The 72,089-nt window shown below is 40.5% G+C and overlaps 1 long non-coding RNA gene across 3 annotated transcripts; it reads right to left on the bottom strand.

The window, feature by feature from the left end:
- Positions 1-37,061: 37,061 nt before the first annotated feature.
- Positions 37,062-38,297, bottom strand: LOC137039613 (uncharacterized). Of its 3 annotated transcripts, none has more exons than XR_010897728.1 (4): positions 38,253-38,297; positions 38,091-38,175; positions 37,922-37,982; positions 37,062-37,849 (listed from the first exon to the last, which is right to left on the bottom strand). It is a non-coding gene; the product is annotated as an uncharacterized lncRNA (long non-coding RNA). The 3 variants fall into 3 exon arrangements; XR_010897726.1 differs by having other exon boundaries at positions 37,922-38,014; positions 38,253-38,296; XR_010897727.1 differs by having other exon boundaries at positions 37,922-38,014; positions 38,091-38,140; positions 38,253-38,294.
- Positions 38,298-72,089: the final 33,792 nt, after the last annotated feature.

The raw sequence follows: 72,089 nt of genomic DNA on the forward strand, positions 1-72,089 counted from the left end.
CATCTGCAAATAATGAAGCAGAAACAGCGGGTGGAAGGCTAAAGTGACAAAGGAACTAACGCATAGTGTCTGTACGAAGAAGTGGATGAGCAAACATATAAATTATGGATAAAATTACATGTATATGTAATGAGGGTAAGAATTATGAGGACATGGTTAAATGCATTTAGACATTAAAGCTGATAATAGCTCGGGGTGGGTAACTGGAAGGTTGTTTGTTCGAGACATGATCCAACACAATGTTCCTGTTCCTGTTCCTTAAAGGGGTACTTCAGCGCGGGGAAGATGAATCTATATTTAAACTGGGTCATCAATATAGTAGAAATGTGAAATTATTTTTGAATTTGGTTTCTAAATTTCTAAACTGAGAAAAGACAGAAAATGTATTTTTGTCTCATGGGGATGAAAGACTACAATTCCCCGAATGCTTCGCTGCCCTGTGAGGCCAATTCCAAAGCCATCAACTTGATTACTGTGACTGAGTTGGAGAAGACACTACAATTAAAAAGTAAACGTGTCCGTTCAATATAATGAGTGAGTCACCGCGCGAGTATCACAGCACTGAGCACTAACTGCAGGAGTCAGATAAATGAGCTGATGAGCTCTCGTGATGAGCGCTGAGGTAATCGCGACTACACTCGCGGCATACATACACAACACAAGTTCAGTCTGGCTTCAGTTCATACCTTTACAAGCTTAACTTTCATAGAAATTAATTTGAGAAGTTAAAAGACTTACAGTGCTCACCATAGCTCCATTTAAATAAGTCCCTGTAACTGGAAGCTGAGCTCTGAGTGTGAACTCACATCCCCCATGCGCGGGTTCAAAACATGCGGAAATGGCTCCCTCTGCTGGCTGTAGTCTTTAGCCTTTGGCCAAACATCCCTCCTATGATACAAATATCATCAATTTGCATCATAGGAGGAATTTTTCCAGAAATAAATTGCATAAATCTCTTGTCTCAGGGGGATATGAGGGGGGAAATCACAATCATTTGAATATACTCCAGGGTTTCTACTGATACAAAGCCATATGCTAATTGCTGAAGTAACCCTTTAATTTACTAGAGCTTTTGCAATGCTACATCAAATCAAGTATCCTCCCAATTTCAACAATACATTCCAAGTACCTAGTTTTGTAGGGAATTTACTGAAATGTATGTGTGTGCATAAATAAACATGTTGCATAAAGATACTGTGACAAGTCTCCCGAGCTCTCATCAGCGTCGCCCTGGCAACGGATTGCAAACACCTGCACGTGATCAGCACGGGCCGGATCGTCACAGCTGCAGGCCATCAGGCCCGGGCATAAAAGCCTTCACACTGGGACACCAGTTTGAGCATGATCTCCATGCAGCACTACGCTAATGTCTGTTTCTCTCTCTCACCCAGAAAGCAGCCTGTGACGCTCCGGCCACCCTGCCGCACCTACGTCACCGCTAGCACCAGGGCACCCGGAAGGAGGACACCTACAGCGCACTTCCACCTTAAATTCACTCGTCTGTCACTGTTTCCCCAAATAAATCCACCCTCTGGGGGTTTTGCACCAATTTCATTGTTGTGTGATCTTTCACCCTGCCACAATACATTCCCTTATTGAAAAGGGGGGGGGGGGGTGGCAGGAACAATTTGGGGAGGCAGAAGAGGAGGGATGGTGACACAATGTGGTGAAGGGTTGACACAGACAGGCAGGAGGAGGTTTTCGAGGTGGACGGACGACCGGGAGGTCCAACAAAAAGATCCAAGGAGGTGAGGAAACTGGGAGGATCCATAGGATTGCCTTAAACAGTGTCGTGCGGATGGAGACCTGAAATGTGCTCCGAGGCTGCATCGCAGAAGGGAGGAGCCATGATGGAGTGATGTACGAAGTCACCTTGGGGACTACTGGAAGCGGTGACGTTGACGGAGTTGAAGCCTTCCGTGCTGACGGAAAGCCAATGGGGTGGAGAGAGACCGTATACCTTGGAGTCTAAGATGGCAATGACAACCCCCTGAGGTGGAGGCAGAGATCTGGAGGACAGAGATGGAACTGGAGCGATCAAGGGCAGAGGCAAAGCCTGACGGAAGACGAAAATTGTCTTGCCGAAGGGGCTAGGTTGCAAATTAGTTGCAATTAGTGGTTGACTGGCATATGGACATTTTTTAGTATATCTCTCATACTGGCCTCTCTGCACTGGCTCGCTGTTGATTTTAGAGTGCAGTACAAGGTCTTATTAATGGTTTTAAAGCATTACATGGTTTCGTTCCAGAGTATATTTCTGGTATGTTACAACAGCATTGCATGGCTAGATCTTTAAGATCATCGCAGAGTCTATTTTTGAGTGTCCGCAAATCTCGGTTGAAGACGAAAGGAGATTGTAAAGCAGCTTTCTCTGTGGCAGCACCATGCCTCTGGAATAGCCTTCCTCCGCATATCAGATCCTGCAACTCGTTAGAATGTTTTAAATCTGTGTTGAAAACGCATCTCTTCTTTCTTGCTTACAACTGCCCATAAGGGCTGGGATTTGGAGATGTGTCCTGTACTAGGTGTTTTGTCAATGTTTGATTAGTGGTGTTGAGAGTGTAAAGCACTTTGGTCAACTTATGTTGTTTTTAAACGTGCTACAGAAATAAAGGTTGTTGTTGTTGTTGTTGTTGTTGGGGGAGGGCAGCGGAGGCATGGCAATGTCTGACGCAGATGGAGCCGACATATCGAGGGAGCCCTGCAATGCCGAATGGGTGATTGTCCATGCTGGTGCAGAGGGAGGAAGGAGTGAAGGCGCAGGAGCCAGGGTGACAGGTTGAGGTGGAGCAGAGCACTCAGAGGCTGGAGGCGGAGCCACAGGCTTCAGCATCCAAGTGGCGATGGCTCCCAGCGGGTCCAAGGGGTAGCCGCGCCACTGAGAGGCGGATGAGGCAAAGCGGAGGGACTGATGGGAGGTTTCGATGACTGGATGGTAAAAGTTGCTGAAAGCTGAAGAGGAGACTGACGAACAACACAGAGACTGATGACAGAAATTTGGTCCACGTTGGCTGTTTAGAGAGGTGGTGGGAGAAGGAGGCTGGGTGGGGTTAACAAGAGCGAAGAAGAAAATTCAGATTCTGACGAGATGAAGGGGCACAATAAATGTGTCTCTCCACACATACACACACTGTCCATAATGTCCAAGCAGTACTCACTCTCAGTGACAGGAGGATGAGCGGGGCTCACTTTCATTCCCTTGAACTCCACCAGGACTCCCTCAGCAATAGAAGGGTCAGCCGGCTCGCACACCTGATCAAATGGTTTCCCCCTCAGGCTCGGGTGAGATGCCAGGCTCGATTGCTCCTTCTGGCATGGGTTTCGACATCATGGCTGAGGTCTTCTCTTTATCTGTGGTGGGCACATCCTTCCATTCCTAGCAGAGGGGTGATACTGGGCTGGGTCCTGCGTTGGAAGAGAGGTACGTGGAGGAATTCTCTGAGCTGGCACATCTGGTGATCTGGCCCGATGCCCCACTTAACGCAGTGTTTTTGATGGGTTTGGATGAGGACACTATCTCCTTTAAGGACGCTCCCTGTACGTACTCCTTAGTTGAAACTATAGGCCCGTGGGTGGGGAACAGATGGGTGGGAAATCAGCCCTGGCCAAGCCCCCAGCCCTAGCCAAGCCTCCAGTCAGTCCCAAGCCTCCAGCCAGTCCCAAGCCTCCAGGCCCGCCATGGCCACCCAAGGCTCCAGACCCGCCATGGCTACCCTAGGCTCCGGACCCGCCACGGCCTCACCCTGAAGGTCCCCAGCCAGCCAAGTCCCAGTCCCCAGGACTTCAGGGTGCCCGCACCCCCTCCCCGGTGAACTTGTTAGGCGTGAGGACGCGCCTAATGGGAGGGGGGAGTTATGTCACAAATCTAGTCTTCGTCTCCTGTGTTTTCCTCATGTTCTTCCTGGTTTCTGTTTGGTCACATGTTCCAGTTTTCCCTCCTCAGTTCAGTCCCATCATCTGTCAAGTGACGTCAGCTGTCAAGTGATGTCAGATGTTAACACCTTTGATGTTCCTTGATGTTTGCTCCATTCTGAGATAAGTGTTAGATGTTTCTTGTAAAGTCAAGTTTTTGTAAATAAAGTTCCTTTGAGTTTTGGAAGTCTTGGAATCTTCTTCAGTGTTACATCTATACGTAACAAATTGCAAGTTATTTACAATTAAATGAAAGTGTAATATAGTTTACATTTATATGAATAATGGGAGTATTATTTATAAAAATAAATAAATAAATAAAAACATTTTTTCATACCAGCACAGATATAATTTTTACTTTAGAATGTTGGAAACTGCAGTGATTATTATTATTATTATTTTTTCTGTGAGAATGCAATTCAAATGTTGGGATACTGTAAAAAAGAGTCACGTTTTTCTCATTAGATCAGATTGGTAAGTCAAATGAAAGTCACTTTGCCATCTGACATCAGTGTCAGATAAATGACAACTAACTTACAAATGCTGTAATCAAACTTAATTTATCCAATATACAATGCATAACTAGACAATGGGAAAGACTTGGTAAAGACCAAAAGCCGCAATATCTCAGTCCACTGTATATAAAGCAGATTAATCTTAGTTAGGCATTTTCCTCTAAAGTGGCTATTAATACTCCTTTGCAAGACTGGAATAATCCAGCAGTGTAAAAATGAATCAATTCATGACATAAATGTGGATCCATGTGTCTTCCTCTAGCTTTTGATTGGGTCACTGGAACACCCACACCTATTTTTCCAGCTTTAAACCCCCAACAAACAGCACAAATCTCCATAAAGGAAAACTAAATGAATAGCACAAGAGGATTAGGGAGGTTTTCAGTGAAAGTCACTGGTCTATTGTGGCTTTTGGTGAGAGACTGATATTTCTTCTCGGTTCACCCGCTTTTTAGGGGTCATGAACTATCATTCCTTTGTGTCCTAGCACAAACTCCTTTCTTTCAAGAGTCAGACTTCATTTCCTGTGGCTTTTCAGGGTCAGCGGTTTTGTTCTCCTTGTGGATCACTGGGTCTATTAAGACCGAAGCAACAGAAGCTGATTAGGTGGACCTTAATTACTCCGCCGGTACCCTATTACTCTACCACTGGCTGTTTTCACTCATCCTTGTATTTTCATCTATCGTATCTCTTCTCCTCCAAAATTAGCTTCACTCTTTTGTCACATTAATGTGAAGACTGAAAGCAGGAATCTGTAGACGAGCGAATCCGTTAAACCTAAATATGAGAATGCATGATAAAAGACTTGAGCTAAAGTTAGAAGCTTTATGCCATCCAGGTGTGGATGGTTATTTGTTGCACTCAATCAAGCTTTCGTTGACCTACTCCACTTTCTATTTATATCTTTCTTTCTTAAAATTCTTAATCTTCTATGATGATACTTAATTCAAATTAATTGTAGGGGTTTAAAGACATCATGTGACCATAATTAAGAAATAAGTCTCTGTTAAAGGATGCCATTCTTGAAAGAAAAACCTATTTAGGTAGTTCAATCTTTCATTTTCATTTATTATAATTTAATGTAAAAAAACAAACAAACAAAAAAACTGAATATAAATGGATAAAAATATATATTACAATATACAAAAACACACACAAAAAAATGTTTAACTACAAAATAAAACTGAAATTGTAAAATAAAAATTATTAGTTACCGCTTCTCCACTTATCATTATTTGCAAAAATAGATACGTAAATAAAAATAATAATTAGTTTTAATAATAATAATATATTAATATTATTAAATAATAAATATATTTTGAAAGAAAGAAAGAAAGAAAGAAAGAAAGAACATTTCTACAGAAAATATATTTAAAAAAAATCATTTATAACCATAGAAATGTACATGATGGAGGTCATTGTAACATGTATGCTGTTTCTGTGATTCTGTTTGCCTTATGTCACGTTCCAGGCAACACCCGTGAACTCGTACTAGATCAATGTAATCCAAGTTACGCCTTCTGACGTCACATAGCCCGTGAAACAACAATGGCAGCATCTACAGATGCAGTGTTTATGAAAGTCAAGTTGTACACGGCGAGAAATAAACTTTAGGACAATATAACGTTTTAATCAAATTAATAATAATATAATAATAATGATAAATAATACACACACAATTATGTATTACAGTGTTATGTGTCTAAAACGATGTATGTCGTGAAAGTATATCGCCACATGAAAATGTTGGGCATAGCTAACGATAGGTAAACCTGAACTAGGCCATGCAAACGATCATGGTCATAAAACAAAAAAGTTATGTTTTTTCTCCTATGTTTTCCCTCAACCTGTGACAGAATACAGGACTGAAAAGATAGAATATGAACTTACCAGCACTGCTTCGCCTCATCACCTGTGATAATCGGGCACTGTTGGTGGAAGCTCTAGCAGAGCAATCCCATGTACACCATCAGTGAGGCAGAGAGGGAGCCCGGACCCACTCATACCACCACAGCGGAGTAGAAGTGGTGTCGTCCTTTTCCTCAGCTCTACCAGAACCACTAACTCTGAGCGGCCCATCAGATTTGCCTTGGGCTTTTTGAATACCGGCCCCTCACAAGGCTAAGGATTCACCGGCTTCACTTCAAGCCTCCAGGCCCACCTCAGCCTGTTGACTCCACGCTCCCTTGACTCCAACGTGGTCTGTCAGCCCTTGCACTCCTCCGGTCTCCCTCATCCTTCCGGTTTCCCTCATCCGTCCTCATTTCCTCAGTCGCCCCTCTAGTCTGCCGAAACCCATCTTCACCTCTGTCCTGCGAGCCAGCTGCTTTACTATGAGCTTCCGAGTAGTGGATGACTGGAGTGTTGACAGAGGGAGTGAGGATGATGGGGAAGCCTCAGTCAGTCATAGTTCAGCATCCACAGCGGACTTCCAGGTCTCTAGCTACGCTTCGACCCTCCAGCTCCGCTAGGCTCCTTCTTCCCACTGGCTTTTCCGTCATCCTCACTCCCTTAGTCACCACCCAGGTCTGCTAAGCCCCATCTTCGCCTTGTTCCTGTGAACCAGCAGCTTTACCTTGGGCTTCTGGGCTGTGGATGACCAGGGTGGCAACAGAAGGATTGAGGATGAAGGGGAAGCCTCAATCAGTCATCACTCTGCATCCGCTATGGCCCTCCATGTCTCCAGATGTGCCTCAACTCTCCACCCCTTTCGGCACCACTAGGCTCCTCCTTTCCTCTGTCTTATCCATTGTTCTCACCTCCTCTGTCGCCGACCTGGACTGCTGATCCCCGTCTTCGCCTCAGTCCCGCAAAAAAGCAACTCCACTTTGGGCTTCTGTCCATGGATGTCACCCTTGTCCATTGGCCTCTCTTCTCCTCCGGATACTCCATGCATCCTTGTTCCGCCTCCGTCAGTCAGTCCCCAGGTTTTGCCCAGTCCTGCAGTCAAAGCCCCATCAGCTTCACCATGGTGTCTGTTTCCACCAACTCCTCCTGGTCCCTGTGATAACCCACCTCTCAAGCCCCCTCCCTCCCTCCACAAATGGAGTCTTTACGTCGCGAGGACGCGCCTTCTGGGACGCGCTACTGTAACACCGATGATCAGTTTCTGTAATTCTTTTTGCCTAAGTTTACTAATTAGTCTTGCTTTGTTGTTGTTTATTAGTTTCCTACACCTGTTCTGTTTCTACTCTTATTACCTCTTGTGGTTATAAGCCCAGGGTTATCCTTAGTTCATGTCCTGTATTGTTTAGGTTTGATGTGACTGTGTTCTCCTGAGTTGCATTTATTATTAAAAAAAAGTATTATTTCCTCAAACTCCTTCATCGTTCGAGTCGTGCCTACAACCACCCGTGACATAAATACTGTATTTACTTTCAAGTACACAATAACAAATTAGCATAGTTAAATGATCTCCCATCTCAGGTGAATATAAATAGTTTTTCTCAGTCTGAGTATTAAATCAGCCTGTATTTGTAGCTGATTATTTCAATGTAATTACATTGTTGTTCAATGTCATGAGAGCCAAATATAAGTATGAAGCTAAAAATATTAGTGACCTTAAATGACAAGGTCCAAGCACTTAAAGCTGTTGTTAGTGGCTAATTAAAATCAGCTTGAGTACTCGCCCGTCTCCTCAGCTGGCTATAATTTGTGAAGGAAGTTACTGTTAAGCACTGATCAAAGTTCACATTGGTGCTACTTTTTACAAGTCAGGGTACCAGTTGGATTTGGTGCTGGATTCAGCCCAGCTCAAAAGAGCACATTTTGCTTGGAGCTAACTTTAGCAACACCATCCCTGAGGATTAGCCTGTGGCAGTTCTAACCATCTCTGGACTTCTTTCCTGGAAAAACCAGGTCATACCAGTCTACTGTAAGTCATCAAATTGACCAAGATGGTCTACCAGCTAGTATTCGAGCCAAATCAACAACCGAATCCAGCTTGGACTTGCTGCCTCTTGAAAATGCACTCATTATAAACTCTTTTTTTATTATTGTAATATACAAATGGACAGCAATATATAATATAATATAATATAATATAATATAATATAATATAATATAATATAATATAATATAATATAATATAATATAATACTTTTTTTACAACTACTAAGGGAGGACACAAACATGAACAGTCAAAACATTACATTAAGTTCACAATAACATAAAAACACAAAAAATTAGCATATGTGATAAAAGTTCATTATTTTCCATAATGTATTGATACAAATTAAACTTTCATATATTTTAGATTCATTGCACGCCAATTGATGTATTTCAGGTCTTTTATTGTTTTAATACTGATGATTTTGAATACTGATGATCTAAAAAAAATTGCATATCATGAAAAGGTTCTCTAAATGAGCAATTAACCTAATCATCTGAATTAACTAATTAACTCTAAACACCTGCAAAAGATTCCAGAGGCTTTTAAAACTCCCAGCCTGGTTCATTACTCAAAACCGCAATCATGGGTAAGACTGCCGACCCGACCCTGTCCAGATGGCCATCATCGACTCCTCAAGCGAGAGAGTAAGACACAGAAAGAAATTTCTGAACAGATAGGCTGTTCCCAGAGTGCTGTATCAAGGCACCTCAGTGGGAAGTCTGTGGGAAGGAAAAAGTGTGGCAAAAAACGCTGCACAATGAGAAGAGGTGACCGGACCCTGAGGAAGATTGTGGAGAAGGACAGATTCCAGACCTTGGGGGACCTGCGGAAGCAGTGGACTGAGTCTGGAGTAGAAACATCCAGAGCCACCGTGCACAGGCGTGTGCAGGAAATGGGCTACAGGTGCTGCATTCCCCAGGTCAAGACACTTTTGGGCTACAGAGAAGCAGCACTGGACTGTTGCTCAGTGGTCCAAGTACTTTTTTCGGATGAAAGTAAATTTTGCATGTCTTTCGGAAATCAAGGTGCCAGAGTATGGAGGAAGACTGCAGAGAAGAAAATGCCAAAATGCCTGAAGTCCAGTGTCAAGTACCCACAGTCAGTGATGGTCTGGGGTGCCATGTCAGCTGCTGGTGTTGGTCCAGTGTGTTTTATCAAGGGCAGGGTCAATGCAGCTAGCTATCAGGAGATTTTGGAGCACTTCATGCTTCCCTCTGCTGAAAAACTTTATGGAGATGAAGATTTTGTTTTTCAGCGCGACCTGGCACCTGCTCACAGTGCCAAAACCACTGGTAAATGGTTTACTGACCGAACATGCATTTAGTACAACACACTCAACATTCTTAAGTACAATGTACTAAACTTAATTAGTTTAGCTATTGCATCCACCTAAAAGTTCACAATACTCAGTATATTCAAGTTAAATCAACAAATTTTCCCAAATCTGTTAATTTTACAAGTTTTTCTTTAGTAGATTCAATAATTACTTTTTACAGTGTGGTATTACTGTGCTCAATTGGCCTGCCAACTCTCCTGACCTGAACCCCATAGAGAATCTGTGGGATATTGTGAAGAGAAAGTTGAGAGACGCAAGACCCAACACTCTGGATGAGCTTAAGGCCGCTATCGAAGCATCCTGGGCCTCCATAACACCTCAGCAGTGCCACAGGCTGATCGCCTCCATGCCACGCCGCATTGAAGCAGTCATTTCTACAAAAGGATTCCCGACCAAGTATTGAGTGCATAACTGAACATAATTATTTGAAGGTTGACTTGTTTGTATTAAAAACAGTTTTCTTTAAATTGGTCAGATGAAATATGCTAATTTTTTGAGATAGGAATTTGGGGTTTTCATGAGCTGTATGCCAAAATCATCAGTATTAAAACAATAAAAGACCTGAAATATTTCAGTTGGTGTGCAATGAATCTAAAATATGTGAAAGTTTAATTTTTATCATTATATTATGGAAAACAATGAACTTTAATCACATATGCTAATTTTTTGAGAAGGACCTGTATAATATATACACTTTTGTTAAATTTATCTTAGGTATCCTTCATTTTTACTAGGTGAATGACAAATTCATGTGGGAAAAAGCTGTTGTCTCTACCAAATCCGTCCAAGAGAGTTTTATTTATGATTAAACAATCCAGAAAGGACAAAGTCACGTCCGGTTCCCAGAGCACAGCGCAGAAAAGAGCAACATGGATCTTGAACCCACAGCAAGGTCAGTTCCATAACATTTTCAAATGTTCGTAGGTCACTGTGGGTTTCTGTTGTCAATGCAGAGGCAAAGGTGCAAGTAAAACATTTAATCTGCAGGGACTTGAGGAAAAGAGGCCAATGGACAGATGTCTCAACAAATGAATCCCTACATGTTGTCCCTTTGGGATAGGTGTTGCTAGGTAACAGGGGCCTTGTTTTGCAAGCACGGTAATAATGGTAGTTGATTTGGAATAAATAAACTGGACGAGAGGGTGGTGTATTCAGGGCGCACGTGTGTCCAAATAGAATGGAAGGGTAATTTAAGGCATTAGTTGAGCAGCACATCGTGATTTAGTGGTTGTAGGAAATGGGAGCACTCTGGTGTGGACATGCACCCATTCAGCATGAAAGAGAGGTCTGCTCTGCTTATAATCACAATTAAGGATTTTAAATAGATATTCTGATATGAATAAGGTTATATTTCACTCATTATAAGAAAATAAATGATCTAAATACAGACATTGAAGCCTTTTAGGATATTCTAGAAGTTTTAAAAGTATTTAAAGGGAACATAGCCAATCTCATGTTAATCTTGTGTACCTTTAGAGTAGTATTGCATCATTCATATCTCTAAAGAGTCTTTAGTTTAATCGTATTTATAAAAGACAGATAAGCTGCACTGATACTTTTCAAAAACAGCCAAACTCGTGGAGGCGTGCAGTGGGCGGAGCTAAAGAGTCACAAGCCAGTAGCATACCGTGGGGTTTCTGTCAGGGCCTTCACTAACGATCAAAACACCTCACGCCTCCGCAATAACAACAACACACACACACACACACACAAGGTTACGAACCTCGCTTTCAAAGTGCTCGTTGGGAAGAGGGCAAGCAACATAAAAGGACACGTGAGACAAAAAGGCAATTTACCTATTTATTGATACCACTGCACTCACGTGTCACTATTTAGGCAAATGGTGAAATGAATCAAAATCAACTCACTGACACAAATACTCTTTAACAAACAAAAACACAGACCAAAAGACCATCAAAATAAACGGCAAAACACAGCTTGTCAGCTAACGTTACCGGCTTGGCATCAGGATCGATCAGAATGCATACGATGCTCATTCGAACACAGCCCGTTGGATGGGCATTTCAAAAAAACTAAATTAGTAGTATAGCTGCTGTAAACACACTGATTACACTGATGTTGTTGGATATGAATAAAAATCACTTTTCACAGGCAGTCAAGCTCTCCTCTTTTTGAATGTGCAAATGTTTATTTGGTCATGTTCTCACAGGGACATCATGGTATATTTGGATCCAATTAGTTGACACTATCTTCCCTCTAATCCCAGATTATGTTACGCAGCGTGACAGTAGCATGGAAATTTTGTAATCTTCAGTTATATATTTTAATGTGTTTGTTTTTAATAGCGAGGGCTGGCTAAACTGATCAGAAGAATCTGCACAATTCCCCTGGCTGTACGGTGACCAAATAACTTCCATGTCATCATTGTCTGCAATCTTTTCCACACTGTAAATATGCTAATGACTAATTATGATGCAATAATCCACAGTTAATGAGGGGCAATGTCAAATGGTTTTTACATGCAAATGAAAGGGCGTATAGCAGTTTATAAACATACATGTCGTAAATTAAAGAGGAGCCTGGATACCATAAAAGATTTATACTTAATAGTTTTGGACATGCTGCATGCTTGATACTGGTTAATTATAACAAGAAACGCCAAGGGCAAGTACTGAAGATGTGTGTGCGTCTATGGAAGAGAGTGTGAATTTTTTTTCAGTGTAAAATTCAAGAAGAATTCAAGGTTAACCTTGACAGAGACTCTCTCTGTTTATTTAAATATGTCTCTGTATGTTTATCAGTGTTGGGAAATAACTGGTTAAAACTGTTTAATTTTTTTGTAGCCTGATAACGTTTCACTTGGCGGCCATCTTAGGAACACACATCTTCAGTCGTGAAATGATTCAAAAAATATTATTCACCAGCTTTGTGTGGCAAGTCTATTTTAGGACAAAATGTTTAGGTGAGCTACTTAATGGTTATTAGCAATGTTTTGGAAAGTTACTTTGTGTTACAATTAGGGGTGACCCTGAATAGTTGAAGATAAGATGCATTGATATGCAGAGTTGGATTCGACCACCGATCTCACTGTCGAATCTTCGCGGATGTTATGAAACGAGTATCATACCATTTTGGCAATATGGGGGTGCTCAATATTTTAAAGACGTGGCGCTGCGCGGTGCTGAAGTGAAGCGAAGACGAAGCGAAATTCAAACACGTTTCCAATGAGTGTACGCACACGGGTGGTGGCATTAGGCGCCTGTCCGCGGCAACTCATTAAGTTGTTTAAATTCCTGCCATGCCACAGAGCGCCATTTCAAGGTTTTATAGTAAATTTATATTATATTTCCCTCAAATCGTCAATGTACTGATTTCACCCTGTGCTACAAGACACCCACCGTGCAGCTCTTATGTCAGAAGTAAATTCAAAATTGAACTTGCGCGTATAGCTTAATGTGTGCGTCCGGTGTGAGATACCTGAGAAGTGGCGCTGAGCTTCGCGTCCAGTGTGTGCGACCCCCTTCAGGAAAAATCAACTTAAAGCCGCACTTGGCTACTTTTGCTCTCGGGGTCCCCCTACAGTTTGGAAAAAATAATGTCCTCAACTACTGTCGTAAGCGCAGTCATCCTACAACAGGGGATGCCATCGCGCGTGCATTTGTTGACATGACAACCCTGATAGCCCTGAACTAGTGATGCGCGGGTCGTCTCATAACCCGCGGACCCCGTATGTCTATTTAATGGTTGCGGGTGCACGGCGGGTTGTAAAAATATATACAGTGGTGCGGTGCGAGCCAAATAACTTCATAAAAGCGTCCAGCGGGTCGGTGCAGCACTAACAGTTCCCCTGAACACTGCAAGAGGAGTTCAGAGTTCTTCTGGCGTCGCGTATGAAATGTCTTCATCCCAGGTAACGTTACAGTCAGTGGCATGTTTCAGCATGTCATATGAACATAATTTCATGGGTTTTATTTTTTTCAAACGCCAAATAATCACGATGCTCACGTTTACAAGCCAGCGTCATTATAGTAGTCTATTGGTTACCGTTTTACAGAATCTATATGATACTTCAGTTCAATGTTTGAGTGGTAGCTCACCGTAACAAGCAGGACAGCATCGGTCAGACACGCCTCCATCAGCTCACGCCAACGAGCAAACGCTGGTCACATGTTGATCCTCGTCCTGCCTTTAATCCCATCACTTTTTCGTTTCCTCTTATTGCTTTCCTCGAACAAAACCTTTTCTTTCTTATTTGTCTCTGCTGCTTCGGACATGACTATATTATCCGACGAACAAAGTTGGGCTCGCACGTCCGAATGTAAGGAAGTGTGTGTGTTGGTGGAAGTGACGTATATGCCGTAAAGCAGCCGAATTTTGTAGTTCTTTTTGTTCTTGCGTTACTACCCGAAACCCGAAGTTTAAAAGTACGATTAAAAACGATACAGACCCCATCAGGCTATGGCGGACATGTCATTCAACCTATTGTAAGTCGATTTATCATCACAAGAGTCTTAAAAAATATATTATGAAGGTTGAAAAGTTACCTAGTGCTGCTTTAAAAGGGTGGTTGCATGCGATTTCACATTATAGTTAGTGTGTAATGTTGCTGCTTGAGCATAAACAGTATCTGCAAAGTTACAGCACTGAAAGTTCAATCCAAACGGAGATATTGTCTTTTAAAGTTAAGGCAGTTTATTGCCTACAAAAATGGCCGGTTTGGACTACAACAAGCTTCTTCCTGGGTTGGTGACATCATAAACTCTTGCTAGGCACCTCAGATGTGACTTTTGCCATAATGGTAAGGGGTGTGGCATTTCCGGTCAACCTGTGCTTAGCACTTCAGCCAATAAAAATACATGAAACTACATTTGGCCATCTAACCAATCTAAGACCACTGCATTTTTCAGAGGGAGGGGCTTAATAGAAGCAGGAAGCAAACGAGCCGTTCAAAGGACAGTGGAGACAGTGGTGTGGAATAAAGGTAAAATATAAGAAAAAATATGGTGTTGTAAAAAAAGAATTATTAAGACACGTTATACTGCGCCCCATAAACACAAGCGAGCCTAGAAAAACACCACGGAACCAACCCTTTAAGAACGTGCGTGTTAAACGCACTTAACGTGTTCTTTTCCACTCTAGGCAGATATTTTTTTTTAGGTTTATTTATTAAAATGTTCTTTAATATATTTGTGTTATGTTCTCTATTTCGATTGTGGCTTTAACAGGTTATGCGAAAACGTTTTACGAATGTTTATCCGCCACATTACCTTTTATTTAAACCTAAATAAGAGAGCTATTGTAAGTCCGTCTGTCAGTTGGCAGGCAGTTTTGGTCGCTTTATTAAAAGTCGTTGATGTGTGCAGTGTGTAAAGGAAAATAAAAATTGTTTTACACTCCTGCTGACGTTTCGTGCCCCTCCTAACCTATTCACACAGACGTAGATGATTCGACTGTCAGTCGACCATAGAAAGATTTGACAATTCTGATTTGAATGTGTAAATCCTTAGTCAGGGACACCTCTACAATATTGTACTACTCATAAAAGAAAAGAAAAAAAGTTATGAAAAGTAATGCTTTACGTCACTTCTGTGTTACTTTTCCTCACTTGGGCTGGGCTTTCTAGTTTGTTTTTTAATAACAGAAAAACGAAAGTATTATTTTTGGAAGATGTAAAGACTCATTTTCACCAACATTGAAATGAATAAACCTCATAAAGGAAATGCAAAATCACACCGGTACAGAGAGCTCAAACAAACCTGCCAGATGTGCTGCCATTCTGGGTCGCAGAAGAAGGTCGCAAATGTGATGTTTATCAAATACTTTTTTTTTCTTTCTTTCTTTTGCAGCAAACCCTTACGAAAGGAAAATATATTTTAATATATTGTAAATATATGGAATAATATATTGATGGTATTATAACATATATTATATTATGTATTGCAATATACTGCAATATATTTTTGTTTCGTAAGGGAAGTGAGATTAAATACATTTAACTTTTTTAATTATTGCAGGTTTGTGTGATATTCTGAGTTTGCTTTTCACTTTTTTATTCATTTCTAGGAATAATGAATCTGTTTTTGTGCAAGTGAGAAGAATAAATGCCTGCTCACATTTAGTCTAGAACTACAGTAACCATCATGTTCACACAACGCCTCTGCACTTATCCATGATTTCTCTCAACTTTGGGACAAGGCAACACAAAAAGGAGCAAATTTTGAACAAAATATATTTTGAACTATATATTTTGAACAAAACAAGATTGAAGCCATAGACTTATATTTTAAAACAACAACAAAAAAACACATTCAAATAACGTTTTCCCAACCAGAAATACAAATTCTGCCATCATTCCCTTGTGAAAAAAAAGTGCACTTAATTGTACTGAATGTGCACTTGTAGTGTTCTTCAAATCAAGGTCACTTGAGCGTAAAGAGAGTACACTCTACTGTTTCTCTCTTTTAAAAGTACACTTTGTAATAATGTCAAATCAAAAGTTGTAATGTGTACATTTTAAATCATTATTTTCGTATTTTCTCTCTCTCTTAGAAAGTTTTTAAATGAACCTCTCTCTCTCTCTCTCTCTCTCACACACACACACACACACACACACACACACACACACACACACACACACACACACACACACACACACACACACACACACACACACAGATACTTTTAACAATATTTTGATATGTGCAAAGTACTAGATTATAATTTTAATGGTAGTGTTATTTGATATACAGTATTTTAAATGTACTAAATAGCAATATCACCATTTCAAATGCATGACATACAAAAGTTTCAACAAAAATTACATTGTTATTTTGCCATATTTAACAGACAATAGAAGCAATTATGAATTATGAGTCAAAAGGCATAAAAATCATAATATATTTAAAAAAAAAAAAGATTAATTGTCCGAAAAGATTATGTTCGGGTCATACCAACTGTAAGTATATTCAGTAATACTATTTTTACAGGTTTTTTTTTTTACAAGGTACATGTACTTACCATAGTAATAACTATAAATTGTGCATAATTACATTCAACTAACCTTAGCCACAACCTAACCCTATAGTAAGTACATGTAGTTAATTAATATTACTCAGCACTTAAATATATAATTACACTGTAACATTTACACATTAAAATAAAGGGTTACGCTTTATTTTAAGGTGTCATTTTTACAGTGTAATTATATATTTAAGTGATGAGTAATATTAATTAACTACATGTACTTACTATAGGGTTATTGGGATTTAGTTGAGGATTAGTTGCATGTAATCATGCATTATTTACTGTTATTACTATGTAATATTACTGTTACATTCTACACTCTAAAATGAATAAAGTGTTACCAAATAAAGTGTAGATATATTCTTTTAAAGTATACTATTTCTGTAATAATCTTCTTTCTCATAAGAGCTATACATATTTTCACAGACAAAGAATTTAGTCCATGGACCACAGAAACACAATAAAATCAATTCTTATAATTGTAGTTATTCATAACTAGCTATTCTGAAGCCAAACTATAGCTTTCTTGTATAGAAAACGGCAACTTGAACGTTCTTTCGAGTTGTGCAGAACTACAGTATATTGAGTAAACATTGAATGAATCAAACCGATCTACATCTCAGTCTAATTAAAGTTCAGTGGGAGGTGTATCTATTGACGTCTTGAACTCTATTGACGCATGTGTGACCTTGCAAGACTGAGGCTTGGTTTTTCATTGATGACTCATTTTGCACACCATTGACCATACCATATGCCACAATGTGCTACACACTTATGGAAATAGACGTCTTCAAGCAAACTACAGTGTGGAGAAGAATTTGAGATATGTCGTCCAGATTACTGAACTGTTTCTTCAGTAAACAGCAATTGCTGAATATTGATTTTGTATGCAGTGAAGAAAATATGTCATTTAGTTCCTCTATGTGTATTTTTCATTTCACAGTTCAGATTTACTTCAAATGTCAGCTGCTCCATTGATTCACACTTGCACAGGTGATACGGCTTTCTTCTGACGATATTGAAGGTTTGGATCCAGCTGGGAGTTTTTAGGGTACGTCAAGTGAGTTCTTGCCCTTGTGACTCACTTCAATCAATGAAACTCACTCCAAGAGAGTTAAAAGCCATTCCTCAAGGGTCCAATGGATGATGATAGCACCGTCCTTGATTTGCGCTAACGTGTTAATGGTTTGATTAAAACAGAAAACAATATTCTCAACCATAACAATGTCCTAATGTATTCTCTGTGTCTAATGACTTTCCGTAATGGACAATTTGCTTCCTTAATTTAGCCGGGGAGTCCCAGACGTGGGGGAAGTGAAAGAGAGAGAGGGAGAGAGAATGGAGGTTAGGAAAGACAAGACTGTCTAATGAAAAAGGCCAAAAAGTTAACTTAATAAAAACTATTGTTCTTATTTTGCTATCTTGTTAAACTCTTTAAATGTAAAAATTAAAAATTTTAGTCTGTAAGACTAAATGCAGTTAATCCTTTTAATGTGCACTTTACATTGCATTGCTATGTGGTTGCTAGGGTGTTGCTGTGCAGTTACTGTTGCTGCCTTATATATCCCACCAACAGGTGCCATGATGAAGAGACAATTAGAGTTATTCACTCACCTGTCAGTCGTCATAATGTAATGCCTGATCGGTATATATACATATTTATATATACAGCTCTGGAAAAAAAGAGACTTAACACTTATTCTCATTATCTAATTTATATATATATATATATATATATATATATATATATATATATATATATATATATATATATATATATATATATATATATATATATGTATCTATCTAGGTAGTCTATTTAAGTTTAAACATATTTGACAACGTATTACTTACACAAAAACAAGTAAATCAACTAATGGCCAAGACCGCAGACCTCACTCTCTCTCGCCCTCAGCTCACACTCTCTGCACATAACGGTTTAAATGAACAAACTTTGAGTGCTGCTGATCAAGAGCTTTGTGCAAGCAATTTAAGCTCTTGTCCCAAATATAGCAAGCTTCATCAGTGATTGAAACAAATATTATTAATATTAATTTAAGTTGTACATCATATTGAACGCTCCAAGCGAGCTGTGCTAAACATGAAACTTTTCCTTGACATGAAACAGTAAATAATCAAACCATTGAAAGTAGTGCATTTATCATTTATGCATGCAATATCTATTCAGTCAGTACAGTAGTCTTCATTTTAGTAATGTTTCTGTTTAACGTTAAATAAAATGGCTGTGGGCATTGTGAGCGGCTGACACTCAGACTGCTCCGCTCTCGGCTGGCCGTGTTCGATGAGACCTGCCAGCCTCGTGAGCCCCATGGTTCTGCACCTGCGGTCGGTGAGGCGGCTCGGCGTCGCAGATCATGGGGTTCACAGCGGGACTTGTCAGAGGGTTTCGGGACTGCCGCGGCACTTTCCCAATCCTCCTCTGACAGTTCCGACGATCTTCCTCCGCGTGTGGAAGCCCGCTTGGCGGCATCTTCCCCCGGGTTGGAGGGTCCGATGCTTGAGCTGTCTGATTCTTAGGAATTAGATGTGCTCAGCATCGAGGCGGGTGACGTTAAAACACCATACACACTGCTTCATTCATAAAATAAGGTGCTCAGGCAGTCCCCGAGGGGGCTGCCTGTAGTAACCCGGTGTTCTCCGTTTCCATGCGGAAGCCCGCGATGCGGCTCTTCCCCGGGATGGAGAACCAGATGCTTGAGCGATCTGATTCCGAGGAATTAGATGTGCTCAGCGTCGACGGAGTGAAGCAAACGAGAGCTCGCCACCTCATAATGGAGGCTCGATCTCGCATTGCCGAGGCAGCGCGTGCATTACGGGTCTGCAACAAAAGTGAACACGCTACGTGCGTTTTCGAGTGTTTCAACCTTGCGCCTGTGGTCTTTCATCTCAAAGGATGAAAGCCAAATATGTTGGGAACGAATCGAATCTCGCGTTGCTGGCGCAACAGTATATAAGCAGTATGGTCTGGTGATTAGGGCTGCATTTAATTCTGAGGAATTTAAATTATACATTATCTGACTTTAAGGAGTTAGATATGTCTATTCAGCCTATCATTCAGCATGTTCACGTGACGGGTGATCATGGTGGCATTTATTTCTGAGGAATTAAATGGGATTTATCTAACTTTGAGGAGTTAGATTATCAGCCTATCATCCAAGTTGTGTTCACTATTTGGGTGTTTTTGGTGGCATTTAATTCTGTGCAATTAAATGGGATTTATCTGACTTTTAGGAGTTAGGTATTTCAGCCTATCATGCAAATTGTGTTCGCTTGTATATTTATTGCTCCCGGGGAGCAATCGAGGTCGCCTCCTCTATAGAGTCTTCTGGAAGTCGATTGCTGCGATCCGCCGTCTACGACGCTCGGGCCACATTGGCTTCCAGCAAACGCATGCTGCTCTAGCCGGCTCTAGAAAGACTGCAGCTGGGCAGCGAACGCGTACGCACACCAAAAATCCTCCCCGACTAAGCCCTGCCGGGTGGCCGCTTCAGGGGGTCGGGCAGGAGGCTCGGTGGGTACCAGAGACCAGCCTTGAGAGGCTGGTTCCCCTAGTAGAATATATCAGCGCATAGTTATTATGCTCCTGAATATATCTGCTTGGGCCCTGTGTACCATGGGCAAAGGGTACAGACTGCAGTTCAGTGTTCCAATACCGAAGTCATCGGTGTGGTCTGAATGGTGGTGTACCCAGCCCAGTGGCCTGCTGGCCAGCCCCCTCTCCAGAGGAGCGATCGAGGTCGCCTCCTCTGTGGAGTTTTCTTGAAGTCGATGCTGCGATCCTCCGTCTACGACGCTCGGGCCACATTGACTTCCTGCGAACGCTTGCTACTCTAGCCGCCTCTAGGGAGACTTCGGCTGGGCAGCGAACGCGTTTGCACACCGAAAATCCTCCCCGACTAAGCCCTGCCGGGTGGCCGATTCAGGGGGTCGGGCAGGAGGTTCGGTGGGTACCAGAGACCAGCCTTGAGAGGCTGGTTCCCCTAGTAGAATATTTCGGCGCATGGTTATGCTCCCGAATATATCTGCTGGGGCCCTGTGTACCTTGGGCAAAGGGTAGAGACTGCAGTTCAGCGTTCCACCACCGGGGTTCATCGGTGTGGCCTGAATAGTGGGGTGCCCAGCCCAGTGGCAGGTTAGGGAACAGGAAGTGTGCTCCCTGATGGTAAAGGAGGCTATATAGTGTATCCCTTCGCCAGACAGGGAGTCCGGCTTTACGGTTTTACTTCATGGTTCCCATAGAGGATGGAAGGGTGCGTCTATTATTAAATCGGAGGTACTTGAACCGTTCTCTGAGGAGATTCAGGTTCAAGATGCTCACTATCCCATCGTGAGTCAGATCCAGTTCGAGGACTGGTTCGTCACGATGTATCTAAAGACGCATATTACATATCTCTATCCTTCCTGCCCACCGTATGATCAGGGTAACGCGCAGATGCCTTCGTTCCCTAGTCATATGGAAGAAACCTTGGTTTCTGTCCCAGGGGCCCGTGTTGGGAGCGTCCTGTTGCTGGGAAACCGTTTCAACAGACGCCTCCCTCACTGGTTGGGGCGCGGTCATGGACGGCTGCTTTGCGAGGGGCCCGTGGGAGGGCCGTCATTCCTCCTGGCACATAAACTGCCTGGAGATGATGGCGGTCTACAAAGCTCTCAGGAGCTTTTTCCCGGACCTCCGCAGCCAACATTTCCTGGTACGGACAGACAATACGGCTGTCGTAGCGTACCTCAATCACCAGGGAGGGTTGAGATCGCGCCCTCTATGCAGATTGGCGCATCTAATTCTCCTGTGGTCCCAAGGGAAACAGTTGTCCATCAGGGCAATGTATGTCCCGGGGGTCCAAAATCAGGGACCAGACATCCTGTCAAGGCAGGGGCTGAGGCCCGGGGAGTGGCGGCTCCACCCCGAGGTGGTGGAGGCCATGTGTGAGAGGTTCGGCCCACTGGAAGTGGACCTGTTTGCGTCTCGAGAGATGTCCCACTGTCCACTGTGGTTTTCCCTCACGCATCCAGCCCCGCTGGGGTTGGATGCCATTGTGCAGACGTGGCCGAGGCTGCGTCTGTACGCATTTCCCCCGATCGCTCTGCTCCCGGAAATCCTGGAGAGGGTTCGTCAACAGGGGGTCAGCCTACTTCTGGTGGCACCCCGTTGGCCGACTCGAGTTTGGTTCTCCGATATCATAGCTCTCCTGGCAGGTCACCTGTGGCAGATTCCTCTGAGGAGGGATCTCCTGTCTCAGGCGGCGGGCCCAATATTTCACCCCCGGACAGAGATTTGGAACCTTTGGGTCTGGCCCCTGAGGGGGCCAGGTACCTAGAGCCTGGCCTGTCGGCAGAAGTGGTAGAGACCTTACTCAGTTCCAGGGTTTCGTCTACAAGGAGACTGTACAGCCTCAAGTGGAATGTGTTTTCCACTTGGTGCAAGGAGCGTGAGGTGGACCCAGTTAACTGCCCAGTGGCTTCAGTGCTGGAGTTCCTCCAAGATCGCTTCTCTGCGGGTCTAACCCCGTCCACACTCAAGGTGTACGTGGCTGCCATTGCGGCTTTCCACACGCCTTTGGGTGATGGGCCTTTGGGTAGGCACCAGCTGGTTGTACAGTTCCTCCGTGGGGCTCGGAGGATGAGGCCTGCGGCTCGGTCCAGAATTCCAACCTGGGATCTGGCAGTGGTTCTCGGAGGGCTGGCTGAGGCCCCCTTCAAGCCGCTGGAGCTGGCGGAACCGAGGGACCTGACCCTTAAGGTGGCTTTTCTCCTCGCCATTACTTCTCTTAGGAGAGTGGGAGATCTCCAGGCCTTGGCGGTAACGCCAACCTGCCTGGAGTTTGCCCCGGGTGGAGTGAAAGCCATCTTACATCCTAGGCCGGGCTACGTGCCTAAGGTCCTATCAAGGGTGGTCAGGTCACTGGTTCTGCAGGCATTTCATCCTCCGCCTCACGTGACAGCGGAAGAAGGGAGACTTCACCTACTCTGCCCGGTTAGGGCACTTAGAGTCTATTTGGAAAAGTCTGCACAATGGAGGAGATCTCAGCAGCTGTTAGTGTGTTTCGGCTCACCCAAGAAAGGGTTGCCTGCTTCTACTCAGACAATCAGTAACTGGATTGTCCAGGCAATAATCATGGCCTATCGGGTGCACAGTTTGCCTTCACCCTTGGCTGTGAGGGCTCATTCCACCAGAGGCCAGAGGGCCTCTTCAGTGGCCCTCCTTTCTGGGGTCCCCTTGCAGGATATCTGTGAGGTGGCTGGGTGGGCCACCCCACACACTTTCATCAGGTTTTACAGCCTGGATCTCCCTGTGACGCCTGGCGCTAGGGTGCTCCAGTCCTAGTTGTGCCCGGTTTCCGGCTTCACGCTAGGGCAGGCGCTACCCTCGGTGTGGCCTAGTGGGTACTCATCCCCATTTCGTCGTTCCGATGCAGTGGGAAGTTTCCTCGATAAGGGAAGGGTTCGGGTTATGTATATAACCCTTGTTCCCTGAGAGGGAACGAGCATTGCGTCGCGCCGCCACACCTCGGCACGCCTGGAGCGCATGCTTCAGAGAAATAACTGCAGCCATTATGCGCCGGCTCCCCTTTTATACTTCCGGGTATGCCATCACAATGACGCCATCACGCACGGCAATAGGATTGGACTAGTTTGTATTCAGACTTCAGATTTGCTGATACTTATGGAGCATCGCCATTTCGTTGTTCCGACGCAGTGCTCGTTCCCTCTCAGGGAACAAGGGTTATATACATAACCCGAGCCGTTCCCTGAGAACAGGGAACGAGATGCTGCGTCAGCTGACGCTACGGGGAACGCCTCCAGCGTGACCGGTGTCTGAACTACTATCAAATCATGGCAATCCTACTGACCAGCGACAGCCTATGATGTCATCAAGGTGCGACCAGGAAGTATATAAGGGCGCCTTGCCAACATGACACTAGCTTCTTCGTCTGAAGGGACTGTTTGGCAGGCAGGCCTTGAAGCATGGCAAACTGACGCAGTGTCTCGTTCCCTGTTCTCAGGGAACTAAGGTTACAGTCGTAACCGGGGACGTTCCCTTTCGAAAGGGAACTTGAGCTGCGTCAGCTGATGCTACGGGGAACGATATACCCACGGTATATGCCCCTTACTAGCAGTGACAACTGCCTGGACAAGAGTTCGAAAAGGAAAGTCTGAACGACTCACCCCTCTGGTCACATTAGGCTGTCAGTGACAGCATTTCCTACGGTCATAGCCCAAGCTATATGCCTAAGAGAGGACCTTATTAAGTTTTTATCTGAGGTCTCTTACTCTCGGCTGCTCAAAGGCCTGGGACCAACTACTTCAACAGAAGGGGTCCCTTTAAGGGAATGTGGCTAGGGGGCCCGAGGGCGCCCCAGCCGGTCATTATTCGGGAAAACCTTCACCGAACGCCACCAGGGAGGCCTCACCTGGCATCACTTCTGTGGGACACCCCGGCTTAGCCAACCCTGTCTGTAAAAACAGAGCCTCCGGACATCGCTCTTACTCATGAGCATCCAGACTGAGGGACTGCAAACTGGCAATGTCCTCCTCAGACCGGAACTCGGAGACTGGAATCCTGGAGAGCAGTACTCAGCTTAGTGCTTCTTACCCTTGCCAGCGAGGGGAGTCTCTTCTGCTCAATCCTAGGATCTACTGAACACATATATTACAGGGGTGAGCAGGAGGCTGAAAAGGCCTATTGGACTGATCTAACCGGGAGGCCCCGAGGGGGGCCTACCCGTCTGATAAGGCTCAGGCGGCTGTAAGCTCGCAGACGACCCTCGGTGAGGGGAGCTCTTAAGCCTGCCTGGTAGGTAAACCATGCTGTAGGCTGGCCGGTCCCTGTCCTGAAGGGACCGCGTAGCAGAAACGGCGTCTCGTCGTGCTAGGGCATGAGCCCGCCCTCAGGAATTTCCGGCTAAGGCCAGGACCCGACAGCGGGCAACCACTAGCTGTCAGCATAAAACCAGTTATGTGTTCCCGTTCAAGGGACTCGTTCCCCCCCAGGGAGGCCTGAAGGAGCCTCTACCTGGCACCGTTGAGGCTAGCTGTTAAAGGCCACAGGGAGGTAGCTTTACTGGTCCCCTCAGGGAGGCCCATGAGGCCATCAACACCAGAAGCCAACCATGCTAGCTGCGTGAGTGTCCAAACAGTGGAGTTCGCCCTCAGGAAGGCCTGGCGAGGCCTACTACCTGGCAGCAAGGCCTGCTAATGGCTAGCTTGTCACCGAGACCGGATCCGGGAATCCCTTCCCAGGAAGGCCCAGAGGGGCCTACCACCTGACAGCACATTACACCGGCTAACCGATCGTCCGAACTCGGGGGCTCACCCTCAGGACGGCCTGGAGAGGCCGCTACCTGCTAGCCAGACGTGCAAACTGTCGGAAGTTACTGTTTTATGTTCCCGGAGCACGCCTCCAAGGAGGTCTGTTTGATGCCTCACGTACAGTCGAGTGTTTAGGGCGGCCTGGAGAGGCCTATTGCCAAATGGCAGCTCCCTGTTAGAGGCCTGGTGACAGACGGTGCTTATCAAATGGCAAATCCCGCAGGGAAACCCCGCAGGGCCGGGAAACGACATCAGGAAATCAAATGAATTCGGATTACCTTGACTTGAAGCATTCAGACAAAAACAGTCCCTGAAGACGAAAAAGCTAGTGTCATGTTGGCAAGGTGCCTTTATATACTTCCTGGTCGCACCTTGATGACATCATAGGCTGTCACCGGTCAGTAGGATTGCCATGATTTGATGGTAGTTCAGACACCGGTCACGCTGGAGGCGTTCCCCGTAGCGTCAGCTGACGCAGCTCGAGTTCCCTTTCGAAAGGGAACTCCAAGTAGTATACATCAGTATGACAAATGTCAAAGTTAATATTATTTCCTGCCAGTGTTGTCATACAAATCCACAAAATACAATCAATCAATCAATCAATCAACTTTATTTACAATCACAATTGTGTCAAAGCAGCTTCACAGTGTTAAACAGGACAATATTGCAACAAAATTAGATTTGGCTGTACAGTCGTTCTGGAGAAACAGTGATGTTATCAGCTTATTTTAATTTATCATATAGCGACAATGTTGGCAGATCAGTATTATAGTTTATAGAATTAAATAAAACCTAGTTCATAAATTTTATTTGTATATTTAGTTGAATAACTTTGATCATAATTTTAGTGTCCCCAACTGAGCAAGCCAAGCCAAAGGCGACAGTGGCAAGGAACCAAAACTCCATCAGGGCATGATGGAGAAAAATAAACCTTGGGAGAAACCAGGCTCAGTCGGGGTGCCAGTTCTCCTCTAGCCTATTAACACACCGTGTATGATTATTATTCTGGCAACCTTACAGGTCAGAAATCATATTAGCGTTATTGAGCGGAGACAGGTTTTTTGAGCATGACATGCCAGTGAGGCAAATTCAGGGGAGACACCAATTGACACGGTCTAAGCAGACACTCCAGGATGCGTTGGCGTTCAGGCGCAGGTCCACCATCTGATCCGGACACAGCCTGGATCTGGGATAAACCTCGAGATAAACAGAGAGACTAACATTAGCGTAGATGCCACTCTTTTTATGATGTAACGAGTACATCAGGTGTTATGGGAAGTGTACCCGGTTCCGGCTGACCTAGTTATTGCAGCCTAACAATCAGTCAATTGATATGAATAATGAAAGTTAAAAATGTTCTATGTGTATGCCATTGTAAAGAAATGCGTTTTTAGTCTAGATTTAAACTGACAGAGTGTGTCTGCTTCCCGACCAATGCTACGAAGACTATTCCAGAGTTTAGGTGCTAAATAGGAAAAGGATAGACCGCCTGCAGTTGATTTAGAAATTCTAGGTATTCTCAACTGGCCAGAGTTTTGAGACCGCAATAGACGTGATGGAGAATAATGTGTTAAGAGCTCGCTTAAGTACTGGGGAGCTAAACCATTTAGTGCTTTTTGAGGTATCACACACCCCTAACATGTCAGGAGTGCAGTAACAGTGCTTGCTCACTTAGCCTGGCTTCCAGATATGAACTATGGAATTGTCTTTCATTTAATTTTTTATATTTTATTCCTTTTATATTTCCTTTTACTGAAACAATAAAAATTTAAGTTGAATATTGTTTGTACCTTTCACTGAAAGAAAGCACATGTTATCAGTATGTTTGGTTAGAACTGGAGCTTAATCAGCTCCAACCTTGGAGAGACTGTGTAATTGTGTGTGCGCGCAATATTCTATGTTACATTTCTTCACTACTGGTCCTGGGTCATAAGCTGTTAACCCTAACAGCAGCAAACACACCAGATGGTGCAGAGAGGGATAACAAGTACCCAATGTCCACGGTTAAAAATACCGCCGGATCTTTAATGTTGGGGGCCTATTTTTTTTATTGGAGGTCCTAGACATCTTGTTCACTACATGTCATAATGGATTCTTGCAAATACCAACAGATAAAAAATCTGCTAGAAATCTTATAATGGGCTGTGGCCGGATCTTCAAAAAATCAACACAAAAATGCGTCACTGAATGGTCCTATTCATCCAAGTCCCCTGACATGAACCCTATAGAGAATGAGGGATGAACTGAAGAGATGAAGCCCCAACATTAATCTGCGAATCTGATGGATCTGGAGAGATTCTGTATGGAGGAATGGTCCATAGAGTTCTCCAAACTCTTCAGGCATTATAGGAGAAAACTCAGAGCTCTTATCTTTGCTAAAGGAGATTGCAAAAATCATTGAATAAAAAGGTGCCAATAATTTTTGCCAATTTGTATTAGAGGGAAAAAAAATCATAATGTAATCTGAATATGGTCAGACTCATATACAGAAATATGCAGCACTCATGTATAATTTTAATAATAAAAATAATTAAATAAAAAAATAATAAAACAAGGAAGGGGGAGGGAGATTCCGCTAGGAATATGACTTCCCGGTTTGTTGAATCCATTCTCCTATAAAACAAGTTCAGCTGTGGTTTTACGTAATTGAAATCTATTTTTGTTGGTGTGCAGTGATTGAATCCTAAAATGGCACTAGAATGCAAGCATCGCTCCATGAGGGCTGATCTGAAGTGCTTGCTTCAGCTTAAGCAGAAGTTATGCCTACTCTTCAATGTCATCTTTTAAAATACACTTCATTCCTTTGTGTTTTCCTCTGCGGAGACGTCCGACCCTCTGGAATTGCTCATAATATGGAAGAGCTCTAAAATAAAGTGTGAAAAACATGTGGTGTTGCATTTAAAACACAGCATTAGATACAGAAAACCTCTTCAACTTTGATAGTTATTATGAGGGATATTTTGATAGTCTTAAGTGTGGATCCTATAATATGTGTGCAGAGAAGCAGAATATATTATGTGCAGGGTCTCTGCTGGTTTAAAGCTTTTAATCCAAATTTTTTTAAATATATATTTAAGAAATTCAAGTTTCAAGGCCACATCAATACTTTGGGTGGAACTTTATGAATAGTGATTAGGACTGGGTGATACCAGTAATAAAAAAAAAGAAAAAAGAAAAAGATCTGCCACTGTAGGCAGTAGAAACTGTATCCCCATATATATTATGAAATGCATTGACAGTCTCCTTTAATGCAGTGCAGTGTGCTGCATACTTGAACATTTATTATTGATTTTTTTTATGCATAGCTGAAAAAAAAGAACAATATGAGCTGTAAATTCTTTGATTTATTTTGATTCAAGTTTAAAGTGGCTCTGATGCCCTTTAAGTGAACATCTTTACCTCAGAGGCTCATTTAAAGCGAATCAAAAATGCAAACCAAAAAGCAAACAGAAAAACGCATTTAGGCTGCCTTAGTCTCTTGTCTGTGTCAATACATTTAATGATGTAAGATCTCCTCCTCCTCAAAAACAAAAAAAACAATATTTTTTTTTATTTTTATTTTAAAGCTCCATCAAAGAAAAAAAACAAACAAACATACAAAACAAAAACCAAACAAACTAAACAAAAACCAAATCAAACAACAGTGCCTTAAGCTTGCCTTATAATTTTCTGTCAATAAACATAAGAATAAGACCTCCACAAACAACATTTAAGATTTTAAAGCTCCTCCATAGCAAGACAAAAAAACAAATCAAAACACAAAACATAAAAGCTCCATCAAAGAAAGCAAAAAAAAAACATAAAACAAAACAAAAACCAAACAAACTAAATAAAAAACCAAACAAAACTGCCTTAATCTTGCCTTATAATTTTCTGTCAATAAACATAAGAATAAGAAAACATTTACAATTTCAAAACCCCTTCAAAGCAAGCCAAAAAACCAAACACAAAACAAAACCAGACTAAAAGAAAAACAAAATAAGCAACAAAACAATACCCTTAGGCCCGATCAGACAATGTTTCTCAGGTTTAAAGTGCGAGAAGCACCACATTGACTTTTTTGGGTTGAAGTTTTTTTTATTTAGTTTTTTATAAAATAAAAATGTGTTGCTAAGCAACTGTAACCCATCTTTACGTAAATACACAACTCTAGGTTTGTAAGAGGTTCAGACCATACAACACAAATGAATGGACGGACCCACAGTAAGTTTCAATGCAACTTTAGTGGAGAAAATATGCTGTACAAAGTCACAATAGAATATAGCCGGCGTACAAATAAAATGAACAAAACCCCCTTTTTAACAAATGTTTGTGTGTGTGTGTTTATCAGTGTATGTGTATCAGCGACCAATTTGGCAGACTCTGAAACGTAGTCAAAAGTGTCAAAAGTGTTTTCCGATGACTGTTAAATCCCTGGTTGGTAACAGTCCTACCGCAAAGTGTTTCTCAGGTTTTAATGTTCAAGTTCACAGAGACTCCAAGAAATCCAGTTGGGTGGCTCACCATCTAGGGTTTCACACTCCTAACTGATCAACTAACAGAGTTTTCCCCATTATGAAAAGACCCGACCAAGATACTCAGGAAACGATCAATAAAAGATGATCAATAAAGGATAAACAATCGATGCCATCCCACCGCGATCTTCCAGGCATATATATGTATATATATATATATATATATATATATATATATATATATATATATATATATATATATATATATATAAAAAATAATAGCAGTACAATGTGACTAACCAGAATAATCAAGGTTTTTAGTATATTTTTTATTGCTACGTGGCAAACAAGTTACCAGTAGGTTCAGTAGATTCTCAGAAAACAAACAAGACCCAGCATTCATGATATGCACGCTCTTAAGGCTGTGCAATTGGGCAATTAGTTGAATTAGTTGAAAGGGGTGTGTTCAAAAAAATAGCAGTGTGGCATTCAATCACTGAGGTCATCAATTTTGTGAAGAAACAGGTGTGAATCAGGTGGCCCCTATTTAAGGATGAAGCCAACACTTGTTGAACATGCATTTGAAAGCTGAGGAAAATGGGTCGTTCAAGACATTGTTCAGAAGAACAGCGTACTTTGATTAAAAAGTTGATTAGAGAGGGGAAAACCTATAAAGAGGTGCAAAAAATGATAGGCTGTTCAGCTAAAATGATCTCCAATGCCTTAAAATGGAGAGCAAAACCAGAGAGACGTGGAAGAAAACGGAAGACAACCATCAAAATGGATAGAAGAATAACCAGAATGGCAAAAGCTCAGCCAATGATCACCTCCAGGATGATCAAAGACAGTCTGGAGTTACCTGTAAGTACTGTGACAGTTAGAAGACGTCTGTGTGAAGCTAATCAAATTTCAAGAATCCCCCGCAAAGTCCCTCTGTTAAAAAAAAAGGCATGTGCAGAAGAGATTACAATTTGCCAAAGAACACATCAACTGGCCTAAAGAGAAATGGAGGAACATTTTGTGGACTGATGAGAGTAAAATTGTTCTTTTTGGGTCCAAGGGCCACAGGCAGTTTGTGAGACGACCCCCAAACTCTGAATTCAAGCCACAGTACACAGTGAAGACAGTGAAGCATGGAGGTGCAAGCATCATGATATGGGCATGTTTCTCCTATTATGGTGTTGGGCCTATTTATCGCATACCAGGGATCATGGATCAGTTTGCATATGTTAAAATACTTGAAGAGGTCATGTTGCCCTATGCTGAAGAGGACATGCCCTTGAAATGGTTGTTTCAACAAGACAATGACCCAAAACACACTAGTAAACGGGCAAAGTCTTGGTTCCAAACCAACAAAATTAATGTTATGGAGTGGCCAGCCCAATCTCCAGACCTTAATCCAATTGAGAACTTGTGGGGTGATACCAAAAATGCTGTTTCTGAAGCAAAACCAAGAAATGTGAATGAATTGTGGAATGTTGTTAAAGAATCATGGAGTGGAATAACAGCTGAGAGGTGCCACAAGTTGGTTGACTCCATGCCACACAGATGTCAAGCAGTTTTAAAAAACTGTGGTCATACAACTAAATATTAGTTTAGTGATTCACAGGATTGCTAAATCCCAGAAAAAAAAAATGTTTGTACAAAATAGTTTTGAGTTTGTACAGTCAAAGGTAGACACTGCTATTTTTTTGAACACACCCCTTTCAACTAATTGCCCAATTGCACAGCCTTAAGAGCGTGCATATCATGAATGCTGGGTCTCATTTGTTTTCTGACAATCTACTGAACCTACTGGTAACTTGTTTGCCACGTAGCAATAAAAAATATACTAAAAACCTTGATTATTCTGGTTAGTCACATTGTACTGCTATTATTTTGAACAAGACTGTATATATATATATATATATATATATATATATATATATATATATATATATATATATATATATATGTATATATATATATATAAAACTTCTCCTAATCAGCAATGAGATGTGCTCTCTCTCTCGCTCTGATGTGATCTATTTAGTTTCCCGATCGGCGCTGAGCCGATTCAACCAATAAACAACGCAGCAAGGCGGAACAAAAGCAATACAGGATTTTGATTGGCTCAGAGAGAGAGTAGTCAATGTTTTCTCCTTAAATACATTTTATGAACAACTTGGGTTTGTAAACAATTTTTGGCACTATAAATATTTGTAAAACAAATTTAAAACTGACATTTTTTTTAATTAAAAGGAGAAAAACTATATTATGAGCAAAAATTTAACATAAATGTTACTAAAGCACTTGACATGTTTTTTAAACTGGGTTACACAACCACTAAATCTGCAGTCCTGTCCGTCTAATCAAGGTAAACATCACAACAAAAGAAGGCCCGCCTCTCTATTCATTTGATCAGACAATGAAAAAAAAAAAAAACGCAAATGACGCTGAGCACTTTTTCACTCAGAGAAAAGTTATTTTTTTATTTTATTTTTTTACGCAACATGTGGCTAAAACACCAGGTGACCGGGGTGCATAAACATCATGCAAAATGCTCACTGCCAATAGAACATTTTAAAAAGGAAAGAAGCCTATTCTGTTTGATTGGGTATGGAGTGAATTTTGTGCCGTAATTAAACTAACAAATTCAGCATCTGCGTAAATTGCATGTGTGAGAAAATTAATCCGAGAAATCGTAACAGACAGGTATGCATTTGTATGGACTAGATTTGGTATTTGTTCAAAGGTTACATGTAATGTGTCGGATGGTTTTTAATTTATTTGTGAAATATGATGTACGCTAACTCATTTATTTGCAAAACACAATACATACATTTTTGTTACTGCTCTGCATTTTTGCTCAAACTGATCTTTGCATTTGCACATCGCTTTCTGTTTGTTTGCGAGTCGAGTTTTCCTTTGCAAAGCAGATCATGTTTGTTTGCAAAATGCTGAATTTGTTTAATTACAGCACAAAATTGACTCCATAGATTGTGGCCTTAAGCTGCCTTGCACCTTTCTTTCTGTCAGTAAACATAAGAATGCAATGGTGTGTATACACTTGTAGTTTGGTTCACTTAAGCCGGGTGCACACTGTGCAATTTTGGCCACGATTTGGCCGTCTGTGACAAATTAAGCAAATCCTAAAAGATTCCTCTGATCCTAGGCTCAAATCTGACGTCTTTGGTCGTTAGTTTGACATGTTTACCGGCAGCCGATTAATGAGCGCTGCGATCAAATTTTACCTCAGACGAAATTCTGGCAGTGTCAGAAGATTTGGCACAGAATCCTGCAGTGTGACTTCTCCTACGACGACAGTCAAATATCTCCGTTTTTCAAGACAAACTATGACCAAAATGAGAGCTAGAGATTTCTCTGTAGCCAGCATTTCAGTCCTGCGTGTAATGCAGCTCACTGTCACCGAACGCGTCATTTATTGATTATATAAAACTAAGGACGAGTTTTCTTGTGCGCGTCCGTTTTTAGCACGCCTTCACTATCGTGCAGTCTGACATTAATGCCAACAGAGATCTTACAGTGTGACATGGCTTACATCGGGGATCATGTTCGTACAGTCTGACAAGGGATATTCGCAAAGGATTTAAAAAAAAAACAAAACAAAAAAAACACACAGTGTGCAGGATCCATCCCATACGGAAATGTAATATATGTACATATATGTCCCTATATCCGAGTAGTGATGTCATATATGTTTCATATAAGGCAATATATTATTAGCGCATATATACATTCTCACGATATATGAAGATATAAGTTTATACCATGTATGAAATACCCATAGAATAATTATTATATATACCTATATTAAAATTATTTATATGATGATTTGTATATGGTACTGTATGTTAATGCCATATATGTAAACAATATATGTCGAATTTATATATGTAAGTTTATTTAAACATAATATATGCAAACATTCAGTATGCTTGTATAGGATTTTATATGGATTTATATAGTGGTGTTTGAATCCTGGCTTTTAAAAATTTGATTTTGGTTCAGGCTTCGGACATTAAAAGCTCCATGTTTGTTTTTCTTCCCATTGTGAGTGTACAGTTTGAGCATTCGCTTGGTCTCGTGTGAGCATCTAGTTTTCCTTGGGAAGTATTCACTCTTTTGTCCATGTGTTTAGGGTTGTTTGTTTAGCATGCGGCTTGTGCTCATCATTAGCCATGGTGTGTCCTTTCATGTTTTGTTCTGTGTAGCATGTAACGGTTACTCTGGTACATGGGTGACATTTTTCATCCTGTCCTCTAGAGGGCAACAAATGGAGGAAGTGGTTTTAAGGTTACGAGTAGCACAGAGGAGAAGCATGGCAATGGAGCATGGGTGAAAATGCCTGGAATCACATTGCGTTTGAGAGTTAAGTGAATTGTACATTCGAATGCTTTACAATCTTGTTCAAATGCACATATTTATGTACCCATAAAAATGTTAATTCATAGTGTTTGGAAGTTTGCAGAGAAGCTCGCAGAGGACTCTGTTATGGGGCTTGAGTGCACTGATACCTACTTCTTAAGCCTAGTTCAGACTGCACGATTTTCAAACTTGTCGGGTCACAGCTCTATTCACACTGCATGACTATCTGGGGTGTCATTCAGTCACTGCTGTGTTCACACTGCACGATGGTTTGACGACAGAGGAGTTCACACTGCATGACTGAACAAGAGGAAGAATCGCCGACAACTCTCTCTCTCTCCGGTGCGCAAACTACGTTTCCCAAACACACGTGCGATGTGACAAGTAAACAACGCGAGATCACACGTGCGTTAGACCGGAGTTCTCGCGCGAGACTTGGAATTGTTATTAAAAATGATAAACTGCACAAAGTTTGCTTCAAATTGTATACGCTGATTTGTGGAGAAAAAGAAAAAAGATTATGGCGGAAGAAATTGTTGGAGAGACAGAGGGAGCCAGGATTTTGTTCTGCAAAGACAGTTTGAGGTAAATAAATAATTATTTAATGTGCTGCTGCTGTGGCTGGATCTGCAAATGTTTGGCCTTTGTTTCTGTTTGATAGAATTGTAAATATATATCTATTAAAATACTGATATTCTGCTCTATAACTCCTCCCTAAACGTCCTGCTGCCCTGTATCTCACTCTTTCATTGGCTGTCGGTCATCGCCGATGTAATTTTCAGTCAGAACGCTGTTCACACAGCAGGAGTTTGAATCGCCGACAGCTCCAGATATTTAGCATGCCAAATATCTCACCGGCGTCGGCGACTCGTCGGCGATTCTCTCTGATCGCGTCTTTGATTATTCACACTGCGTGATTGTCACTCGCGTGCACGAGCACCGATTTGCCTGTGATCTCGGGCATTTGTCGGCGATTTCGCAAAACCTGTCGGCGACTCAAAATCGGGGCAAAAATCGGGCAGTGTGAACTAGGCTTTACCTGTGTTGGATTGTGCCAGTGCCTAATCTAGGATTCAGGATTGTATATCTTCAGTGCCTGCTGGGACTGGGAATTCTACAACACTCATATAAGACACTTGCATTGTAGACTGTATATCCTTTTCCCTCTACGACATTTTGAATTGTTTGGTACAGTTTTTTGTTTGTGTATCACTAGTATTTTGGGTTTGGAATTGATTTACTGTTTATTTGTTTACTTATAGTGTTGAGCTTTGATATTCACAATGCTGTTTTGGATTTCCATCCATGTGCTAATTGTTACTATGTTATCTCATTCAGTGGTTAAATAGATACAATTTATTTTCACTCCCTCATTGAGAATCTTACAGTTAGTTTGAACACAAAATATTGGCAAAAGTGTATTCCCGTTTTTGTGAGGATTTCTTATTGTATAAAAAAACTAAGGTGAGCCAGTTACCACCATGAAGGGGTTTGTTTGTTTCGATTGTTTATTTTTGAAGTATAATAAAAAGCCCATTAACCTCTGCACCCTTGAGTCCTTCATCTCTTGCCTCACCTGACAATAAGTAACATTATAAATATTTTATTTTAAATGTCATTTGTTTTATACAGCGTATAGATTTTAACCCCTTAAGTGTCACCCCCCTTTTTGAAAATATACATGAAAATTCACTATCCAAACTTAAATGGTTGCAATTCAAGAATGCTTTGGAATATAGACATAAGTTTGGTCTCATTTTAAAGAAGACAGTCAGCAGAGTATTGCTCAAGTGAAATCACTTCAAAAAAATTAAGTTTATAAAAGTTATGGAAGTTTAAATGTACTGTAAATCAAATATACTGTACTAGATATTTAATATTTAATATAAAATATATATGTTACAAAATAATGTGGACTCTAAAATTACTATCAAATCAAAGCCATATGTCTAATCAATTTGTGTTCCAAATTTGAAGTTGATATCACAAAAATTGAAGTTCCCATGAGATTTTTTTTAGGCGTTGTACCACAAATAGCCACCGGGTGTCATTTAAATTCCATTGATTTTTTTAAATGCAATTTCCTGTGTCAAATGTATATATTTTTGTGTAAATATCACAAAACAGTTTGCAGATATAGATCCGTGAGACTAAGACCTTTCCGACGATATGTGTTTTGTCAAGATTAGAAAAGGTTTTTATTATAAATTAAATAAATATGTTAAATAAATATGAAACATGACAACGCCACTTGGGGAGGAGCCCGCTAGAATAATTTAGAGCACCGTTTCCATGGTAACGCAAGGTCCGATTTCAAATCGGGTTGCACAGGATGAATCTTGACTTCGTAAGCTTTCGAATGATATATAGTTTGTCAACATTAGATCAGGACAAATATAGGATATATTGTTTTAAACATGAAGTGGCAAATGGGCCCACCGGTGGGCCAGTGACACTTAAGGGGTTAAGACTCTATGACATTTGACAGTGATAATGATTTGTCACATATATAATTTAAACATATATAATATGTGGACTAAAGATATATGTCAATATATGGAATTTCTGATGCTGTGCATATATGTGCATTTATGTTTTTACTCTATATGAGCATATTAGGATATTTCATATATGAGACCTATATGTCAAAATATGTATTATACATACATTAACATATATAATATATGGGATAGATTTATATGTCAATATATGGAATTGTTCCAATTTCTAATATGTTTCATATATGTTTTTACTTTATATATCACATATATCGCATATATTGATATTTCATATATAGACATATATTACATTTCCGTATGGGATTAGTTTGATTGCTCCGGACCATTTAGTCCTGGGGTGCGTTTCTCAAAAGCATCGTTAGCCAACTAGGGTCCCAAGTTCTGTTGTTATCAGCAAAGTTAAATTAGTTTGTGTTTCCCGAAACTTTAGTTCCAACGAACATTCACAAACAGCATCGCAAACATGTGGTTGCAACGACAGATCTCCACCTGGTTAGTTTCTTGTTTATATGACATGCGGACTTAATAAATTTGTATCTTGAGCAAAATAAGCAAGCTGACATTTAGTACAATCTATATATTTTATTTTGAATACATATGTGGCAGGAGCAGTGTAAATTTATGTCAACTAATAAGAAGATCCGACTACGCCACCCCAAGGAATAACCCCAGGGAAAATACTTAAAACCACTTAATAATGAAGTAACAAAGCACACAAGTTCGATTCCCTCATAAAAAGCAAGCAAGAGACGTGAGTAAAGTATAAAAATACCACAATTGTTTATTACAAAAAGAGTTTAAAATTTAAGCACAAAACATGCAGGTCCCCACTTCAAAGAAAGGAAAACAAAATACAAAAAAATAAAGAAACAGCTTAAATAATAATCATATACATATAAACAAAACAAATACCAGCAGGGCTGAGGCTCCCAATGGCGGGAATCAATGGAGATGGTGGTTCTACAAGAGCACACTTCCACGCACACACACCCGTGCACTCTAGTCACACTAGCAAATACTCAAAGGTGTACACCGCACACGATGAAGAACCACCACCACAAGGAAGAACCATCCACCCATGGGACCTCAGCTCCTGCAGTAAAAAATAAATAAATTAAACACATTGAAAATAAACTTTAGACAAAAATATGGATCAAAACTAATGCAGCCGCTCCTCACATAAAATGGTAGAAAAGCAGGGAGAACATGGAAGAGCAACAATGACCTTATTATCAAAGAGTTGATCACAGGAATGGATTATTATAGCAATACTCAACAAGATACACACATTGAGCTGCATCAGAAACAATGAAAAATCAAAAACAAAGAAAACCAGAGGACTGGTTGACCTCTTCTAAAAATGAAGAGAGCTACCCAGGCCTCCCAAACAAACCAAAAAGCAGGGTACCAATACAACAAATCAGACAAGCAGTCCCCCTTTAGTTAGCATAGTTTGAGATTCGTCTGCGCAACCGGATACAGTAGCGCATTAACAGCGCGGAGACGACAGCACACTATTACAGCGTAAAACGAGAGGGAGCATCCTGCAGCAGAAAAAAAGATGTTAATAATCAATATAATCCCCACTCAATTATAATTACAGTTAAAATACTTACCGTTGAGATCTTACACACACTAAACCACGTTAGAAGAACAGGTTTGTCACAGTCATACCCACTAAAAACACAATGGGGTGCGGGAAATCATAACTATTTTGGTATGCGAAATACACGTTAAATCCACACAACTATACAAATCCCCTCAAACCAGTGGTTTAAAACATACCTGAGAGGTGAACAGACAGACTCGGCAGACACAAAGGACTCAGATTTCAGCTAGCCGCACGACAAAACACCAGCACTCAGTTACACTACAGCAAAGGCGATTTAAAAGTTGTACACATCAACAAGTTCCAGAATATTGCCTATCAGAACATAGCACGCTTACCTCCAGACATTGACGAAATAGCACAACAAAGGGGAAAAATGGACGTGACGCATCCCAGGTAACAACCAATCAGCCTTTAAATAGGACAATACTGATTGCTGATTGGTGGGCACTGCTGTCAATCACCTAATCCTGTTACACATACAAATGTCTTTTACGTCTTTTAGTTTGTCAAGAGATTTAAAGCACCTTTTTTTAAAGAGTGTGCATGTGCGGACCTGCTCTAGTACATAAGAACGAGCCTATGACTGAATAAAAGTATTGCTATAAAGCAAAATAACTTAAAAAAAATTGAATTAGTCTTCAAAAAACATGTCCGTAACTTATAGCAAAAAACTAAAATGGATACTTTTGGAAATGCTGCAGATCCCATTTTAGTTTGAAAACTCTAAAACTGGGGTTGCGTTTCAGTGTAAACCAGAGGTTCTCGTTCTCGGACCTGGAGGGGCCACTGTCCTGCACAATTTAGCTCCAGTCAAACACAGCTGAAACAGCTAAACAATGGCTGCGTCCGAAACCTGTAAAATGCTGCCTTCGGAGGACACATTTGAAGGCAGGAAGGCATCAAGCCATGTCCGAATCTATTGTTGAACTCACTTCCTGTCTCCTGAGATACCTTCATCTGATCGATTTTTGAAAGCAGCGTACATGTGTCCTTCGCTGCCTTTGATATCCCACAATCCTGTGCTTTCCATTAAATGACAGCTGAGCTGTGGAAAAAAGATGGCGTCCAGAAGTTGCGTTTGCTGGTCAGTTTGTGTGTAAATGTACGTTTTTTTACCAACATATTACACTTCTGATGTCATTTCTAGCGAGAAATCACTACTGTAGTTATTAAATATGTGTTTAGTTCTCACCAAAGCACTCTCTATTTAGCTGTAGATCATTAAACTGTTACACTGCCTTAGAAGTCTGTCCAAAATTAGTTTCGTGAGGTGCCTTCATGCACAAAGCGCAGCCTGCAGAGTCATTGTCTGACGAGGCAGCTGCCTAGGTTTTCGGACGCAGCCAATGTGTTACTGTGGCCTATAAAGACATTGATTAGCTGTTTCAGGTGTGTTTGATTGGGGTTGGAGCTAAACTCTGTAGGACAGCGTCCCTCCAGGAACCGAGTTTGGGGACCCCTGGTGTAAACCAAGCGGCAACCTCTCGCGGTGTCTCTTGAAGCCAATACGGAAGTAATGTAAACTGCAATTCCTTGACTGGCCACTAGGGACAGGCTCCAGAAGGGAGCAAAATCTCATTGAGCCCCATGTTAAAATTCCCAACTTTACAGCAGAAAAAAACATGTTTACAGCCTGGTACAAATTGTGGTTTTGGTCTATATGGCTAATTTTCCCCTTTATGAACACTCTGAGGTGGGTGATTTTTTTCAGTAAACGTATTCATTTACATTATGTAAACTTATTAACTTATGTAAACTTATTTGTTTACATTATATAAAGCCTTAAAGTTCTGCAAAATTAAGGGTGTGGCTAATTTGAGTGACAGGTGGATAGCCATTTATCCGCCGTCTATAGTCATTACGTCACATAAGTTCCGCCCACATTCCGCCTCTTTGCCCATTTTCTGTTATCCGGGCGTGACTCGCGATGACGTGCTGCCACGTCGTGATGCCCAGCTCGTCTCTACTTTACGCTTCAGAACGGCTTATCGGAATCCTATGGGTGACGTCACGGACACTACGTCCATATTTTTTACAGTCTATGGTGTAAACGGACTGCGTTTCCCAGAATAAAAAAAAAACAACCGAAGTTGGGTAGAAAATGGACAAACCCAGATATTGGGTTATTTGAACCCAGTAAATGGACCCATTCAAACAACCCAATTTCTGGGTATGTCCATTTTGTTAATAGGTTAGAGGAGAACTGGCACCCCGACTGAGCCTGGTTTCTCCCAAGGTTTATTTTTCTCCATCATGCCCTGATGGAGTTTTGGTTCCTTCCCAGCCCACTGTCGCCTTTGGCTTGGCTTGCTCAGTTGGGGACACTAAAATTATGATCAAAGTTATTCAACTAAATATACAAATAAAATGTATGAATTAGGTTTTATTTAATTCTGTAAACTATAATACAGAACTGCCAACATTGTCGCTGTATGATAAATTAAAATAAGCTGATGACATCACTGTTTTCTCCAGAACGACTGTACAGCCAAATCTTTTTGTAGCAATATTGTCCTGTTTGACACTGTGAAGCTGCTTTGACACAATCGTGATTGTAAAAGCGCTATATAAATAAAGTTGATTGATTGATTGATACACATGCAAGAGGCAAATGTTTACACTTGTACGCACATGCCCAGGGTCCATGAACGGTCATGCATTTTCAGCCGTGCAGTGTAGACAGATATCTTTTCTAAAAACGCTGTGGAAGTGCTGTTATTTGGCGCGACTGGTGAAAGCTTTGCATGTAGAGAGGGCAGACCCGACTAATCAATAATAAGAATCATTGTCGAAGATTTTCATTATTGTTTATTATAGAATTTATCAACTAGTTGTTGCAGCCCTATATATTATACTGCATTTATATCAACATATCCTCATAAATTCTACACTCTGCAGTTTTCAAATCCAATTGCGCTCGCACCATGGCGGATTCACTATTTATTTTATCCTCCTTTTATTTGTGTTATTTAAAAATGTTTGTGTGCTGCTGCACATCCCTGTGTGTGTAACAAGCAGAGTGTACGTGTTATGCAACACCCATAGGCGCAAATTACGAACACGGCCTTTAAATAACACAAAAAATACTGCACTATTGACTTTAGACCAGGTTGTTGTTGATCAATGGCACAGTCGATTTCAGTTCCTCAAAATAGCAACACGCCAACAATGCGCCTGAACACACCTGGTTTTCCAGCACCCCCATTTGCTATTTAAACAACATGGCGCTGGACGTGAAAATGATAACTGCGTCGGCCTGGCGTCACTCATGATAGTGACCTTTGTTTTCAGCGTCTTTAGTAAATCCTTATTTTACATTTTTTAACGCCAAAAGAAGGTTTGCGTTGGCTCAAGCTGTTAGTAAATCTGGCCCCAATTCTGTCAAAGAATTAGAGCCCCAGTCATTTATACAATCTCCTTGCATGCTTGTTTAATAAATATTAAGGTGTTTAGCTACCAATTTGTATAATCACTCCACAAATGTAATAAAAAAATGTGGACACATTCAGCACAAGTGAATTGGTTCACAAACAAATGAATGCATAAAACGTAAACCTCAAATTTATTTAGGATATTTTCCCTCAAAATGTCTGACATGTATGACGAAGAAGCTGCCTAGCAACACTCCAGCAATGCCATAGAGAAAATCCTTGCAACTACTGAGCATTTGTAGCATCACTTTTTTTTTTCTTCATACAATGGTATTTATACATAATCTAGCTAAAGCGAAATGTCTGAGCAGGATAATACCAGACAGATTTTATGTAAATGTTACAGGCTCCACTTCATTGATCTGAAATTCCATTTAGCCATATTAATGCAGCAATACTGCAGTGAAAACCACATCTCTTAATTTCCACTGAAAAACAACAGCAGTTCCCTCTTTGGAAAAGTATGTCATACTGTGAAGCGCAAATTATCATGGAGCTTTTGATTAGAGCTCTTGGCTTTGTTCTTGCAGTAGTAATCATTCACCAGCTTCCCACATTTCTTTCTTTGATGGTACGTTTGAAAACAAGAGTGTGAAGAAGTGTTTCACAAATACACAGGGTCTTTTCATCTAGTGTATTTGGAGTATTTGCTGAAATTGCACAGTGCTGAAACAATATTTGTCAACCTCTGACTGAATGCAACCATGGGCTTCTTTTGTTGTTACTGTCCTTAAAAGTCCTAAACATGCACAACGTGAATGGGATGCGAATTTCACTGCACCGCTTTCCTGCGATGCATGAATGAATTCACTTCATATTTTGTCAATGGATTATTTCAAAGGGAATAAATGTCAAGATGAATTTTCCATGGGATCTGAAAGCGCTTTCACAGTGGCTATTTAATGATGCCAGTAAGTTATCGCTGCAGCTCCAGGTACAGTGTAAAACGCTGGCATGAGCTGCCCAAGGCGCCTCAGCAGTTTTTCCTCTCCGTTAATGAGGTTCAAAATGAGCAGCTCGCCACTTAATTGAACTTTGTGTTTTGCTGGAGTTCAAACAATGGATTCACTCTGCTTTTCATTTTACCAGCACCAAAAAAAGAAAAAAAGTCCACGAACAGGCATTGTAAGTGGAGCGCTGAGTGTTTTAACAGGGTTTATAATGAGACTGAGCCACAGTTATTGTGAGGACTTGGTTTAAAAAAAATGCAGGTATTTTCTAAAAGAATACATTACCTGTATCACTTTTATTAGATTGTAAGTCGGTTCTTGTCCCAGTAAGTAAAGCTGTCACCACACACTAGTTTTTTATTAATTTGTATTACTATCATTTTTTTATTAAAGAGGACCTATTATGCAAAATTCAGATGTGTGTCCACAGGTTATGCAAACAACCAGCCTATAATGGCAAAAATCCACCCACTCTTTTATAATCCTCATAAATCATGAACCGTCTCTCCAAGCGAGTGGTTTCAGATTTCCCCTTACTCTTAGGCTAGCCACACATTTGAAGATTTCATGATTTTAGACTCGATTTGCTACCCCCAACGATCTGGATTCTTGCAACTGACTTTTTGTCCAAAAAATCCCCAGTTGTGTGGTGTCATTATGATTATTTACTGCTCCTGAACGTGCCAGATTCCACACGATCCCTAATCTCTTGATTGGACTAGATCTGACTTGATATCTGAAACATGAAAATAGTCCCAAGCACGCTCTCTGTGAAAGCAGGTTGTCACGTTAGTTATGCTGACGGAAGTTAGCCGTGAGGCTCTGAGTAAGTTCCTTGATTATTATGCAGGTATGAGAGTATAGTTCATAGCCATATCGGTCTAGAAAAGCACAACTTTCCTTTTCCGACGGTCTTAGTACGCAATGTAAATATACACAGCACAACATGTAAATAGGAAAATGTTGGCATTATTTTGTCACTTATTGAGCAGTAGGCTAGATGGAGCCATTTACCTTCAGTCTTTGTGCTAAGCTAGGCTAGTGGTGTGCGTCAGACAGAGTTATGGCACGCACAGATATGATAATGGTATGTAAAGACTTATCTAACTCTAGGGGATATGTAGCCTGACAAGCCAGACCCACAACAAGATGTTTGGTCTGGAAACTCACCATTGACAGCTCAATCCGAGGGGCGGGATAAACGGTTGTCTTTCAAACTCCCTCTGCACGGGATAGGATAGCGCTACAACCAACCAGAGCAACGAAGGTGAAACAGAGCTAGTTGACAGATTAAACTTTCGCCGTATCCAGTCGGCAAAACTCCGAACACATTTTCCCTTCTTAAGAATGACTTCAGTGCCGTTCTTTGTTCTTTTCTCAGAGAAAAGCTTAACTCCAAGTCTTCCAGAGTCGCGGTCAAAGCTGATTCGAAAGACCGCCGCCGTTCGCCAGTTTCTGTGTTTACTAGAAACACTCAAACGCAACTCAGCCATCGTCATTATGGCCCCGCCCACCGACTCTATACACGATGTGATTGACCCGGCAAGAGTTAAGCGAATACAGCTCAGAAGGGTATTGAGAGTTGCTAGACGACACTCGCGGGCAGATTAGATTTGCTGCCGCTAGGGTGCGTCTAGATTACTAGGCTAGGGGATATGGTGAATAAGATAAAGTCCCAAAAAAGTTGGCATGTTTCTTTAATATAATTTATTTTTCACAGCAAATATTAACCTGACATATTAATTTTTTTTCATTAATTTTTTTGTCTATTGAACATTTAGACAAAAAAGTTAGAATGTGTGCTTTTTGTTGAGTATCATTTTTGATAAATCTGGCTTTTATGGTTCATATAGTATGAAATAGGTACAGTCCCTGACAAAAGTCTCGTCACTTATCTATTTTCTAGAAATACCTGATATTAACCTGACTTTTAATTAATTATTTTGGTGTTAGAAATAGCTCATATGAAAAGCTAAAACCCTCCCAAATGATGTTTAATGCACTGCAATAAATAATTTTCATAGAAAAAATATTTATCATTTAATCAAGACAGAAAGGTCAAATTTTGGCAAGACAAAAGTTTTGTCGCCTATACAGAAATTGAACAAATTTACTGCAAATACAAAAATATGTCAGCAAATTAAGTTGTGGTGCTGTGAGATCCAAATTTAATATCTTGTATGACTTCCATGAGCTTGAAGGACTGCATCTATGCGGTTTGGCAAGGATTCATACAATTTATTGATGAAGTCATCAGGAATAGCTAAGAAAGCAGTCTTGCATGCCTCCCAGAGTTCATCAATATTCTTTGGTTTCGTCTTCCATGCGTCCTCTTTCATCCTACCCCACATATGCTCAATGATGTTCATGTCTGGTGACTGGCCTGGCCAATCCTGGTGCATCTTGATCTTCTTCGCCTTGAGGAACTTTGATGTGGAGATGGAAGTATGCGATGGAGCACCGTCCTGCTGCAGAATTTGGCCTCTTTTATAGTTGGGAATAAGAGGTAGCTAAGATTTCTTGGTATTTTAGACTATTGATGTTGCCTTCCACCCTGCAGATCTCTCGCACACCCCCATACTGGATGTAACCCCAGACCATGATTTTTCCGCCACCAAACTTCACTGTTTTCTGGGTGAATCTCGGATCCATTCTGGCTCCAGTAGGTCTCCTGCAATATTTGTGGCGACTGTGGTGTAATTCAACAGAAGATTCATCTGAATAATCCACCTTCTGCCACTTTTCCAGCTTCCATCCTTTTAGCAGGCTGTGGGCCTTGGCAAATGCCACACGGTTTTTCAATTGTCTTTTTAGTGCTGGCTTCTGGGCACTGATTCGACCATGGAGGCCATTTCGAGACAGAATCCAACAAACTGTTCTGGTTGACACAGGGACTTCAGGTGACCAGGTCTCGTGGAGCTCTGCTGCAGTGGAAAATGGGCTGGCCTTGGATTTTTGAGCCAACAAACGGTCCTATCGAACAGTTGTCTTGCGGGGTCTGCCTGTCCTGGGCTTGTCAAAAACGTCTCCAGTCTCTTCAAATCTTTTTTTTTATCCTCTGTACTTGACGCTGAGACACATTGAAGGTGTCTGCCACATCAGCAGTGGATCTTCAGCCTCTTGATAATCAAAACTTTAGTCTCTAGGTGAATCTTAGGCATGTTTGCAGAGGTCTAGTTGCAGTTGATGTGAAGGTCTAGCATACTGGGGTTCTTTTTATATACACTTGAGACCTAATTGATCCATTATTAGTCACAGGTGAAGCTCATATGACAAGGTGACAACACTTATGTCTTTGCAAAAATTGACTCAATGGGCTTTACCAAGCTGTGAATATTAGAATACTTTTTGAAAGTTTAGTTTTTCACTGAAACATTATCACAAAAGCTGGTGGGATTAAAATGAGCCATTTCTTGTAAAAAAATCTTAATTAGAAATATATTTCAGCGGCACTTTTGGTCAATTTGTACACAAGCAACAAGACTTTTGTCAGGGACTGTAGAATATGGAGCTCATACTTGAGGAGGATAAAACACCTCCATTTTTTCCAGAGGTCCAAACTCAGCAAATATATGCAATTTGGTGCAGATCCTGATATTTATATGGCCAAAAGTTAGATGAAATTGAGATGATTGAAATGTAAATCAATAAGATCTTTATAACAGTATAGCAGACTACTGACATACAATGCATATAAATATCAGTTGTCACTCTATATCTGTAAATAATATGTCTTGGTAAGATGGTATTTATTCTGGGACCAAAGCTCTGTAGTTTTAAAACATACAATGCAGCGCACACTATACCCACAATGTACAACGATGATTAAGAGACACATAAACATTCCTCATAATCCTGATGAATCATATGTGACCTTGTCTGTGAAAACCCTCCTAAAGTCATTTGTTTGTGATTCACTATTTTCTACATAAAATCATCCTACATAATGTAAAGAACATTCTGTTAAAATATAACCTTGATATCTCTAATATTAACTGAGTATGGCTATGTTAAAAATTTGCTGAATTTCTGGCTCAGACAATCATGTTTTGAGAAATTCCAATGTAAACACAAGCTTATTTTTAAAACTGCAACACATTTGATGCATAATTATCCTAAATATGAGCCATATACCACATTAAAGCTGAGATTCTCCCATTTTCAGTGATATATGACACATTTATGGGAAAATTCTTAAAGTTTTGTAAAATAGGCCTATTTATTATGATGCGGATGTCCAAAAAGCACAAAAACATTCAAATGAATTGGGGGTCAAGAGATTGAAGCAACAAATTACCAAGTCAATTAATTGAAATTATTTGTATAACTTTATTGATAAAATTAAATATCCATGGAAAAAGTCATTAATATATAACTGAATTAATATATTACATTTCAGTAGAAAATCTCTAACTTAAATGATTTTACTGGGCTACATTAAATACAGGACTGGAGTAAAAATAAAGAGAGTGATAGTTCACCCAAAAATGAAAATTCTGTCATCATTTATTTACCCTCATGTACCCTCAACCTGCACTTACTTCAATAAACCCGGTTATATCATCATAATTCGGGTAATTCCACCGAGATTAATATCACAAAAGCTGTTTAAGCAATCAGCTATTTTCTGTTCCTGCTTGTGTTTAAGTGCTGCCATGTCAAATAGCCTAGATAACTTAATTCATTAATCCAGTGTTTCCCAACCTTTTTTCAGTCATGGTGCACTTTGAAAATGATCTAAATTTTGTGGCACCCCCTCGCATAGGTTACGCTAGAGGTGTAATGGTACGGATTGCTCACGATTCGGTTTTAGGTAGGTTCACAGTTTCAGGTTCACGGTTTCTGTATGGTTCAGTATTTGCTATGTTCATGGACAAAAGGACTACTGTCAAATAAAAATAAAGAAAAGAACAAATAAGTTAAATACAAGCAGCAGCACAAACAATTACTATTGAGCAAAGATAGGCTAGTAATAAAATAATGCTTTTCGGGGTTTTCATGTAGGTTTTTAGGTAGCCTAAATAAATTGATTAAAGTAATCAAATGAAAAATTACTGCATATTTAACTGTTTAAATGAAATACTTAAATAAACTTACAAAAGCTATTCATTCAAGAGCAGTGAGTGATTCCTTATCTTCTTTGACATTAAACAGACAGCAGTAAAGGCTACTGCCCCTTTAAGACCCAAGGGTATCGCTTTCTCGACTGTATGTTAACTTAAGGCATATTCAGACTATGTCTGCTAGGATACTCATCAAGATGGATATGTTGACATCGGCTACTTCTTGTGTGAGTTTGTCAGTTCAAGCGCAAGACTTGAATAAGAACTCTTCTGGCTCTACACCCGTATTCATATTCGAAGATACGGCAGCACTCACATGCATTGAACAAAGTTTACTAAGTAAACTGAGACCGTTTGCCCACGTTTTTCTTTTATTATCGCTGTTGTAATTTATAACTGAGGAGCCAGCATGTGTATCCATCGACAGAAACATACATAAAGCATTATTTTCAAGTTACAACCCATATTAAAGCGACATCAGATGTGAGATGAACCGCGATGCAAGTGTGTGCTGAAACCTTTTACGCGGCACCCCGGTTGGGAAACACTCCATTAATCTGATGCACCACCATTCACAACATGTTTTAAATAGACACATAGCAGACCTAATATTAATTTAAATTAAGATGGTTATTATTGACACAATGTTGAGCTACAAAACAAAGAAGAAAATATTAAAATATTGGCGATGACACGAAAATATCTCGCCAGACATCTGAACCCGGCTTAAGTCGCGATGACCTGACTGCCGCTTGTGCCGATTGATAACAATGTATTTCTCTTCCTAATGGTAAAAAAAAATACGTTCCTGAACCGATCTATCATACGAATCAGCAGGTCTTGTTGTGATGAAAACCCCCTGAGATGATTAAAATCGACGTTTAGGGAGCCCACATCCGATATTTTTTTTTTGTGCAAAAGTATAAAGTGTAGTGTCAATAAAATCACTAATTTCAGTATTTATAATGTTACGAATTAAAAATTGAGTATTGTATCTCAAACCCCTTGGTATAATTTATCATTTACAGCAATAAACACAAATTACCTATTGTCGTCATTTTTTTGGCTATGGCACTCTGACGATCAAAATCTCATACTTTAATTTTGCAACTTTAGCCAGGGTTTCACAAACGGGGTCACATATTTGATGCATTTTAACATGAGTTTTCAATATAAAACATTTAACATGGCTGGTGAAAAACTGCTGGATTGTTTTAACCCAAATTTGGGTTTAGATTTAGATTTAGTTTATCCACATTTGACCAAAATTTGGGTTGAAACAACCCAGCATTTTTAGTGTACTAAACTTCACTTGCTAAAAAGTATAACCTGTCAATAAGACAATTTTTCAGCAAAGTTTTAATCATGTCGATCATTTAGAGTTGGAGACATTTATGTTGTTCTATATGTTGAATAATTGTATTGTTGTATTGTTGGAACAAAATGTTGTTCTTTAACTATTTGGATTTGAACAGAAAGGTTAGAAACATATGGACATACATAAGTGACTTGTATGTATTTAGATATTTTGGATTTCGGACAAGTGTATTTTTGTGCATCTATTTTCTTCACATATATCCTGGATCATATACACACACCGCTTCCAAAAAAGTTTGGACACTATACAAATTATGAATAAAAAGGAAGGCAATAATTTACAAATCGCATAAACTTAATTCACATAAATTGTATTCACAATAGAATATAGATAACATATTAAATGTTGAAAGTGAGACATTTTGAAATGTCATGCCAAATATTGGCTCATTTTAGGTTTCATGAGAGCTACATATTCCAAAAAAGTTGGGACTAAGAGGCCGGAAAAGTTAAATGTACATATAAGGAAAATCTGGAGGAACAATTTGCAACTTATTAGGTAAATTGCCGTCATGATTGGGTATGGGCCTTAGCCTCAGATTGGCAGTGTCTCTCAGAAGTCAAAATGGGCAGAGGATCCCCAATTTGCCCAATGCTGCGGTGAAAAATAGTGGAGCAAAATCAGAAAGGAGTTTCTCAGTGAAAAATTGCAAAGAATTTGAAGTTATCATCATCTACAGTGCACAATATATCCAAAGATTCAGAGAATCTGGAACAATCTCTGTGCGTAAGGGTCAAGGCCACATACTGGATGCCTGTCATCTTCTGGTACTGAATCACATACAGGAACACTACTGTAATGGAAATCACAACATGGGCTCAGGAATACTTGTCGGACACAATCCACCATGCCATTTGCCGTTGCTGGCTAAAACTCTATAGGTCAAAAAAGAAGCCATATCGAAACATGATCCAGAAGTGCAGCCGTTTTCTCTGGGCCAAGGCTCATTTAAAATGGACTGTGGCAAAGTGGAAAAATGTTCTGTGGTCAGATGAATCAAAATTTGAAGTTCTTTTTGGAAAACTGGGATGCCATGTTATGCGGACTAAAGAGGACAAGGACAACCCAAGTTGTTATCAGCGCTCAGTTCAGAAGCCTGCATCTCTGATGGTATGGGGTTGCATGAGTGTGTGTGGCATGGGCAGCTTACACATCTGGAACTCCATCAATGTTGAAAGTTCTAGAACAACATAATGCTCCCATCCAGATGTCGTCCCTTTCACGGAACATTTTCCAACATGACATTGCCAGACCACATACTGCATCAATTACAACATTATGGCTGCGTAGAAGAAGGATCCGCTTACTGAAATGGCCAGCCTGCAGTCCAGATCTTTCGCCCACAGAAAACATTTGGTGCATCATAAAGAGGAAGGTGCGACAAAGAAGACCTAAGGCAATTGAGCAACTAGAAGCCTGTATTAGACAACAATGGGACAACATTCCTATTCCTAAACTTGAGTTTCAACTTGTCTCCTCAGTACCCAGACTTTTACAGACTGTTATAAAAAGAAGAGTGGATGCCACACAGTGGTAAACATGACCTTGTCCCAACTTTTCTGAGATGTTTTGATGCCATGAAAATTAAAATCATTTTTTTTTTTTTTAATTATACATTTTCTCAGTTTAAACATGTCATCTATGTTGTATTCTGAGTAAAATATTGAAATTTAAAACTCATTGCATTCTGTTTTTATTCACAAGTTCTACAGTCCCAACTTTCTTTGAATCCGGTTTTTAAGATCCAGGTTAAGAGACAATCACCTGAGCCGCAGGGAAATCACGAGCACGGTGGTTGACGGATGGTGCCACAAGTGACTTCAACAAAAATAAAGACTGAGATAAAATCAATTGCTGCGCTTGAACTTCAATTGACCACGACTGCCACTGTCAAAAAGAAGACATTTCTAAGTTATTACAAGCGCTCAATATTATACATTTCCAAGCAATCAGCGAATACTATCAGTCAAGTGGTTATCTGCCACTCGTTGCATCGAGATAGGCCTCGATTGCCTGCGTCAGAATGCTTGACAGCAGCTGAAACATTACGCCGCATAAAAGGGGAGAAAAGCAGTCTTAAATAACATCTGAAGAGTAGGTCGTGTTATTGAATTACAACAAGGGCTGGGAAACAATTAAGTACTGATTAAATTCCGTTTTCGCTGACAGGAGGCAGAGACAGACAGCAATTTCCGCTTCCCATAGATTAAATTAGCCACCATCAGCACGATTCCATTGAAGTTTGGGGGGCCAAGAGAGCCTACAAGGAGATTAGTTACTTTGTGCTGGAACGCTCTGAAGTTGGTAAAGCGAGTCGGCGATTGATTGAAAGATTTGGGACTAGAAGGGAAATTTAAGCAAATTCCCTCTCTGATACGGGTCTCGCTTACAATTGCCCCACGCATTCAAATAAGACTCGCTGCCTGATAGTTTTTCCAATGTCCGCTATCTGAAGTAGACAATGACACCACAAGCTGCTGCTTTTGACTGCAGGACAGCTTTTCCTACTCATCATTATTCAGCGCAATTTCACAAATATATTACGGACGATTAGAACGAAACATTAGCGTACATGTGTTTTCACAGGCTCCCAGAGTTGACAAGCACTCAGGTGATAAGTAGCAATTGAATTTGGAGATGATATTACAAATGTTCATTATGACTTAATCAGGGTTTAATTGGATGAAATTGACTGGAGTGACACTTCACTAAAGGTGCTCCTGTTGTCAGAACAGCTATAATTTAACAACTTTTTCCAGCAAAAAAATATAATACTTATTACATTTCGAAGTATCATGTCGTTGTTATATTTAAATATTGTTTGGGTTTAAAAAAAAAGTGCATTATAAATAAAATGTATTATTATTATTATTATTATTATTATTATTATTATTATTAATACATATTAGCGTATTTACTTATTATATAAATTAGCAATGTTGATTTTATTTAACACAATTAATTATATAGTTTCATAATATTCATTATTAAAAAAAAATTATTTCCACTTTTCCCTACTTTTCTTTAAAAATGTAGGTAATATTTTATATTTTTAAGTCCATGCTTGTAATGAATTATAGCACACAGTGATTTATAAATGATCAAATATAAAATAGTTCCAGGGACACGAGTTTGCTGTACCAATTAGTTGTCAATTATGTCTTTAATCTATATCTGCTCAGCCACATGCATGGTATTAAAGCAGTTTGGAATTATACTTTAAAAATAATGTTGCAGTGTATTGCTAGTATGTAACATTAAAATATATATTTTTTCCCATTATTTTATTACAGGTTTTTTTGTTCATTAGTTAAATTCACAAATGAACTACTTAAAATATGAGCGCTTCATGATTTCTTGACATTTACTTTAGAAAAAAATGTAAGCAATGTTTTCACTTTACTTAAAGTCATCAATGATACATTTATAGAGGTTAATAACTGTATTATCACTCACACTATTTATAAGCACACAACATGGCTATTAATAACAATATTCACTTACCTGACAGAAATCGGATAGAGGTCTTTGTATTTATGATATATAATAATATAATAACATTATAGCAATGCAGGCTGTGTAAATACATTCATGGAACTATACGACTGACTAATTAATACTTATAAATCAGTGTATAATAGATTATGAGAATGTGCATTTTTATAAATGAAACTATATCTGTTCTTATAACACACTATAGTTCTTTATAACTGGAGCTATTATTTATTATAAGCATGTGCTTCTATAGAAAGTGTTACCCAAATGTACTGTAAAATTGACATTTGTAATTCTTAAAGGGTTACTTCACCGCTTTTTCATATTAAACTATGTTATTCCCTTAACTAAAACGAGTTGATACATACCTCTCTCGTCTCAGTGCGTGCTCTTAATCCCTCATTCTCTCATTTCTGTCAATAGGGAGATGTGAGGAAAGATGTTTCGGCCGGGACTTTTTACTGCGCCGAGCTGAAGTACTCTCAGAAGAGCTAATCCGCCATACATTATAGTTCTCCTTTTTAATCCGATAAGAAACGTGCCACGTTTTATTTTGTCACCATACTTGATCGTTTAACTACTCGTGTAACTGTATTTAAATAGGGAAAAGATGGAGGTGTTTGGTACTTCTAACTTGATCTCTGTTTGGTTCCATAGTGAATGAACTGGGCTTAGTGGGCTAAGCTAAATGCTATCAGATCGTCACTGCGTGTCAGAGAGATTAAGAGCACGCACTCAGACGAGAGAGGTATGTATCAACTCGTTTTAGTTAAGGGAATAACATAGTTTAATATGAAACGGCAGTGAAGTATCCCTTTAAAGGGGAATTCTAAAAAAAATTGACAGCAAGATCACTGTTTGCGATACTTGAAAATTAAAAAAATATTTAAATATTGAATTGGAGGCAGGGGGTTGGTTAAATGATGAATGTATCTCTGGATGAAACTGTTTATAGTTTTGATGGCATTTTTACAGCGGTACCCAAAGAAACGCTTCTTTTCCATGTGCTCAACCTACTGTCAGATTGAAAATGCATTTTTATTCAATCCATCTGTTTTTGTTTTGTGCAGGTGTCAGACCAATCTGTATTTGCTCTAAGTCTTAAAATTATGCAATCTGATGTATAAAACAACTGCTCATGCTACATGTGTTTCTTTGTTTGGATCATGATTAAAACGCAGGGGTTGCCTTGAGTTATTGAACAAATAAACATATAAATGTCATGTCATTTTTCAGATTTCGGCTTTCATCAGGATCTTTGGCTTGAAAAAGTTGTTTTTAAAGCTACACTGTGTGATATATTTTCCCCCATCTAGCGGTGAAAAGGTATATGACCATCACGTGAATATTAGTTTCTGTTCCTCTCAATTCCGATTTTCGTTTTAACTCCTACGGTGGCTGATTTAGTCCAAGATTAACATGGCTTCCAGTTCGACCTCATTCATGACTGCTTGTTCATGCAAAGCGAAGCTTGAATTTACGGGTATGTCCCTCTTTGGCTAATGTACTTTCAAGATGGAGGGGCAACATGGCGACCGGCATTCGAACCCCTCACCCGTATGTATTTTCAATGGCATATTATAAACTTACGAGAATACTTTATAACTTGAAAGAAGTAAATATACATTAATGAGCACATATATTTTCTAAAGAACTAAGTGTTTTTAGCTAAGAATAAACTAAAATTGTTACACAGTGTAGCTTTAAAGAAAGTGGTGGATGAGTTAAAAATTATTTTGGTAACACTTTATTTCACAGTTTCATCCTCACATGTTACACTTTCTTAGTATGGTAATACAAAATATATCCATAATTACAATTAATTAACCCTAAACCAAACCCAAGTACATGTTTTTAATTAATATTATTAACTAACTAAAGCACTGTTCGCACAGGATTAGTATTATCTAGGGACCTCTGTGATTTAGAAATGACTTCCACATCTTGCGTGGCACATTCGCACAGGATAAGCAAAGCCTGTGATTTTACTCGAATTTACTGACTTATCTCCCGGATATGATGTCAAGACTTATTGTAATGGAAATAATTTAGTTCAGTTAGAGAACAGACGCCATGAACTGAGCACAGCGGCAGGAGTCAGATTTCATTTATCACGAGTGAAAAGCTGACAATACGGCGGAAGATTTAGTTTCAAAGCTAAATGTAAAAGCGGCCATTTAAGCGAGCTTGTCATTTTACTGTTCTGCTGTTATGTTTTTCATAAAGAATAGTATTGATATTAATATTAAACACACCATTAAAGCAATTTGCTCCCAAATTGGTACTCATTCTAAAGTGAAAGTATCCATGTGGGAATTCATAACGGTGCACATTATTACTGCAGCCTCCATTCTCCATGAAAGATAAAGATAGAAATGCGCACAGGAAACAAACACCTTGCAAAAATGATATACGATCCACCTAATCCTGGCCAAATCACAGAGATGTGATTAGTAGTCGCACGGGACTACTATCACAGGACCTCGGTGTTCGGCGAAATATGGTAGGTCATTTGCGGGGGAATTTTTACTTTACTGACATGGCCAATTCACACGAGATTAAAGCACTATTCACACGGATTAGTATTATCTAGGGACCTCTGTGATTTAGAAATGACTCCCCCACATCTGAGTTTTGCGTGGCACATTCGCACGGGATAAGCAAAGTCTGGGATTTTACTCGAATTTACTGACTTCTCCCGGATATGATGTCAAGACTTCGTTCTATAGCTGTATGAAATCATAAACAGGCATCGATATCGTTTTGATTATTTTACAGTAGTCTAATAAATTAACATAATTTCGTTCAGTTAGCGAACAGACGCCATGAACTGAGCTCAGACCAGCGGCAGGAGTCAGAGTTCATTCATCACGAGTGAGAACCTGACACACGGCGGAAGATTCAGTTTCAAAACTAAATGTAGCGCCTATTTAAAGAAGCTTGTCATTGTACTGTACTGTTCTGTTCTGTTTTTCATTAAGAACAGTATTGATGCTAATATTAAACACACCATTCAATCAGTTTACTCCCAAATTGATACTCATTCTAAAGTGAAAGCATAATCCGTGTGGGCGCGGCTGCACGGGAATTCATAACGGTGCGCATTATGAATGCAGACTTTATTTTTCGTGAAACATAAAGATAGAAATGCTCGCAGGAAGAAAAAAGGCTTAAGATCGCAGACATTAGCCCTATTCGCACGGGACTAGTATTATCCCGTGCGAAGGTGCCACGCAAAACTCAGATGTGTGGGAGTAATTTCTAAATCACAGAGGTCCTTAGATAATACTAATCCTGTGCGAATAGTACTATTCTCTGCAATTATTACAAATCACCAGAGGCCCCCAGATAATTTACATTTACATTTATGCATTTGGCAGACGCTTTTATCCAAAGCGACTTACATTGCATTTTAAGGTACACATTTTACATTTTTGTCATTTCTTGCTTTCCCTGGGAATCGGACCCATGACCTTGGCGTTGCTAGCCCCACGCTCTACTGTTTGAGCTACAGGAAAGCCTAATGCTGCGTTCACACCGCACGCGAATGACGCGATTCGCGCGAGTGATTTACATGTTAAGTCAATGCAGAGACGCGAATAGGCATTCTGCGGCACGATTCGCGCGAATGAGGCGGCGCGAATGGCGCGGCAATGATCACGCAAATTGAGCGTTTTGAACTCGTGATTCGCGCGAACCACGCGAAACACGCGAATCGCTCAAGTTGAAAAATCTGAACTTTGGCGGATATTCGCGCCGCGTTAACCAATGAGGAGCCTGCTTACTGATGTCACGTGGTGAAGTGACGGATGGGAAACCCATAGGGGAACCCCGAGGCCAGAGTAATTTAAAAATACTACTGTATTGTGTCACAAAATGTACTTTTAATAGTTTTTCAGGCAAGAATGTAGTTGTTTAAAGCTCAAATATGTGATTTATTTATTAAGAAAGGTCCTATTTGAAAATTTGATCTGGTGTTTTCGGAGGTGTGAGACCCAGGCGATCAGCGGAGCTCAGCGCTCATCAACCACGGTGAGAGCAGCCTTAACTCGGATAGTCTTTCTGCCGACTGCCGCTGCCTGGCAGAACCCCCATGACGCGAATTCTGTTGTGTCTGTTGTGTAGTGAATGTCACACACGAATGAAGCGAATTTCACGCGCGAATGGATTCAAATTGTTTACGCGTCCAACTTCGCGCGAATAGCGCGATTTATTCGCGTCATTCGCGTGCGGTGTGAATGCAGCATGATAATACTAATCCCATATGCGAATAGGGCTAAAGACAAACAACATGTAACCATTTTTTTTTTTTTTTGAAGTAGTAGTAATCTATATCACAACTGCCCTTGAATTTAATATGAATTTAACCCTTAATATACCTGACAAACTGGATTAAATCAACTGTGCTTTGCAAATGTAACAAAAATATATGTAGGTTTCGCAATTTAAATCTAATGGTTTCAACTGCCACTATAATGTAATATCTCTGAATTATCTTCATTTGGGGGCTTTTCTCTCAGCAAATACTGCTATGTTTATCAGTTGATTAATTATCAACTAATTAATGATGTATTACTATGTAACGCCACATCATGTAATCGACTGACAGCCCTAATATAAATCTATAGTGCTATCGAATAAACCCAGCTGGTTTGTGCAAAAATCCTCTGTTCCAAATCCCCCTCCCTCCAAGATCTGGCTGAAAACATCCACGACCAAAATATCAATCATGATAGTGCACTGCATTGCAATCTCTCAAGACTTGATATATATTTTATTGAGATTTATTGTGCCGGTGTGGGCAGGTGACAGTCATCAAACCCACATTCAGCTCACCCTGTTTCTCAGTACGGGCTCATCCTGACGGCTACGAAGAGATGCCCAGCTGATCCTCGCGATGCCGCACTGCATTATCTCGCCGGCCAGGCTCGCTAATCTGTCCCTCTCTTCCTCTGCTTAGGACCGAGGAAATAACAGCCTCATAATGGTCATAATTAGGGAGATCGATGCAGTTCGCCACGGGGGCGCTCAGCGCGGCCGTAAACCTTCAGCATGCTCAGAGGAAGAAAAATTGGGGGCCCTCAAGGCTAAAATTTACGCTTGATAAAATTTGACTATCAAGTGTCATATGTCATGAGTTAGAGCGTGCGCATGAGTGGACATATGAACAGTAAATTTTACACCTGGTTAGATTTGATTAATATTTGGCCTCCTACTCAAATTCATCAGCAGTGAGTATGTATTCATATTCATATGGCAGAGCGGTATATTGCATGCAATGCTAATTTGTCACTCAGTAGTGCTGCTAGCAGGCAGGGCTGCTTTATATTTTTTACACATGAATGCTATGATGTGAAAATAGAGCAGAATATGCACTGAATAGGTCAAAACATTGACGTTAAAGTGGTATAAAATGACTCATACTGCAAGTTAAATTGGCCCCATTCAATTTCATTGTATGTACCTCACTCTAACCTTCCATGCATTTTTGAAGAAAATAAAAGACTAGTTTAAATTATTTTGGTAACACTTATTTTAAATTATGCATAATTTCATGCAATTAACCCTAAACCAAACCCCAGAGTAAGTGCATTAATTATACGGTAACAAGGACACATTAAAATAAAAGTAACCTTATTTAAGTGGTAATCAACATTAAGCCATAACTGATATTAACTTGAATTTAACCCTGAATATTAACCTGCATTAAAATGAGTTAAACGGAATACTACACACAGAAAAAATCATGGGAAATCTTTTTCTACTTTAATCCTGTATATCCTGAGTCTTTTGGGTAATTATCTGGGGTCATTTTTTCAGTGTTTGGGTAGTTTTTGTGTTACCCATATCCTAGTTCAGATGTAACAACCCAGTGTTTGGGTAGTTTTTGTGTAACCCAGATCCTGGGTCAGATGTAACAACCCAATGTTTGGGTAATTTATTGTGTAACCCAGATCCTGGGTCAGACGTAACAACCCAGTGTTTGGGTAATTTATTGTGTAACCCAGATCCTGGGTTAGACGTAACAACCCAGTGTTTGGGTAGTTTTTGTGTAACCCAGATCCTGGGTCAGACATAACAACCCAGTGTTTGGGTAATTTATTGTGTTACCCAGATCCTGGGTCAGACATAACATCCCTGGGCTTAAGTTATTTATCGCGGCATTCGCTGGCTTTTTTTTTTTATTGTCTATTTTGCACTCTTGATATTTTAGATTGTCACCCCTACATTGCTATGCACTTTTTTCTGGTTCATGGCTGATCAAAAGATTCCCTGAGTTTTTGTGTTTTTGCATATTTCCCATTTCCTATGTCGGTCATTTTTGACCGCGAAGGAGATAAGTGTGACAATTTTTTATGACCCTTGAACATAACCGAAACATCTCCATAATTTTTTTGTGTGTTCACATAGATAATGTAACAAAAGTTACAAAGTGCCATCCCATTCCACTGAACCAATAAAATGTAAAATTTCAAAACGTAAAATGTTTCGGTCATTTTTGACCGAAGAGGACCAGAGAGTTAAACGTATAAACACTGTGACATGTAAGCACAATGATATCAATATATGTTCAGTCTGGCTCCAACATGTTTCCAAGATTTAGATATGATACATTCACTAAACTCTAAACACTAAACTCACTGTCTCAACATACAGGTAAAGCAAGAGGTGTGGAAATTATGTTTAACACCCCAGGAATTAGCACTGATGGAGCTCTAAGTTGTTGTAATTCCATACAACTTGTCCCGTGGGAGATGTTTTTGGCGGTGACTGACAGCATCAAAGCTGTCCTTTCCTGTCACCACTCCCATGAGCCTCTTAGATGGAGTTAGATGGAGGAGCTCTCCTGAATAAAAAAATCGTCCTCAACTCCTCAAAAAAAAAAAAAAAAATTATAATTATATATATATACACACACACACATACACACAGGTCCTTCTCAAAAAATTAGCATATTGTGATAAAGTTCATTGTTTTCCATAATGTAATGATAAAAAATAAACTTTCCTATATTTTAGATTCATTGCACACCAACTGAAATATTTCAGGTCTTTTATTGTTTTAATACTGATGATTTTGGCATACAGCTCATGAAAACCCAAAATTCCTATCTCAAAAAAATAGCATATTTCATCCGACCAATAAAAAAAAAAAAAATGTTTTTAATACAAAAAAGGTCAACCTTCAAATAATTATGTTCAGTTATGCACTCAATACTTGGTCTGGAATCCTTTTGCAGAAATGACTGCTTCAATGCGGCGTGGCATGGAGGCGATCAGCCTGTGGCACTGCTGAGGTGTTATGGAGGCCCAGGATGCTTCGATAGCTGCCTTAAGCTCATCTAGAGTGTTGGGTCATGCGTCTCTCAACTTTCTCTTCACAATATCCCACAGATTCTCCATGGGGTTCAGGTCAGGAGAGTTGGCAGGCCAATTGAGCAACAGTCCAGTGCTGCTTCTCTGTAGCCCAGGTCAGGCGCATCTGCTTCAAAAGTGGCTTGACCTGGGGAATGCGATACCTGTAGCCCATTTCCTGCACAGGGTGGCTCTGGATGTTTCTACTCCAGACTCAGTCCACTGCTTCCACAGGTCCCCCAAGGTCTGGAATCGGTCCTTCTCCACAATCTTCCTCAGGGTCCGGTCACCTTTTCTCATTGTGCAGCGTTTTTTGCCAAACTTTTTCCTTCCCACAGACTCCCCACTGAGGTGCCTTGATACAGCACTCTGGGAACAGCCTATTCGTTCAGAAATTTATTTCTTTGTCTTACCCTCTTGCTTGAGGGTGTCAATGATGGCCTTCTGGACAGCAGTCGGGTCGGCAGTCTTACCCATGATTGTGGTTTTGAGTAATGAACCAGGCTGGGAGTTTTTAAAAGCCTCAGGAATCTTTTGCAGGTGTTTAGAGTTAATTAGTTGATTCAGATGATTAGGTTAATAGCTCGTTTAGAGAACCTTTTCATGATATGCTAATTTTTTGAGACAGGAATTTTGGGTTTTCATGAGCTGTATGCCAAAATCCTCAGTATTAAAACAATAGACCTGAAATATTTCAGTTGGTGTGCAATGAATCTAAAATATATGAAAGTTTACTTTTTATCATTACATTATGGAAAATAATGAACTTTTATCACACATGCTAATTTTTTGAGAAGGACCTATATATATATATGAATCATTTATTCATGAATCACGAATCACGCATGTATGAATCATTATATGGTAAAATTATTTTCAACCCTAGAATGCATTAAGAGGGTTTGATATTCCTTGAATTCTTAAAAAAAAAACTTTATACCGACTCAATACCGTAATGTGCGCATTCCACAATAGTCACATCACACATCCTGCAACTGTTGGCAATTCTTTGCCTCCATGTTGTGTATTAAAATGGTTTAATATACTGCTAGCCGTGGATTATATGTTATTTTACTAGGGTTAACTATCACAAATGATTTATTCATAAAACCACACATCATAATTTACATTTGGCACAATGTAGTCAGGCATGAACCGTTTTCCTGGCAACAACCAAACCCAGACTCCTCCATCAGATTGCCAGACAGAGAAGCGTGATTGGTCACTCCAGAGAACACGTCTCCACTGCTCAAGAGTCCAGTGACGGTGTGCTTTACACCACTGCGTCCAACGCTTTGCATTTGTGATGCAAGGCTTGGAGGCAGCTACTCAGCCATACACTATTTTGTCAAAAGTTTCGGGATGCCTGCCTTTAAATGCACATTAACCTAAATTACATCCCATTCTTAATTCATAGGGTCTAATATAGAGTTGGCTCAAACTTTGCGGCTATAACAGCTTTAACTCTTCTGGGAAGGCTTTCCACAAGGTTTAGGAGTGTTTATGGGAATTTTTGACCATGCTTCTAGAAGTGCATTTATGAGGTCAGGAACTGATGTTGGACGAAAAGGCCTGGCTCACAGTCTCCGCTCTAATTCATCCCAAAGGTGTTCTGTCGGGTTGAGGTCAGGACTCTGCACAGGCCGGTCAAGTTCCTACACAACACACTCATCCATGTCTTTATGGACCTTGCTTTGCCCTAGTGTGCAGACATGTTGAAACAGGAAGGGTCCATCTCCAAAGTTTTCCTACAAAGTTGGGAGCATGAAATTGTCCAAAATGTCTTGGTATGCTGAAGCATTAAGAGATCATTTCACTGGAACTAAGGGGCCAAGCACAACCCTGAAAAAACAACATCAAACCATAATTTACATTAGGCACTATGCAGTTAGACAAGTTATGTTCTCCTGGAAACCACCAAAACCCAGACTTGTCCATCAGATTTCCAGACAGGAAAGCGTGATTGGTCACTTAAAGGGTTACTTCAGCGATTAGCATATGGCTTTGTATCAGTAGAAACCCTGGAGTATATTCAAATTATTGTGCTTTCCCCCCTCATATCTCCCTGAGACGAGAGATTTGTGCATTTTATTTCTGGAAAAAATCCTCCTATGATGCAAATTGACGATTTTTGCATCATAGGAGGTATGTTTGCCCAGAGGCTAAAGACTACAGCCAGCAGAGGGAGCCATTTCCGCATGTTTTGAATCCGCGCATGGGGGATGGGAGATAACACTCAGCTTGCAGGGAGAGCTCAGTTTGCAGCTACAGGATCATTTAAACGGAGCTATGGTGAGCAATGTAAGTCTTTTATTTTTATTTATTTTATTTTTGTTTTTATTTGATTGGGACAGTGCATGTTAATGAACACAACATGGAATACATGCATGTAAACATGCCGGATTGTAGCCGAGGGCTAATTTCCATCCGTAGTCCCACGAGCTAAGGTCAAATAGCTCACAAAAACAACCGTTATCAAATGTCCTATAAACTATATTTACATAAGAATCAAAAATTAATTAGTCATCAGAAATACATCCATATGCACATGACGAAATACAAAAGTTAAAATACGACGCAACATACTCACTAATGTGTGCAACTTTGGTTTGCCCATAACCATTTTTTTAATTGGACTTTGAACAAACTGTATGTAGGGCATTCTCTCAATGTTAGAGGAAGACTATTCCACATGTTCCCACCTCGGACAGACAGGACTGTCTGTCCAAAGGTGGTATACCTGTGGGGTATTATCAAGTCTCCTCTGGTGGAGGCTCGCGTGGTCCTTTGTGAAGAATCTTTAGTTTTGATAAAATCCTTCAGAGGTGAAGGAGCGAGGGAATGTAAAACCTTGTAAATCTGACAGGCCATTTTCAAATTAATCATATTATGAAAACCCAAAAGTCTATGTTTTTTCAAAACATGACAGTAGTGATGTGATACTGATTTTTTTATCAAATATTTGTAATGCCTTTTTGTAGAGACTTTCTATGGTTTGGAGTGTTGCTGGGCATGCAAGAGACCAGGTAGTCAAGCAATAGTCAAAATGAGAAATAATCATTGCAAAAATATATATTTTAGCCGCACCCACGGTTAAATTATTTCGAATATGTCTAAAATTTTGAAGATTAAATTTAACAACTTGTGCTACTTTTTTTTACATGACTTTTGAAGCAAAATGTTCGATCAAGGACTACCCCAAGATATTTAAATTCTGACACCAGTTCAAGTTCCATTCCATTCAGAAAGACACTTGATCTGGTTATTTCCACATGACGTTTAGAAAAATACATACACACAGTTTTTCTGGTGTTCAACATGAGGCATGAGTCCTTGAGCCAGTTCTGCACATGAGATAAAGCAGCTGTGAGATCAACAGATGCTTGTTGAATAGTTTTTGCTTTTTGCAAAAGTGAGTGTAAATTACTACATCATCTGCGTGCATCTGCGAGAAGACGTTTGGACATGAATTTGGTAGGTTATTAATAAAAAGAGAGAACAGAACCGGCCCAATAAGGATAGACCCCTGAGGGACACCTACTCCCGAATCTAAACAAGGAGATTTGACACCATCTACTACAACGTACTGTTTCCTGTCGGACAGATAAGATTTAAACCATAAAAGTGCTTGATCAGAGATGTTAAACTGAGTCAACCTAGATATTAAAATCTGGTGGTTTACAGAATCAAAGGCTTTCTTTAAATCTAAGAAGACAGCCCTGACATAAGGACTCTTGTCAAGTAAAACTTTTATGTTTTCTGTTAACACATATAGGGCACTATCCGTGGAGTGATGGGTCCGAAAACCGAATTGTAGTCGATGCAATGAAGGTTGGACCTTTTCCAAGTGGGCCGTCAACAGCCTGACTACCCACTTCTCTGCGATCTTTGATATAACGGGTAGTATACTAATTGGTCTATAGTTTGACATGTCTGTTTTAGCACCTGATTTAAATATCGGTGTCACTGCAGCAACTTTCCAATCTGCAGGGACTATAGAATGGTTAAAAGACATATTAAGAAGAAGGGTAATTGGATGTACCAGATGGTCTTTGTACTCTGTCAATAAATGTATATTAAGACCAAATGCATCGACAGCTTTTGAATTTTTCATGCCAATAATAATTTGTGTGACTTCATAGTCCGCAATTTCAGTGATGTTAAATACAGACTGTTGTAGATCAGTAACATTATCAGAGCACAGAGATGGACCAAAATGCTGCGTAATCTCTTTCACAGAATTAATAAAAAAACTATATATATATATGTTTAGATTGGTGGCTATGGAAAATTTTAACTTCTCAAATTCATTTCTATGAAAGTTAAGCTTGCAAAGGCATGAACTAAAACGTGCCAGACTGAACTCGCGTTGTGAATTTATGCCGCGAGTGTAGTCGCGATTACCTCAGCTCTCATCACTCGTGCAGTTAGTGCTCAGTGCTGTGATACTCGCGCGGTGACTCACTCCTTATATTGAACAGACACGTTCAGTTTTTAATTGTAGTGTCTTCTCTAACTCCGTCACAGTAATGAAGTTGGTGGCGTTCGGAATGGCCTCACAGGGCAGCGAAGCATTCTGGGAATTGTAGTCTTTCATCCCCATGGGACAAAAATACATTTTCTGTCTTTTCTCAGTCTAGAAGGCACCAAATTCAAAAATAATTTCACATTTCTACTGCATTGATGACCCAGTTTAAATACAGATTCATCTTCCCAGCGCTGAAGTACCCCTTTAAGAGAACACATCTCCACTGCTCTAATGTCCAGTGACAGCATACTTTACACCACTGCATCTGACACTTTGCATTTGTGATGTACGGCTTGGATGCAGCTGTTCGGCCATAGAAACCCATTCCATTCTATGCACTGTTCTTGAGGTAATCTGAAGGTCACATGAAGACTGAAGGTCTGTAGCTATTGAGAGAAAGTTGGCGACTTCTGCGCCTTAGCATGTGCTGACCCCGCTCTGTGATATTACGTGGCCTACTACTTCATGGCTGAGTTGCTGTTGTTCGCAATTGCTTCCAATTTGTCATACCACTAACTGTTGACTTTGGAATATTTAATGGAGGCGTGTCGTGTGGGCGGAGCTAAAGAATCACGAGCGCGTGCAGATTGCATTGAGAGCGTTGAAAGCTGTGACATTCTCAAGCGTGGAAAAGAAAACGTTACCCTAATAAACCATGGCTATCAATCAGATTCAACTAATACAGATACGATCCAGAATCAGATCCGGAGGCTGAAATAAATTGAACAGGAGAAGCAGCAACAGCAGGACGTCTGTCTCTGTGGTATGTAACCTGTATTTAGTGGCCTGCCAATATTTGTGTGGGTTTACTCGCAGTTTATGAGGACATGATTCTATTGTATGCGACTAAACCTTAGCAGTAGCAAGCAAAACAGTTTTGCACATCAGACTAGTGTAACGTTATACATAGAACAACAATGGAGTAACCGTTAGTGCATTTGAATGATGAAGCACGGTTTGTGAGAACAAAGGTTTATTTAGCTAGGTTTATGTTTGGGTGGTTTTACAATAAACAAACTTACACCTAGCTTGGTCAGCTAAACAAATGTATTTAAACACACACCATAGATCGCATGCTCCATTGATAAATTAACTTTACACAATCGTGTTGTTTACTGATGTTTACTCACGCGACAATAGCCAACAACATAGACATTTGAAGCAGTTTTGCTCACCGCCTGTTTCCAAAGCAGGACTGTGAACCTTTATCGCTGGGACCGCTCCGTTCCATCTTTGGGAACATAGTTGATTTTGTGAAGTCCAGCAGTGACCGTGGAGATCCAATTTTGCGACACGACTGAAGCGTGATTTTGTGATGCTTCCCGTCATTTCTGCGTTCAAATGCAGCGTTGCCTTCCTGGAATGCTATGGAGCGCGGCGCGACAGAAGTGTTGCACGGACGAGTGGATCTGCAGCTTGAGAGCAGTGTTTATGGGTGGCGGGCATTTGCTCTCTCGCTCTAGTCACGCGTGCGCACCCATCCGGGAGAAGAGCCCGTACGGCCCATACAAGGACATTCCGCTCTGTCGACGTCAAGCCGACCCATTGTGAGAAACTTGTGAGAAACCGGAAGGAGTATTTTTGCCCCAGAAATACTCCATCAAACGTCCAACTTAGTTTTTGAAACTGTGTCCATGTTTAGAATGGGAATCCAAGTCTTTAACAATGTAAAAAGCTCAGTATGCATGAAACAGTATTTCACCCCCCCCTTTAAGCAAAATACTACACCTTTGGGGAAAAGATTGTAAAAAAAAAATAGCTTGAGCCCAAGCCACAGGAAGAGATTGAACTGAGCCAAGCTTTCCAAAACCAGCAGCCAGCATTAGACAGCAACAGGTGCAGCACAGGACTGTTTTCACATTACAGTCTTGGATGTCTCTAGAGACATATGCTCCAACATGGACTGATTTACCGATACTGTCAACTCCTATATTTCATTCTCCCCAAGAATGCAGTCATCACATTAGAAAACGATCAGGTTCTCCAGAGACCTGAGGGAGCTTGAGAGAAACAAGGAGCGATTCAAGCGGTCAAGGCTAAGCTAAACCAGGCCAGAATGTCAGCCAAGAGAGATTACATGGGGCAGTTGGAAAGAGACTTTTTACATCAATAACTCAAGGGCACTTTGGGTCATCAACTACAAGCTCAGGAGCCACAAAGTCGGGGCATCTTGCAACTTAGAAACCAGCCAAACTGGTTTTACAGTCGCTTCGAAAACCAATGACCCTTTTGTATCCTTTCCTTGCCCCATAGCCACAAGATTGACCTTCCCTCCAAGACTTGAGGACATCTCTATCGAGCCGGTGATGGAAAGCAATATGCATCATAACCTTCTGTCTCCATGACAACTTCATAGAAAAATGTTGAAAGCAAATCGTAGCAGGCTGTATGGAAGATCATTCCTTCAGAGTAGAGAAAAAAAACACGCAATGTGTGTGTGTGTGTGTAAAGTCACAATTATGAGAAATAAAGTCATAGTTGCAACTAACATTCTTATTATTATTCTTATTATTAACTTATTATTATTAATTAATTAATTAATTGAGACTACTGATTTTAATTAAAACAAATATATTATTGTGTCCAGATGATCATTTAAATGAATTGTATTGTATAATCACAGGGTTATTATAATTAACTTTATATTAAATATTTTATTTCAGACCGTTTTCTAGAAAACAATAACAACATAACAACACAGTTATGTACAAGTCTAGTATTTGTGTCATGATACTCTTCACTACTGTGAAAATCATTGAGTATAATGCGAATTATAAAACCACTGAAAGCTGTAATTACAGCTTGGGATGACATGCTTAAATTGTCATAAAAAATAATATCACAAAGCTGAAAAAGTAAATAATAATAATACAAAAAAGTGTTCTATTCATCTGAAATGTATTTAAAAAAAGATGGATCCAACAGTTCTCACAACAGAAACAAAAATGCCAAGAAGTTTTCAAAATGAGTGAAGCATATAAGTGTATTTTTAGTATCACAAAAGTAAGTTTCCTCCTAAAACAGCAGACGAGAAGGCAAGGTCAGTGGTCTGACAGGAGGTTAATTTCACCACAGATGAAGGTTAACTGTAGGTGGCTGCAGAGTTCTCACCGTTTCTCTGGGAAAACATCACCTTTGCAAGACTTCTCAAAATAAGACACATGAGTGACAGGAAGGTATGTATGATTGTTGGTTTTGTACGAGCCATCCGCTCACCAACTTAGAATCTGTTTTTTTTTTAAGATAATGAAGACGAGGCAAAAAAAGATAAATCAGTGTTATAATTAAAACAGTTTTTTTTTTAAAGAAGAGAAATGTAATATAACTAATTTACATGATCAATTTATAGTATGTCGGGGATCCACAGCTCCTGGTGTCAGAGGTCTCGTCCACGGCTCCAGGTCTCAGAGGTCTCCTCCACCGCTCCAGGTCTCAGAGGTCTCCTCCACCGCTCCAGGTGTCAGAGGTCTCATCCACAGCTCCAGGTCTCAGAGGTCTCCTCCACCGCTCCAGGTGTCAGAGGTCTCGTCCACCGCTCCAGGTGACAGAGGTCTCGTCCACCGCTCCAGGTGACAGAGGTCTCATCCACCGCTCCAGGTGTCAGAGGTCTCGTCCACGGCTCCAGGTCTCAGAGGTCTCCTCCACCGCTCCAGGTCTCAGAGGTCTCCTCCACCGCTCCAGGTGTCAGAGGTCTCGTCCACAGCTCCAGGTCTCAGAGGTCTCCTCCACCGCTCCAGGTGTCAGAGGTCTTGTCCACAGCTCCAGGTCTCAGAGGTCTCCTCCACCGCTCCAGGTGCCAGAGGTCTCGTCCACAGCTCCAGGTCTCAGAGGTCTTGTCCATGGCTCCAGGTGACAGAGGTCTCGTCCACCGCTCCAGGTGTCAGAGGTCTCGTCCACCGCTCCAGGTGTCAGAGGTCTCGTCCATCGCTCCAGGCGTCAGAGGTCTCCTCCACAGCTCCAGGTGTCAGAGGTCTCGTCCATCGCTCCAGGTGTCATAGGTCTCGTCCACAGCTCCAGGTGTCAGAGGTCTCCTCCACAGCTCCAGGTGTCAGAGGTCTCGTCCACAGCTCCTCCTAGTGTCAGAGGTCTCGTCCATGGCTCCAGGTGACAGAGGTGTCGTCCACCGCTCCAGGCATCAGAGGTCTAATCCACCGCTCCAGGTGTCAAATCTCGTCCACGGCTACAGGCGTCAGAGGTCCACCGCTCCAGGCGTCAGAGGTCTCGTCCACCGCTCCAGGCGTCAGCGGTCTCATCCACGGCTCCAGGTGTCAGAGGTCTCGTCCACTGCTCCAGGTGTCAGAGGTCTCGTCCACGGCTCCAGGCGACAGAGGTGTCGTCCACCGCTCCAGGCGTCAGAGGTCTCGTCCATGGCTCCAGGGGTCAGAGGTCTCGTCCACGGCTCCAGGTGTCAGTGGTCTCGTCCACGGCTCCAGGTGTCAGAGGTCTCGTCCACCGCTCCAGGTGTCAGAGGTCTCGTCCACCGCTCCAGGTGTCAGAGGTCTCGTCCACCGCTCCAGGTGTCAGAGGTCTCGTCCACCGCTCCAGGTGTCAGAGGTCTCGTCCACAGCTCCAGGTGTTAGAGGTCTCGTCCACGGCTCCAGGTGTCAGTGGTCTCGTCCACCGCCCCAGGTGTCAGAGGTCTCGTCCACCGCTCCAGGCATCAGAGGTCTCGTCCACGGCTCCAGGGGTCAGAGGTCTCGTCCATGGCTCCAGGTGTCAGAGGTCTCGTCCACTGCTCCAGGTGTCAGAGGTCTCGTCCACCGCTCCAGGTGTCAGAGGTCTCGTCCACGGCTCCAGGTGTCAGAGGTCTCGTCCACCGCTCCAGGTGTTAGAGGTCTCGTCCACCCCTCCAGGTGTTAGAGGTCTCGTCCACCGCTCCAGGTGTCAGAGGTCTCGTCCACAGCTCCAGGTGTCAGAGGTCTCGTCAACTGCTCCAGGTGTCAGAGGTCTCGTCCACGGCTCCAGGTGTCAGAGGTCTCGTCCACGACTCCAGGTGTCAGAGGTCTCGTCCACCGCTCCAGGTGTCAGAGGTCTCGTCCACAGCTCCAGGTGTCAGAGGTCTCGTCAACTGCTCCAGGTGTCAGAGGTCTTGTCCACGGCTCCAGGTGTTAGAGGTCTCATCCACCGCTCCAGGTGTCAGAGGTGTCATCCACCGCTCCAGGTGTAAGAGGTGTCGTCCACAGCTCCAGGTGTCAGAGGTGTCGTCCACAGCTCCAGGTGTTAGAGGTCTCGTCCACAGCTCGAGGTGTCAGAGGTCCAAATAGACATTCCGACAAATGAACGCCATTTCAAAGCAGAATAACTGGCTGTAGCACTGTTTTTCAGAGAAACAATGTAAGTGTATGTGTGCAAACATATTATGGTATTTTTATGCTTTAGTGCAGTCAAAAACTTACATACAGCATCATGAAAATTAAAGACAAATTATATTTGGATTCCCATGAAAAACTACAGGTTTCCAAGCCATGATAAATGCCCTCTTACTTTTCATGGGCCTAGCTCTCCATACCCAGTTTGAGGGGGTATATATCTGACCATAAATAAACAGCACTTGGGTTCTCTATGCTATCGTCTGCACTGTATCAGCTCTGTTGTAGATGCAACATAAATGTGATCAAACAAAACTATGTCCTATTCACAAAGTGGAACATTGTGAATATGTCGTTGCCTTTACAAGCTACGCAGTCAGAAATGCCACAAATTAACCTCATGAATATGAGATGGCAAAATATTGACTAAATCTTAAAGGCTCACTAAAAGACATGACTAAAACATTGAGTTTGACATCTGTGGATCAGTCCTCTTAGCTTGCGCATTTGCATCTCTAACGTGTGTGTGTGTGTGTGTGTGTGTGTGTGTGTGCGCGTTTAATTCTTAAGCAATCTCCAACTAATTTTCAAGGGAGAACAATTCATAAAATCAATCAAAACCAGATGCAAAAATATAAAAGGAAATGTTTCTTTTCTTTCAAAATGTTTAACAATACTTCAATCAGCTTAGCACTAGTGTTGGCTAAAAAGCACTTAGTAGCGTTTTTCACCCTGATTCACAATGCATGCACAATGAACACATGCACACTTTGTCTTCACACAGCGATACAGTTAATGGATCTCTTGATAATAGCATCTGCAGCAGGCATTAGCAGTCTCCTTTTTCAATATCTCCCAGATAAAAATTGTTTCCTCGATAAAGCAGATAGGATTTTTCCGAAACTACAACACAAATGCTGAGACGGAAGTGACATTTGAGCTTGAGGCATAAGGCCTGTAACGTTTCAACAGCACTTTCAGATACAAAGTCCTAAATGACCTACATACTGGAAGTATGCTACACAAAAAAATCATCTATTATTCATAAAGCAGAGCATCCCTTAAAATGGGAATTGGGGTATAAACTGAGTTCAGCGCAGCCAAAAAACATCCATATGCAAAAATCTTTCTCTTGTATTTCCTGATATTTATATATTCCAATTGAAAGCATTTGTACAGATACAGACAAGTTAAAGCATATTTGTACAGATTCTGAAAGTACGTGCATTTTGGGTGATTAGTAACGCCAGATCAACTAAGCGAAGTTGCATTTGAAAATGTGTCTCCATTAAAACTAATTAGCCTAACGATATTAATTTAGAATTTGTACATAATTGCTTTATATATTTTGCATAATCATGTGCATAATAAAACAAATTAGTCAATCAAATTACTTTCACTGGATAATTTGTTAATAAATAATAATAAGAAGAAACATTGAATAATACTTTATTGGATACATTAAAAACCATACTTAAAAAAATAAAGATCACGATTCTTAAAAAAACTAAACAAATTGTTGCAGTCTATTTAAAACATTTAATTAATTCAAAAGTTTTTATATAAGATTTGAATAAATTATTCAATGACTCACTCATAAAGACTTCACTACTGAATGAATCTGAGATTTTGAATGCATCTCCTAAAAGATTAAATTACAAATTTCAGTCACATGTCACCATCTACTGGTGTAATGATACAATCTGCATTTAAAACATCAATTTACTTTCAAAAGGTGATTTACTCTATTTTGATCACTAACTATACATTTTATCCCAGTATTTCTGTGATCATTTGGATGTTCACCGGGATCATACTTGATAAATATATATATACACAAACCTGATTCCAAAAAAGTTGGGACAAAACAAATTGAGATTAAATGCGGAATGCAATGATGTGGAAGATTCAAATTTCAATATTTTATACAAAATATAACATAGGTGACATATCAAATGTTTAAACTCAGAACATGTATAATTTTAAGGTAAAAATAAGTTTAAAATGTTTAAAATTGTTTTAAGTTTTTTAATTTAAATAAGAATTTTTAATTCATGGCATCAACACATCTCAAAAAAGTTGGGACAAGGCCATGTTTACCACTGTGTGGCATCCCCTCTTCTTTTTATAACAGTCTGCAAACGTCTGGGGACTGAGCAGACAAGTTGCTCAAGTTTAGGGATAGGAATGTTGTCCCATTCTTGTCTAATACAGGCTTCTAGTTCCTCAACTGTATTAGGTCTTCTATGTCGCATCTTCCTCTTTATGATGCGCCAAATGTTTTCTATAGTTGAAAGATCTAGACTGCAGGCTGGCCATTTCAGTACACAGATCCTTCTTCTACAAAGCCATGATGTTATAATTGATGCAGTATGTGGTGTGGCATTGTCATGTTGGAAAATGCCTTCCCTGAAAGAGACAACATCTGGATGGGAGCATTATGTTGTTCTAGAACTTAAATATACCTTTCAGCATTGATGGTGCCTTTTCAGATGTGTAAGCTGCCCATGCCACACACACTCATGCAACCCCATACCATCAGAGATGCAGGCTTCTGAACTGAGCGCTGATAACAACTTGGGTTGTCCTTGTCCTCTTTAGTCCGGATGACGGCGAATGGCATGGTGGATTGTATTCACCGAAAATGTTTTCTGGTAGTATTC

The sequence above is a fragment of the Pseudorasbora parva genome, chromosome 14 (genome assembly GCF_024679245.1).
Source record: "Pseudorasbora parva isolate DD20220531a chromosome 14, ASM2467924v1, whole genome shotgun sequence".
In the NCBI taxonomy this organism is placed as follows: domain Eukaryota; kingdom Metazoa; phylum Chordata; class Actinopteri; order Cypriniformes; family Gobionidae; genus Pseudorasbora; species Pseudorasbora parva.